The sequence below is a fragment of the Vigna unguiculata genome, chromosome 4 (genome assembly GCF_004118075.2).
Source record: "Vigna unguiculata cultivar IT97K-499-35 chromosome 4, ASM411807v1, whole genome shotgun sequence".
NCBI lineage: Eukaryota > Viridiplantae > Streptophyta > Magnoliopsida > Fabales > Fabaceae > Vigna > Vigna unguiculata.
The window spans coordinates 42061077-42132262 of record NC_040282.1 but is presented as its reverse complement, the minus strand read 5'-3'; the positions used below and the strand labels follow the sequence as shown (position 1 = coordinate 42132262).

Below are 71186 nucleotides of genomic sequence, written 5' to 3'. Positions count from 1 at the left end.
ACACTTCACTCAATTTCCTTGTTGGTTAGAATCCTCCAGTGATTAAAACCCTTCATATTTCAGAGGCACCGGCAACTTACTCTGATACCAGTTAATAGGCACCTAAACACTTGGGGAACTCACCCATAAAGCTAATGGTGGTGCACCAAATATTTAAATACTTGAGCATCCCATGTTACTCGATGTGGAACTTAGGTAGTGTGAAATACACAAGTTCCTATCACTTAATCAAACTGTTTTATCAAAGAAAAAAAATGGTCGTTCCTTACTTATAGAGCAATTGGAAGCACAACATTGAAGTATGGCTTACATTATAATATATTAAATACATTTATCATAAAATGCAACACCAAACACTGAAAACATAAATGGGTCTTAGTTGAAGTAATTTGTGAATTGAGAAACTTATTGTTGAGAATCAGAATAATATATTTTGTTTATTATTATAGCCATGTAACCTCTAATTTAGAAGAAACAATATATCCTCTATTCATGTATAATAAATGTAGTGAGTCAATTTATATAAGCTAATATCTTGTATATACATGATTTATAGTCCAATGTCTATGTGTTTTATATTTTAACACTTACATTAAGGCAGCCAATGAGAAGAAGTTACAACATTTAAAAATTAGCTTTACAGATTTTGAAGTATGTTTTTCCTCAGTTCCTCTCACGTTATGTGTCATTCATCAAGTTTATATTGATAAAGGATAAAATCATGCAGGATTGATAGGGGGAAATTTTTAAAATAATGTCGGTTATGAAAATTTTCCCCCATGCTTTCTGTTTTGTGGCATTGCTTTTTGAAAATGTGATATTATATGAACACTCTCGAACTTGACATATTTGCATTTATTTTTGAATAGAATGTTTACATAAAACTATTGGGTTTTTTGTAACACATTTGCATTTCATAGAATTTTCAAATATCCAATATTAGTATTTATTTCACACATTGTATGAACTGACTGTGGGGTTGGATTAGATGTAGTGATGAATATTTTTCTTTATAAGGTTCGATTCATTGTTAAACTCACAGATTAATTTGTTGTTCATAATTCAGAGTCTTTCACAGTTTAACCTTCCTGTTTCGCTTCCAAGTGCACACTTAATTGGAGCTCCTGCTGGATCTGAATCTTTACATTCAGTAAATGCTTCTACCACTTCGATGAACAACAAATGTTTACCTGGAAAAGTTCCTAAGTCTGTAGTCAATGATGATGGTTTGACATTGGATGGTGCTTTTACTGGTCCTGCTGGTTGCACAAGTGGAGCTGATCTTTATGATCCTGATCAACCACTTTGGAATGATAGTGGTCTGGAGCCTTCAAATGCGCTCCTAAACCTTCAGTCATCTAAGAATGAGGAAACTGAGCCCATATTGAATGATGCTCCAGATGGTGATTGTCCAGTTGGAGCTGCCAGAACATCTATCAGTTCACAGGGTGCCAGTTCATCTGTCTGGGCCAGAATTGGTAGTTCAAAAAACAGATTTGACATGAAAGAAAAAACTAACGCTGCAATGGGTTCCTTTCATTATCCTGAGAATCAATTAAAGGAAGATAACGATGAATTAGTTGGTGCTCACAATGCTTCCTTTCAAGTAAAGCAAAATATAGCAGATGATGCAGAGCCAAAAGCATTGGACGTCTCTTTGAAAGCACAAACTGATAGTATGCGTACTATACGAAAGTCATCACAAAAGGCATTGCGTACTCTATTTGTAAATGGAATACCTCATAAAAGTAACAAGAGAGAGGCACTTCTAGCTCATTTTAAGAAGTTTGGGGAAGTTATTGACATTTATATTCCATTGAACAGTGAACGAGCTTTTGTGCAATTCTCCAAGAGGGAAGAGGCTGAAGCTGCTTTGAAGGCACCGGATGCTGTAATGGGTAATCGTTTTATCAAGCTATGGTGGGCTAATCGTGATAGCATTCGCAGTGACAGTACCAACACTGGGAATGGCATGATTGTAACTCCCCGTGGGCAAGCACCTGCTTTTGTTCCATCTCATCCTGTTGTCACTGATGCTTCAAAGACTACATATGAAGTATCATCACCTACTGATCAACCTAAGCCTGTCAACACTGATGGACTCAAGGTTCCACCGCCTTTGCAGAAGAAGCTTGTAAACCTGGAGAATCTAAAGGAAGAACTGCGCAAGAAGCAGGAAATGCTAGATCAGAAGCGCAATGAATTCAAGCGCCAGTTGAACAAATTTGAGAAACAAGTAAAACTTAAAGACCCTTAATTTAATTTTAGTTGATTATACATTGTTTTGGAGGCTAATAATGTTTTGCCTTTAAGAAGCTAAATATACCTTTAGTGGTGATTGGTTTAGACTTTAATGTCAAATAACAAGCAATATTGCCCTTTCCAAGTCTAAGCGAAGTATATCTGGTAGAATCTTATAAAATGTTTTTCATAGTTTAATACTCTACATAATTATGTTGGCAAAGAGCCGTAGAAGTTAGGCATATTCATCATTCTCCAGTACTTTCTGTTATCATCTTTCTTGTATTGACATCATTCCCTCCCTCATCATATGGGCTCTAATTACAGGCTTCTGGACTCAAGGGTGAATTGTCTAATGAGCAAGCTGCCAAGAGACTCAAATTAGGCACAGCGTCTGATGTTGCCAAACTGGCTTCTCCTCCTCAATCATCGGATGCTGAAGGTGGTATGACATCCCCACACACAGAGGCAGCAGCTGATAAGAATAAACAGCTGGTCAATACTGTATCCCAAAGTCCTAAAACAAGTACAACAGCAAGACTGCAAGAACCGACAGGCTTGAAGCACCCGATTCAATCATTAATCCCTCTAAATAGATACAAATTGGACAATCGTCCTGCTGCATTTCGTATCATCCCACCTTTGCCAGCTGGTCTAACTAATGTAAGTATTCTCAATGTCTTATGCAGTCAAGAGATAGGAGAATTTTTCAATGGATCGCCTTGTTTATGCAATTGTGTTTACTATAAGGTTCCCGTACATGCATTCATTTGAGAATAGTAAATATTGGTGTCACATACATGTTCACATTTATTGGATAAAGTTTACTTTGATAAAAAATCCCAACATGTGCCATCAGTGTTGTAGTCTCTGCTCTTTTGTTATCTTTCTGGACTCTGAAGTCAGACCCATTTTAGGATACTTCTTTTGTAATGAACCAAAACAAAATATAAATCTGAGTCTTCTTTTTATTCATGATATTAAGTTCCGACAAAAAGAGGTTTTTTCTAAAAGAGTTATTTTTTAGTTGAGATTAGTAATAGCTGACTTTCGTATTTAGTGTCAAATTAGTTCATACCCTGAAACATGATCCATTGGGATTCATTTTTTCAAACCACCTGTACTTTTTTTTTTTCTTTTTCTGTGGAGGGTGGAGGGGAGAGAGGGGTAGTTGGGGATTGCAGTAGAGTTTTTAGATCATAATTATTATAAGAGAACAGAATTGAACGAATAAAGTTGGCATTTTTTAAGTGTCCTTTTTCCAAGTTATTTGCCATTTATTCCTTTCTTTTTCGTCTTTCTAAATTGAACAGAATTATAGCATGTGCCTTCTCTCTATGATGTAACTCTTGCGCTTTTTTTCATGCCAATTTACTTTCCACTCCTTAGTGTAGAGAGGTTTCCTACCATCATTGTGTGAAGGGGTAGAAAGAATGCAAAAAGTATACTGTAATGGAATAGAGTGTATAAAATGATCTCCTTTTGTAAAGATACTACTAGATTAGGAGTGCAGTACAAAATACGTCTATGCAATATGCCCATGTATTCTCAGTAACCTGAAGGAAAGTCTTAATTAACTCTTTACTCTCTCCATCAAGCTGAATCGTATATTTTAGTGATGTTGAGCTTGTTTCTAATAAATCACAGCATACCCCACTCGAAGCCTTAGTTAATAAATTGCAAGTTGGTCAATGGTCACTTGATTTTCTGTTTAGAGAAAATGCAACATGCTGTATACTCCCGACATATTGGATTTGATGAGATGAATATGGCAGCCTGGTTATCAAATCACAATCATGGAGGGACAGACTATCAAATCCATTCTCATCTTGATCTAACATCAATTGTATTTGTACTCACATAAGTTCGCAATTGGTCTGAACCATAGCATGATATTCTAATTCACTTGATGTTGCTAACACATTTTTGCTTCTTATTCTTCTATGACATTAAATTATCTCACAAAAAAAGCACAGTATCTTGGGAGTGGATTTTTAATCTGTAAGAGCCCCTACCAATTAGTTTTTGACCTTGCAAGTTGTCTTGATCGCTAATACAATATTAATTAGATAAGTTGAACCATTACGTTGCATGAAATATGCTTTGTTGGCTGGTCTCATCTTATCAAACCTAGAACCCCAAGTGAAGTATATCTTGTAGAATTGTTTTTCAGTAAGAAATCTTACATAAGATCATTTGTTATGTATCAGATGGAAATAAAATGATTTTTATGTTAATTTGTAGAAGTCTATGCATGGTTTATTTGAAGTTTATGCATTTATATGGTCACGTCTCAGATTTGTTAATGTACCATTATTAAGTGATAGGTAGTCTTCTCATCATATTCCATTTTTTCTTAAATAAATTGCTGTCCTTTAGGTTGTAGCTTTGAAGGAGCACTTCTCACCTTATGGCGAACTTTCCTCCGTAGAGCTAGAAGACGGGCAAACAAATGATAGTAGCCAACAAGAGGCTCATATAACTTTCACTACTCGTTGGGCAGCTGAGAGGGCATTTAGTAATGGTAAATGTTGGAATGAACAGAATCTGAAATTCATGTGGTTGACACCTACTATTTCTAGTAATGCGACTGGTGGTAGAGAACGATCTCTATCTGCTTCCAAGGAGCCCTTAGATTCAGATGACCATTCTAAAGAAAAATCAGGAAACTCTGTGGACCAAGAAGGGATTGAATCAAATGGTGAGAATAAAAATTCTGAAACTAGAAATGGTTTGGAGCTTGTGGAAATGGAACCAAATGAAGATCCCCAGTCTACCACAGAAGTTTCTTCTCCCAAACAGTCACCCGAGGGGAGTGTCTGTTGAGGGTCTACTAATGGTCAGATTTGTACAGCAAGGTAAAATTTTAAATCTATCAAACTCTAATTTTCAGGGTCTTTTTTTTTTTTTTTTTCTATTTTCAATTTCTGAAAATTTATTATTCCATGTTCCTTTTTAAGTGCTCAGAGACTTGTAAATTTCCTTCTTTTTGGCTGCCTCCTGTATTTGGTGGTATTAGTTGAATGGTGCATCATGTAGTTCACTTCTAGGATACAAGTTTTGAAGTTCAAAATTCTGTTAAAAGCCATTGAACGCTTACATAACAAATATTCGGAAACCCTTTTCCATTTATGTCTGTAGTTACAGTTGAAATATAATTGAAGCGGTTAGTCACTTAGTTTGATTGCATACCTTTAAATATTGTTTGGTTCACTTCTTCCTATTATTTTAATTTCTATTATTTTAATTTGCTTCAATTGAGTAATACATAAATATTGATTATTAGTTAAAGACATTTAAACTGAGACATTTGACCAACAACTTACTGATCCCTCCAGAAAATCATTGTGCGAAGAATTTGGAAAAACCATTTCAGTTTTTTTTAAGAAAAATTATTGTTATTATTACTAATATTATTGCCCGTATGATCTGAATTTTGATACTTATAAATCAATTATTGGTTATATTATCCCAATTATTTGCGGGAGAAAAATGTTGAGCCATTTAATATTGAATGCTTTTACTTTTTCAGTCATTTTTAATTTGTAATTCTTTAATTCCATTAGGTCATGCCAACAAAAACTTAGAGGTCACTATTTTCATTCAATGGTGACCTAGTGATGATATATAAAAATTGAAGCAATGGTGTGATTTTTTTTTTAATTATCACAACTATTTTAGTTTTAAAAAGAATTAGATTAAAAATCTTGTATGATGTTGAAATAGTTGTGTATTTATTGCTGTGAAAGTAACAACCGTGCTGGAAAAGATGGTAAGAGAATAATGATAATAATAGTAGTGATGTTTGCATTGATGACAACAACGAAGACATTGTAAATGGTAGTACTAGGATGTTGATAAGTGGTAATAATAATCGACGGTGGTGATGCTTGAGGAAGTGGTGGTATTAGAAATAATGGTGGGTGTGGTTAGAAATCATAAATTGTACTTAGTAATGAGTACGGAGTAACTAAATACATGCTTGTTTGCAAGTATGGGTATTACAAATACTTATATTTATATAATATATAAATAATAGAATATAATGGAATATTATGCACACATTATGTAAATAAGTATTTTTTTAATTTAAATTTTAAAATGATTACATTAGATGACTATGTTTGAAATATTTTTAGTTATGACTTGAAATATTATTTTAGGATACTTCTTGATATGATGTTTGAGTGAGTTTTTGTTCAATTTCTACATTAAGAAAAAATTACGTTGACATTTATCTATGTATAGTATATATTTTATTTGAGCTGTAGTAATTAAAGGTTTTTTCTTATCTTTTGTGAATTTTTATGTATGTATCACAAGAGCTATAAAATGGATTATTCGACTCGGTTTGATTTACTAGGTTACTTACATGATGAATCAATCCAATCCTTCACTAATATGATTAAAAATTCTAATAGTTTAGTCCATTACAAATAGATGGATTACACAGACTAAGTAACTTAATTTGAAAAGAAAATATAATTCTTAAGTTTAATTTTTTTTTCTTTCTATCTATTTTCTAATATAAAAATTAGATTTAAATTAATATATATATATATATATATATATATATATATATAATACAAACACTAAATAAAATCTAAATAATCAATATTGCTATTTATATCTAAAAAAAATCATAAAATATTTTATATTTTTAGAATTACTATCTATAATATATTAAATTTGTATATCTATATAAAATTTAAAAACAAGGGGAACAAGTTAAAGTCTCAGATCCCTTTACAATTAGTGGGATAATCTAGTCTATTTATTGAATTGATGGGAACAAAATATAGTCAAACTGATTTATTTTATTTTATGAAAAATAAAAATATATTAAATTATATAAAATATTTATGTATAAATTTTTGTCATAAATTTTAGTATGTGTTATTGCACAATAAAATTTTAGCTACAACCTTGTGAAATTTTATTATAATTTAAATTTTGTTATTGGTTTGTTAAATATATATATATATATATATATATATATATATATATATATATATATATATATATAAAAGGAAAGTGTGTAGTGAAAATATCATACAAACCAATATCAGCAAAAAATATGTATTATTTACATTACTGTTGAGGGTATTGAAATCAAGAACATCAAAGGGGATACTGAAGTAAATAGATTGAAAACAACAAAGGATTCAAGGACAAAAAAGAGAAAGGAATTATCATACAGAATATTTCAGACAATTTAGAGGTGGAAATTACAGGATGATTGAAAATTTCAAGGTCTATCAGAAAGGGAGAAGATACATGAAGGTCAGAGATAACGACAAGCGATGCAACATGAAACACTTTACATGTTTATAACAAATTATCTAATTTTAGTTTATTTTATTTTATTTTGGCTTAGTCCAAAAAGAGTGGAAAAACATAAAGAGTGTTTTTAAGTTCGAAAATGAGTGTTAAATTGTATATAGAACACAAACATTCTGAAAACACCACGAACAGAATAATTATAAATCCAGTGATGATAATTGTAACAATTTGGTCACTATTCTCGAAGATGTCTTTTATCAATTTATGTTTTCAGTTTCTCAAATACTTTGATTTTATTCATTTTCTTGTTCACCATTTCTATTCACATCATCTCATTTCCATCTAAGACACAAAAAATCCAATTATGAAAATAAATATATAAATTTTTAATTAATATTTATAATTAAGTGAATTGAACATATTTGTAAAATTAATCTATAATATAAACTATTTATACATCAATTTTGTATTAGTTGTAAAATCCTAAATTAAAACATTCTAATTTAGATTAAAAATAGTTACTTTTTAAGAATGCACGTTGCGATGATTTAACTAAAAAACTACATATTAAACACGTGTCTTGCCAAAATCTACCAAAAAAACTATCAACGAAGGCCTATATTATGATTATTTTATGACTTACGTAATAGTTAAAAATAGTAATCTATTAGACAATAGTCTAAACAAAACCTTTTAAACTACTATTTTAGTTGAAATATAATCTATTATTTGTCATTAATTTAAAAAAATGTCATCATTTTAATAAGAAATATGTTTGTTTAGATAACTGTAATTTATCGGCAAAATAATTTCATATATCTAAACTAATGAGTATTCCTTTATTTATTTTAGTTTTTTAAGTATAGTCGTGATGATGAAAAGAGTATATGTGAAAAGTAGGAAGACACTTGATTTTGAAAATGATTGAAAAAGAATTTTAAAATTAAAGGAAAATATTTTATTTTAGCTTTGGAGATTGAATTTAAAAACTAGACCAAAAACATAAGTTATCATTGTTATCACATGATGTATTTACTCATGTCTCCACTTTTTGCATATTTCATACTTTTTTAATGCCTTCAATTGCACGTATTTTCAATATACTTTGAAGAATGCACAAGGACCAAATTTAAGCTTCAAGAACAGGATGTCATTTAAGCACCACAATGAATTTTCTATCTTAAAAACCAAACATCATTGTTACATGAAAAAGAATAAGATCTAGGCTATACAACCATATCCAGAACACTAGATTTGTACAAACACTATTCTATAAGTACATAGAAGGGATTAATCACTTGCAAAGAATATTCAAAACCAGTAAGGAAAATAATACAAAGGAAAAGCAGAAAATATACATACAAATTGGCTTTTGGATGTCATCATGTTCCATTTTCCAGCATCATCTATTCGAAAACTGAACTGCTTTAGGTCAAAAATTATGTTTCAAAATAACATTAGTCCTCAAACTAACCATGGTTCAAAATCTCATCATCTACCTCCATAGCTTTCTGCAATCCATGGATCACATATCTGCATGTTAACTTATTAGGAACATACCCCATTTTCAGTAGCTTATCCTGAATCTCCATCAACTCTGTCACATTACCAACATCACAAAACACTTTCACAACTGCATTGTAGCTTTCATTATCATAAACTTGCAACTCCTTGGCAAAGAGTTTCAACAAGAACACAGCTTTATCAACCTTATTTTCCTCACAATACCCTTTTATCAATGCCCTGCATATTTCTACATCAGGTAACATACCAGAACTCATAATTTCCTCCAACAAACCTTCAGCCTCAAGAGTCCTCTTCACTCTACACAAGCAGCTTATAAGAGCTCTATATGCAACAATATTCACTTTCATGCTCTTCTTTTCCATCTCAGATTTCAAAACTAATGCCTCTTCCACATTATTGAATCCACATAGAGACTCAACCAGTTTATTGTATGTATTCATTTTAGGTATATAGCCATCCTGAGATATTATCCTGTGCAGAAAACTTCTAGCAGCAAATGGCTTACCTTCCTTACACAATGCAACTACAAGATAATCATATACTTCTTCAGGAATCTTAATTCTGAATTTCTTAAGCTCTTCAACAGTGTTCAATGCTGACACAAGTTTTCCATCCCTAACATATCCATCAACTATAATCCTACAAGTGATGCTGTCAGGAGAAATTTTATTTCCTATCATTTCATACAATATTGATCTACACATTTGCATCTTACCTTGTCTGCAATAGCCACACACAAGAGTATTATAGGACACAATGTCTGGATCTATGCCTCTGTGAACCATCTGATGAAACAGCTGATGAGCCTCCTTGATCTTTCCTTCTTCACAAAGACCATTCATCAAGGTTGTGTATGTGATCAAATTAGGCATCACACCTCTAACATACATGATCTTGTACAAATAAAAAGCATCCTCCAATCTCTTTTTCCTACAATAACTATTAACAAGTGTGTTATATGTAACCAAGTCAGGTTCAAACCCTTCCTCCTCCATCTTCTCCAAGAATCCATTCACCTTATCAGTATCTCCATCTTTGCATAAAACATGGGCCATAATATTGAAAGTATAAGCATTCCTGTGTACTCCAAGTTTTCCCATCTCTTCATACACTTCCCAACACTGAGTAATGTAATTAAACCTAGATAACCCACTCAGCAGACAATTGCAAGCAATCACATTGGGGATAAAACAAGACTCAATATTCCTCCTGAAAGTTTCCAAACCCTTCTCAACCATTCCAATCTTCACATAAGCCTTGACTAGCATATCAAATATCACAGGGTTCCAATTACAATCCTCTGTACAAGCCACAAGATTCTCATAAATGTCCTCATTTGAAGAAACAGAGACACACTCAACCTCAACCGTTTGTATCAATTCAGACAATAACTCCATGGCCTGAGGAAACACTCTAGACCAAGCAAGTATGTGAAGAAGTACACAGTAGTTGTGCACAGTCGGTGTGATATTCAAATCTTTTTTAACCCAATTGAAGAAAGTGAGGGCTGAAGTGTGATCAGACTGGCATCTGAGCAAGACCCTTGAAATTGCATGGGGCCCCAAGTGGGGGAGAATCCCTTTGATGTCATTATTTTGGAGAAGAGAAAGGTGAGAACTTTTGTGTTTGAGGATCGAAGAGATGAGGTTTACGATGTTGTTGGGGTTTTGGGTCGGAGGGAGAAGATTGTAAAAGGGACTCAAAGTGCGTTTGGAGTGAGAATCATGAAGAGTGATGAGAATAGAAGAAGAAGAAGAAGAGGAAGAAGAAGAAAGAAGGGTTTTTTCAGTGAAAGCTGAGTTGGAGAATGATTGAAACAGTGTGGGAAGATAGATTGAAGGTCGACGAATCATGTTGGTGAAGAGAAAGAAAAAACAACATATCAGGTTTTGGGTGCAGAGTTGTACTGTTATGAAGTGAAAATTTGAGTTCTGGGTTACCATGATGGAAGAATTTAGGTGAGTTCATCTTCTTCGATGTCAGATTTTGTGACTCAAAAATTAGCTGTAGAATTGGACATTTTTATTATTTTTTATTATTTTAATTGTATTTACCATTCAAATACTGTAATTTTTAATTCCATATATTTTACTAATTTATTAAATGTTTACAGATGTACCCAAAAAAAAATCTTTAATACATGTAAGATGACATTGTTTTCACATTGTTTCGTTTTCTAACTTTATTTGACTCATTAATAATCTTAAAGTATTTTATCATCTAAGTTTATTGTCTATTCTGTCGTTGTAATTTTTAATATTTTTTTTATATTTTATGAACTTTTTAAAAAATGTAGCAAAAAGTTAAAAAGAAAAATCTTCGTTTTGTTACTAATTATTATACAATAAATAAATAAAAAAGTTAGTTGTAATGTTAACTTCGAAGTTTGACTTCTTGTTTGGTTGTGTCCTGTTTATAAGACGTATGTCAATCTTGAATCACAAATGAGTGATTTTGTTGATACTTTGTGTATTTGACAAAAGTGTGTTACAACCTCAAAAAAAAAAAAAAAAAAAAAAAACCTTCTGATTGATAAAAGTTACGAGGAAAAGTGTGAACCTTGAATCACAAATGACGTGATTTTGTTGAACCTCTGTATTTGACAAAAGTGTGTTACAACCTCAAAAAAGAAAACTTCTGATAGATAAAAGTTACGAGGAAAAGTGTGAACCGATGAAAAGTTCAAGAAACATTTACAAGAAATGCTAGTTGTGGTTGATTTATTAGAGAGTATAAAGAACACAGTTGTTGTGAAACAACACTCTCAATATTAACAATATACAATCCTTCTATTTCTACTTTATTATGTATGGAATTTAAACAATTAATAGACAGCCAACACTTATCTACTTCATAAAAATATAATATTTTTTCACATAAACAACCTTTGAACACTTTTTCAGATTTTCAACCAATATGTGAATTTGTATACTCACAGAAAAACTATGCATTCCAATGGAAGCTTAGAAATCAAGGGCTCGGAACCCAATAATTTTCCTTGTGTAATTTAATTGAAATGCGATACATATCTCTGTGATCAATCCCTGGGCTAGAACCATAGTAAATAAGGGTTGTGTAAGAAGAACAGAAAATAATGGTAAAACCTGCATTATGCTTCTGCCGAATTTTAGTGCATTGAGATGAGAATGTACAGCTCCATGATTTGTAAGAGACATTCCACACGGTTGGCTTCTGCTCAACACTGTGTCCTCTCAATTGCATTATCGAATAAATAATGACAGAAATAGCTTAGAATTCACCACATTCTTATGAATGCCAAAGCTCGATTCACTAAAACATCATGCTGTGTGCAGCATGGTGAGGGTGTTCTTTTGAGTATACAACAATTTCAGTGTCATAATCTTTTATTTTCGGAACTATAGTTTCCTTCTCGAGCAACAACCATGTTGGAGAGCCGAAGTTGCTTATCTAATGGCAAGTAGCTTTTAAGTAATACACATGTATGATGCATCACTTTTAGCAGAAAAACAGCCATTTGATTCTCACTTTCATCGATGGGTTGCGAGCCAGGAATATAGGAACCATCTGCTATTTGCGTAGCCCAGTTGTATATGCGTTCTGTGGATGAAAAGAGGTGCGACACGACAGTTTCAGCAACAACATTCCAGTTTTGGTCTGCTAGAAGCGACACAAGGGTGACTGGTAGATCATTCACTACCATTTGTTGGTCCACGATCATAAATGGCATATACTTGCAGCATGCAGCAGATAACAGACCAAGAAACTGCAGAGCCTGCACAAAGTACGCTCCAAAACAATTCAACCTGGTTATCAAGGAGTACAACATAGCTCTGTACAGCCTCTTAAGTAGCTTTTTCAAAAGCACTTATAGGAGAAGAAAAAAATAATAAGATAAAATGAACTTGAGCATAAACTAACATTTAAAAAACTCTCTTATATTAGTTTCTCTGAAAACTGATTTTTAACTTATGTGAGTTGATTTTAGCTTATAGAGAAGTTCTTTTCATTTTTCCTAACTTTCCTCTTCTAAATACTTGTAGATAAGTTTGTTCAAAATGACCTCTAAAGATATAGAATTATATCAGGGAATAACATAGTAATTGCTAGTCACTTGAAAATAAATCAGACAGAAACAATATGAACAATAAATATCACATGATAATCTGTGCGGAAAAAATCTAATAATTTTGTCCTTGAAATTCAAGTTGATACAACAGATGGAGTTTTTCATGTATATTTAATCGACATTATCATTATAATGACAATAATTTCGTTAAAAAATTTCAACAATCATTTGTTTATCAGAATGTCTGCAAATTAATGTATTAATTCTTTTCAAAATAAAGAAAACGCAAACCCTTATAGCGAACCAATTCTTGTTGAATTTAGTTTTTGAATTTTTCCATGACATGCCTGAAGGTTACTATAAATAAGTTGTGATAATCAGTAAGGAACTACTACCGTGGACGGAAAACTGGATACGCAGCTAATTTCAACAGCATCAATAAGCCACTGTTTTTTAATACTTCCCTCCGCATGGTACAAAGCTGCCACAACTTCAAAGAGTACATCCCAGAGTCCTGAAAAAATTAAACCTATAGTATTGACATTTGATATGTGAACCATCAATTATTTCAGCCCAAATTGATCTGAGCTTTCCTTTGCCTAAAACCAAAACATTGAGTAGCAAAGAAGAAAACTAACCTTGTGATTGAGAGTTCAGAATGTAGGATTTCATTTTTCCAAGTTCACTCAGTGAAAGGGACCCGATCTTCACAAGCTTGATCTTAGCACAAACCTTTTTCTTGACTTCAATAGATTTTCCAGCACTCTGAACAAACTCCTCATGTGAAACCTGTGAATTCAAATGTCAGCTTAGATTACTGGTTTAAAGTAACAATATGTATCAAATAATAAGCTTGACCTCAATTAATTTGAATCGATGACAAGAAGAATTAGCTTAAAGTAAACAACAAAACATCTCAAAATAATACAGGCAATAAACAATAGAAATGATCACATATTGTAAGAGATTACTACTATTATTGTGACAGATCTCAATATTTTTCAAGGGAAAGTTAGATGAAGAGATATTGTACAATATATCACATATGCACACCATACCTTCAGGAAATCCAATAGCCAACTTTCTGGAGCCTTCCCTAAGCATCTTACAGCCTCAGACCATTCCTCTGCAGTATGTACATCCCCTGAAACTACACTTGCAGAAGATTGAACTGCTGGTAATAAAGTAAATAGAACCTCCATGCACCTCTCAATATGAGATATGTGACCAGATGTATCCGCAGAAACCTCATCTAGACATTCATAGAGACCTTTCCAGCATGAAATACATAACAAGCTTTTGTGGTAGGTGCCCAACTTTGTGTGTGAAGTAAAAGACAGTAAGTGATTGCTCACGTCACCAAATAGTTTCTCAAGCCTGGAGTTTGAAAATACTTTTACAAGGTCTGCTAGATGATTTAGCAGACAGGACTGCAGATTTATTTCAAGTGTCCTGAATCTGGAAAAGTCAGATAGCTCATCAAGAAAAGTTAGAAGCGAATCAAATTGATTTGCATGAGCCATTGCAAACATGGTGCATTCCTCTCTAAGAGTTCCATTCTTGCAAGTAGAATCTTTGGATAGCAATTCAACATCTTTGACATCATATCTCATACAACGCCTAATAATTGATCCCCAATCCAAGCTTGGCAACCTGGGAGCTCTAGAGAGACACCTTAACACAGAAATGACTCTGTCTTTATGTACAGCAGATTCAGGCTTAATTTAGACACAACAAAATGAGAACAGTGAGAAATAATAATGAAAAAACATATCACAAAACTATTGTAATAGAAAATATAGATGTGCATGGGAAGTTTATCATATATAACCATGCTAAAATCAAAGAAAAAAATAATTAATAGGAGAAGCAGAAGTTATTACTATGCTGAATTCAGTTTACGCAGTGGCACAAAACAATGTAAACAATAATGAAATTACGAATATCATAGAATAACCAAGACCAAGAAAAATTCATGATTATCTTATTGTTTAAGCCAGTGATTAAAAAGGGCAGATGAACATACAAAGTGTGATATTAAATTCAGTGATGAGACATATAAAAAAAAAAAAAACACTCTTCGTAAATCCCCGACCAAATGTCGCCAAGTAAAAAAATAATACATGGTAGCATCTTTTATTTGACAAAAAAATTAAAACAAAATCTTATTATGGTTATAGGAATAATAAAATCATCGGCTTTTAATGATTTCAACATGGTTATTACATCTAAAAAAGGAGGGAAAAGAAATTTATCAAACTTAAACATATTATTCATGAATGATTAGTATTTGTGATATGAGTATTGAAGAAACTAAACTTAACAACTAGCTTATTGTGGACACTTAAAAAATTTATATATAATCTTTACTTCATGATTTATGGATTTGAAGCAGCTTTTGTGGTTAGTTTGGTTTTCAACTCCCAAACGTGAAAAGAAAATCTGCTTGGATAATTCTAAAAAGAAAAATTAACCATCAAGTTAGAAATTAAACTGCATAGCAGCACACCTCCTATCGAACAAAGAAAGGAAATTAAACAGAGAAACAAAAAGTTACCGATGAAAAGGAAAGCAGTAGAATACTAGAAAATGAAGAACAAACGCATAAAAATTTACACAAAATCTGGACAAAACATTTACCTCAGTGTATTTGAAATCCATAAGCCACATACTAAGCTTAAAAACAACATTGTCCTCAGAAAAACTATGGGAAACAGATTTTGAACTAGTTTCAGCTACACCACTATCACTATCAACCCCCAAAAGTTCTCTAGACCATAAATGATGCCGAAGGAAGGCAAGCACCCAGGAAGCAAACTGCTGTAGCTGCTGATTATCAGAATTCTGTGCCACAAGAAACAACTCTTGCACCAAAGATGTCAAGTATGGCTCAAAATCAGAACTTGAAAGGAGAGGGCCCATTACTGAGGAAGACTCCTGTTTTTTTACATAGAGAAATATTTAAATATGAAGCAAGAAAAAAAAAACAAATACGATGAAATAGCTGGTACCATATTTATCAAAAAGGTAAATTACCTTCTGATAATCAGACTGCCTAGAGTACTTCGGAAAATTCATGTTAACCAAAATTTCTGCACCTGCTCCAATAGCATTAACAACTCCCAGCATGCCACCAAGATGAACAAGAGAAGGGAAAGGATTCAAGTAACATTTCCTGAACAGTTCCAGTAAACATTTAACGCGTTCAGCCTCAATAGAGTAAACACCTTCATTCAAAATACAAGAAAGTACTGTCCCTGCTCCAACACATGATGCCATCAGCATACTATGGTGCAAAATGCCAGACTTTTTCACGGAGATTAACTCGGAAATGAACTCTTTAAAGCCAATCACAATGTGGTCCAACTCAGCATAATCCATCAATTCCATTCTCTGGCAAAAAGCTACTATAGTGGGAAGTGCAATACAGGATCCTAGTGATAAAACAATTTCAGATTCTTTCCCCTGGAAAGTATTTTTTTCAACCAGTGAATGCACATATGGAAGCCATGATATCACCAAGTTCTTTATCTTGATGACAGTCTCTAACTCTCCAGCTCTGTATATTGCACTAATAGAGTTAGCTAGACCAAGCACAAGTCCAGCAACACCCCAGATATCTTCTTCCAAGTCTTCAGTGTTATCAGATAACTGTTTATATACTTTAGAACTTATGTCATATGAACCCACTGGAAAGCATGAACATAGATTGTCTAAAATATCAGAAGAACATTGAGTTCTCTGTTGTATCATTGTAGCTAAGGCAGTAATAATTCTTCCTAGTAATTCAGATTCTGGAACCTTCTCTGTTTCTTTCATCACAGTAGAGGTAGCAGAAGTTTCAACCCTGGTAAGAAGATCTTGGCATGAAAAACCCAATCCAACACCACATGCTCCTTTTACAAGGGAACTTCTGCAATCAAAAAGAACCTGGAAGTTCACACAATCAATGAAATGCAATGCCAAAAAATCTACCAACAAGTTCAGCTAACGATTGAACCAAATTAGAAAAGAATTAACAAAAATGACAGGATAATCCATTTAAAACTTTGATTTTAGCTTCCATGTGTGTAATAGCATTCTTCCCCCTAAACTATACCACTATAAAGAAAATTGTGAACCTAAGTGTGTTACAACCTCTTAATATAATCCCATAAGTGTGTTAGAACCTCCAAAAGAATTTTGATTGATGAAATCTAAGGGAATAAGGTGAAATTACGAAAAGGTCCAGAAAAACTTGCATTCGATCCAAACTATCAAGAGAAATTCATAAAAATATGCAATAGCTTCTTTAATTTAATTAAAAATAGAGAACAGGAATACCTCAAGAAGTCCAGTGATGTTATGATATCTCTGTTTATGATCTGTTACATGAAGGCAACTAGAGATTAATCCTAGAGAAATTGCAGCAGACCATTGACGGTGTTCATGTTCATGTTGGAGCAACCATTCCAAAAGAAACTTTGAAGCAGCAGATTTAACTGTGTGAACAGAAGGGGGCAAAACCTAACAATAGAAAGGCCAAAGTTCGTAGCAATCAAATGTTATTATGCTAATTACATAAGATACTTTGCTAACTACATTATTAGAGAGCCGACTCAACACATGTTCCTTATGAGAACAGTTTGTGTTAAGATGCTAATCTGCAGCACAGATGATAATTAATCTGAATCTTTAGAGATTTTAAATGAGTGCATAAGATAGAAAACCTTCTCACCTCACAAAGTGCACCAATAGCCAGTGCAATATTTTCAGCAGCTCTGGGTATAGCCTCGTCCGCCATAGCCATCATACTCTGCAAAAAAATCATGTAACAAAACCTATATCAGACATGACAACTTGTGCATAGTGCATTCAATACAGATAACTGATAAATGGGTAAAATGATGGTTTGCAATGACAAAAGACCAATCTTGACCTTTAAAATGTCACTAGCAGCTTTAGAAGTTTTATCTAGAACACTCAATTGTGCCTTAGAATCGTATGAAAGTGTGTAAGCCTTCATCCATCTTCGCACAAAGCCTTTCCATGATTGCACTGCCATCAGTGCAAGCAAGATATTTCTCGACAGCTGAAGAGAAGCAGCTACTTCCACTAGAGCAATTTCATACCCAGTATGTACTTCTCTTAACCTCTGAACACTTAAAATATCAGATCAAAAGTTCATTCAAATCTAAACAGAATATATGTAATCAGTCAATATCTTACTTTGGATGTTTGGTGGTCATTCACATCTTTAGGAGTAAAAGAAAAACATACTAAGGCGGCACCAGGTAATTCTCTAGCTACATTTATCTTTCCTGTAAATAGATGCTTAACATCAAGGCCTATGCAAATAGCACAAGAAAATCAATATATTAAACCAGACAGAGTCCACTAAGCCTTTGGTGACAGAAAACTTGATTTAAGCATTTCATTTTATTTTTCCACTATCAGGTCTGAATTTCTTCTTGCAAGAATTATTGGGAAAAGAACACAAAATGGAAAACTGATACCTCCATACCTGAAGAGAATATAACCTGCGGAAATACATTCATCAATTTTTCAATCTTGCTTCCTGTAACTCTTTTTGCCTTGACTAGTCTTCGGCGATTTCTAAGGCAAATGTATATAAAAACAAATAAAAAAAAACAAAATTCAATCATGCTAACATTATACCGTCCTATATAAGTAAATTGTAGGAAGCAATGGTTACATGTGCTCATATGCTATTATCTTGAGATGAAAATCCTCCATAGCCTTGAGAACGCTGGGATTTGTTTCAGAAAAGAACAACTCTAAAATCATTTTTTTGAAATCTGGAATACTGTTTTCAAGTTGGGATACCTGGAAAGTGATAGCAAAAACAATATTAAAGGAACAAGTGTAAAGTACTCTTTTATTCAATAAAAGAGCATTTGCATCTGTGGATATACTTCATATTGGGAGAGTGACTCCAAGGCTGAAATTCTAGCTTTTGCCCACTGTCTATCTTGACCGGAGGTAACTACATCCCATACAATTGGCAGCACGCTCTTTGATGCTTCTGAATATGCTTCTGCATCCATTGCACCCCACCTTAGCAGAAGGCAAAGGCTGCCATAATACAGGAAATATCTTTAAATGAGACAACAGAATGAAAATTCATGACTAGGACATTATGTATTAATTTATGGAGAAAGAACACCTCAATCCAAATAATATACTGAATCAGAGTTTATTAACTGAAAAAATATATATATGTAAAGCAATATTTTGTTTAAGAAAATTCATGATACCCAAGATGAAAAATTCAGAAGTTGTCACTGACATTTGATGAGTTGGGAAATAACTTACAAATTTCCTTTTCCATAATTTACCGCCATCTTTATTATAATCTATGTCGACAAAATATAAGTGTCCGCAGAGGAATCTTAAACATGCATACCTATAAGCAAGAATAGGATCATCTTGGTAACCTTGCACATGCTTTGCAATGACATCCCATGCAGTGTAAAAATCTAAAGAAGTCAATATATCTGATCAGAAAGCCATTTAACAGATAAATTGAACATGATCTAGCATCAAAGTGTTGTAAATGCATAAATTACTATTCCTTTGTATGGTATTATTCCACGAACATGTTTAAAAAAAATTACCAATCACATCAGCTTCACACAGGAAGGCAAGGCTTTGCAAGCCGAGAGCTTTAACTACATGATCTTGGTTCTCAATGCAAGACTGGTTATTCCAACACCAAACTGTGATTTATCATCAAAGCATGTGCTGCAAAAATATAATCAAGAAAACAGTACAGGCAGTGCATACCGAAACAGACAAGATGAGATCAACACCCCTATCAGCACTTTTATGGCAAACATCTCGGATGGAAGCAGCCATGCTGATGCAAATTTCTCTCTCTGAAGTGTAATTGGTGAACCCTTTAGGGAGCAAGACACCCTACATCAAGAGAAATGCAAAAAGAAAATTCTGGGAGAAATTTTCTGTAGTAGATTTTGAAGGCATGGCAAAGGGACTGTAAAATACTCAAGCATAATTGGAATTTCAATCCTTAACAAAAGTCTAAAAAACATGTTGCATGGACAAATGTTAGAAAGAATGGGACAAACAACATCTTAATAAATAATAGAGTTATAGAACAGAATACTCACACCACTTCAATGTGTTTAACTTCACTTAAGAAAACTTTTCATAAACAGTTACAATTAAATTGAGTTCACAATTACATTTCTTCAATCAATTACAATCAAGTCATCTCATCTTCAGCATTAATTATGCATGCCCACTTAAAAATAATACTTCTGCCAATGGAAGATACAGGAAAGTGTAAAATGAAAAGCTCACTTGCAAACTCCCAAAGGCTCGATCATTAGTCTCCCAAGTTCGACAAAGCAATCTAGTTGCCGTAGAATGTAATGAGCTGCATATAGGAAAAGTATTTAAAGCTAAATTGCACCTATATTCAAAAACAGGACACTACTAAGCAAGAATGATAATATAATAAAATAATAATAATTTTTTTTAAAGAATCAAACAAAATACACATTTACACAATCTAGTGATGTACCCACACTTTTGCATCTTTGTTAAGCATTGGCAAGATAGTTTGAACAACAAGCGGAACCATTGCCGAGTGTGAAGCAATTGATGGCAGCATTTCAAAAATTTTTAACTGCAAAAAAAAAAAGACAAAAAGTAAGAGAGGAAGAAAAATACTTCACATATGATGGGACAAAAGAACAAGGTAAGGCATGCAATAAGTCTCATTACAAAAGGGATAAGTTACCAGCATATCTTGGCAATTGATATCACTTCTTCTGAATATATTACTGTAAAACATAATTGTTAGCAACGAAGGAAGTCCTAGTTTGGGATCCACAATGGCAATGGAAGACAAAGAATCAACTGAAGCAGCACCCATTGATGGATGTATCAATAAAACATTAAGAACAGCAGCGAGTATCAAGGGCATCTCTGCAAGGGCAGACATTGACATAAGTTTAATCTCTTGCATCCTTTAACACAACTATAATTCCATTTCACAAAAGCTAATAGGTTATACCATTCAGAAACACTTCCTGAGAATGTGAGAGTGGTAATGAAGATTTCCGTTGGTCAACAATTGACAGACAGAACCCTCTTAAATCGGAAACCCAAGATGATGGTCTATCATACATTATTTCACTTTGATTCAATCCAGTTAAAGCCTTCAGAAGGGAAGTTCTGGAAGAATATTCTCCATCCTGAAAAAATATATACATATTTCTAAAAGTCTATTATTGCTGGGGTAGAAAACTATAAATAGCTACAATATACATTATTTACTGCCCTTTTCCAGTCACATAAATTGTGAGTTTGCATATATTCACTCAGGACTACAGCATATAAATGCTTCTGTAAAAGAGTATATATAATCTGCATAGATAATATAATAAACGTTTAAACAGAAAACAGAATGATATGACGGATAAAATACCTGATACCACAGATGACGCAGAAGTCTCAAAATTATAATTCCTGGTGTGCTGAGATAGTGAACTCTGTCCTCAACGATTGGTTTATTTTTTGGAGCCACAAACATGTTGGCAATGAGCTTCTCCAAGAGGTGAAGCAAATCAGTTGCCAATCCTTTAACAGATTTGGAAGGGGATGACATGAGACTAAGAATGGGAAGAAGAAACAAAGTCTCTTCAAATAATAAAGAGAATTCAGTCCCGCTGATAGCAGCATCTGCATAGTTAACAATAAATAAATTATAAAAAATGATGATATTAAGGGCAGTATCAAATGAGCACAATTAGATGGATTATTTCATGAATTCAAGCAAAGAGCATTTTGCAGCAGTAGCCAGAAAAAAATGTTTCAATGGAAACAGGTACAGGTGGTATACATATTGTAAACTTAGCCAAAGTTCCAAGTACCACCAGTAATCCCGAACCCAATTCTTTGCAACTAGACAAAGAAAGAGTATGCAAAAGCAGTATCCTGAAAATTTTCATAAACTTCTGTTCCTTGAAAATATGAATATGAACACTATAGAGATCGACTTAGAACTCCGTGGAAAATGCCGAAAACAAATGTAGCATTTAAAATAAAATAAAAAAAACGGTATCCTAAATTTATCATGTGCACTCAACTTGCATGTATGCATAAACTTCAAAATCAAGACAGCTATAGAAAACATACCACTGTCATATTTCCACTTCAGGATCAAGAGAAGGAGTTTCAGTATAGAAATCTGTTCATGTTCAAGTTCTGATTGAACAATGATTATGAATAATGATAAAATAATTGATGACAAGCCAGGTAACCATGGTAACCCAATATCTTTCTGTACAGTTAACAGGCGCATAAAGAGTTCACATATGGGCTCATGACCACCCAGGTGGTGCCACTGAAGACATGTAGATAGAGAAAGAATTGTTTCCAGAAATTCAACAGCACACAGTTGAGCTTCAGTTACCAGCTGCTAACAGGGATCAATAAAATACCAGAGCAAGGCATTAATTAAATTGAAGTAGGAAATGTCATCATAAAAACAATGAACGCAAATGAGAAGTTTAAATTACAAGGGACATACTGATTTCTTTCCAGCCAAAGATTTCAGCACAACTATATACGCCTCCACCATATGTTCTACAATAAATATTAATTTCCTGTAGTCCTGGTAAGGTCCGACAACAAAACAGCAACAAGATAATCATTTCACTCCACCTATCACTACACGAATAAAACATAAAGAACAAAGAACTAATATATCACAACATATCCAATGCTCATTCTCATAATTACACTTACTTCAGATCCCTCATGAGGAAGATACTTAAGGCACTCAATTAGCAGCCTAAAAACAGGCATGGATTCATGTGGAAAAGAGCAACAGAAAGTCAACATAGACGATACCAGTTGCATGGCAAACAAGGAAGAGGATGACTCCGAACCTAACAAATTTACGATTGATACATCCAACAACGGCCTTAAAAACTCACAAACGCGCACCATTCCCACCGGCTTATTCTGAAACATAAACAGCAACACCTGCTGCAGGAGTTCAGACTGAACCTCTGGCCGGCACAACAACACCTGCCAAACATTGAATAAAATCAAATATCACATTTCATTCAAGCCTCTGGAACAAGGTTTCACATAGCAAAACTACTTAAAATTAATTCAACTCAATAATTTGAACTTGCACGTTGAAAGTGGTGAGTGACTAACCCTAACGAACGGGTGAGTGTGAGAGGAAGAAGAAGCTGAATGTGAAGAGGCATTGTTGCGGAAATCGTGGCGAGCGAGGAAGCCCAATCCCTTGACGAACAGTGGCACGAGTTTCGGTTCGGAGCCTTCGAGCGCGGCCTGGAGCTCGAGCGAGGCGCGGGCGACGGTTACGACTGAGTCTGCGGCGAGGCGGCAGAGGTGGCGGACGGAGTGGTCGACGACGTGAGGAGACGGCGAGGTGAGGCAGAGGAAAATGGCACGTCTTCCGGGTTCGGATTCCGGGTCGAGATGTTTTGGCGCGGATCTAAGCTTAGAGAAAATGGACTCAACAGCGAGTTTTTGGAGCCCCGGTTGAGGAACTCGGGTCTTCTCTAGAAGAGGACCGTAAGACTCCATCAGAGTAACGAAGTCAGTTACTCTCACACTGATTACTTCATACTCAAGCGAAGAATGAAGGACCTTGAGACTTCATCGGAGAAAATTTTATGCTTATTATATTTTATAAAACCCAAACTTTTGTTTTTTTTTTTCTTTCTAAATTTTATTTAATAATTATTTTTAGTATTTTTAAAATTTTAAGAATAGTTGTGTAGCACAAATAAAATGGGTAGGAGAAAACTTGTAGTAGATTGATTGAAGAGAAATTAATCGCTCACTTTTATTTAATATATATATATATATATATATATATATATATATAACATCTTTTAATATTAATTTTTATTAACTTTATAAACTAAGATATTGATTAATTGATTTTTTATATCATCAAACCAAACTTACTTAATTAGTTCATTGTGAGCGTAAGTGTTCTTAGAAAATAAATTTTTTTTTCTCTTTTAGAACTCTAAAATATCTTTAATATATTTAAAACCTGAAATACGTTATTGTACTTTTGGCGACGAAATATATTATTACCTGATCAAAACTTTGAATAGAATAAATTCATTTTTTCTTCTTTGTAGACTTGTGAGTAAACTTGTTGTGAGTGGATGTGTAGGGGTTGCATGTGATGTTAAAGGACTCAAGGTGAATCTTTGTTTATCAATTGGGATTGTAATGGTTTATTCTGATCGTTGAGTAGAGTTTTTAGGTAGAACAACATGTTTGAGTTAGAACCTGGATGGAACATCTTTTGAATTTAGGAGTGTCTATTTAGATAAGGAAAGCTAATAATGTTTTATGCAAACATTGTTTAATTAAGTTAATATTCTAAGTAGTATGAATGAATTTATAGGATTCAATGTCCATGTTTGTGCATTACTATAGTAAAGTCACATATGAATGAAAATTGTGTGATTTGGTTGAATTGATTGAAAACTTGTGTAGTGTATTTATTGGTCAAATTGGTCTATCTCTCAAAATTTTAATGTTGTACCTATGTTTTATGAACCAAGGAACAGGGAAGAGGAGTGAGGTAGGCTAAATTGACAATTTGATGCACATTTGATGTTTATGGACGAGCTAAACCTTTGTTGAGCAAGCATTAAAAATAGAATCACAAAGAGCTTCAATACCTTTTACTAGCTGGGAAAGTTAGAGCTCATTGTGCAAGCTCTATTTAAACAACCTTTCAAGGCCCAAATTGCTTAACGAGAATTAATTTTTAAAATGACAGGGAGGCATGGGACATTTGACCACTAAGCGAGCCTAGTTCGCTAGGCGAGTCTATAATGGTTGAAGAGATATGTGATGGTTGGAAATATGGGGCTTTTATGATTAGGATGATACTTATTGAATAGAATATGATTTTAAAATGTTGAAATATAATAAATACATGGAAGGATGATGAATTTGTGATAATTTTTAATGTAGAATTGTATAAAGAGTGGGATTTGTCTACCGAGTACTATATTGTAAATTGTTTAACTCATGTGTGGATATGTGATGTGAATGAGGAGTACCAATGGTATGAAATGGTTATTGTTTTAAGTGGTTGAATGTATACTGAAAACTATAACAAAAATTGGCTATAGATGTTGTAAGAATTGTATGGATATGGCATTTCATATGGAGGAATGTTCATATTATGAAGTTATCCCAACTCTATTAAATGTGTAGGCTCATATAGAGAATGAAATTTAGGTGGTGAGAGTTGAAGAAGGTTCTTATAGTGCGATTTTGATTTTGGGCGAAAAATGCCACTTATGACGATGCTATAAATGAATTGACCATGTCATTAAGGACTGAAACTTGGTAAATTTAGGTCGATCGTGACAATTTTCATGATTTCATGACAAGTGCACGACTTTGAGTTTGAGTACTTGACTCAATGCATTAATATTTTATAAATTGAGTCTATAATAGACTATATTAGAATTATATACGTGATTAATTGATAATACATGTTATAAGAGAAACATGTGGACTAGTATTTCTTTTTATCAGCAAATATTAAATAAATAAAATAAAAGATTAGCACTTTTGAGATGCTTTAATCTCTTTACAAAAGAAAACATGTACATATAAATACAAATAGATGCAAAAGCTTAGCACCATGGCCATAACAACACAAAAACCAACCTAATCAAGTGAACAAAATCATACACATCCTAAAGATAAAACATAACAATACTCCAAGTGCAACTTTGTGATCAACAGTTCATAGTAAAATTTATATGTGCACATCAATTTGCTAAACCACAACTTTGTTTTCATACAACAAATATGAATATTAGCAATATGTTCACCAAAAATATTCCCATTTCCCGTAAGTCTTAGTCCTTTCTACTAAAAAAACTTGCACTTACTTATCTGACACACTTAAAATACACAACAATTATTGTTTCATAGAGAACTACCACATTGTATGTTTATGTGATTGTTTATTGTTTAATACAAAAATTATGATAGTTCACTTAGTAATGTTAATATACTAAATTAATGTTATATGTTGTCCTAAAATGGATGCCATTCTTTTATCTGATTTTAAATTTAACGTTAGCTTAGTTTGATTAATAGGTGAGTGTGTTATAACTTTTTTATGTCATGATTAAATATGTAAACGAATTATCATGCTGAAATCAATTTTAAAATGCATTTATGCTTGAAATAAATTAATTATAATAGTTGTTTTGATGTAAGGACAATAATAAATGCATTCTCATTCTGTATAGTTGTTGCATTAGAGGAAGAAGAAGAAAAAAATATTTTTTGAGAGTTGATTTTGAAATGTATTTCATGTGTTTCTAAATTTTTTCCCTAAAATATTGTTTTAAAAACAATGTTTTAGCTAGCATACCTAATGTGTTGTGGAAATATTATTTTAGAAATTTATTTCAGAAAGTTTATCCTAAAAGATTGCATATAAGTTCGAGAAAGTTTGTTTTAAAAAAATTATTCCATAAAATTTGTTTCAAAATATATTTCATATGTTCTAAATATTTTTGTTTTAGAAATCTCATTTTAAAAAAATCAGGAAAATTTTAATATGAAAATCCTATTCTTAAAATTTTGAAAAAATCAGAAATCATTATATGAAAATCCATATATTTCTTTCTGCATTTTGTAACATCCCAATTTCAACAGCTTAAAACTAATAAAAATAGGGAGTTTCATCATAGTTCCAAAACAGATAATCCAGTGTATCCAATATATTAATACAGTCTTACAAAAGGTATGACTATAAAAATATATCACTTATACACTTAAACTAAACTAATAAACTTTGTACTACCGACCACTGCTAAAGCTCCCACTTGAAACCTCCTCTTCAACACTAACACAATGGCTTTTCATCCTCCAGAAGTGCCTTTGACACTACAACCATATCTGCTCCCACCGAATAGGTGATCATCGCAAAAGGAAACATACAACACAAGACAGGAACACAAAAAGCAAGGGTAAGCTAATCTGATTAAGGAATCATGCAGTTCAATTATAAACTGAAACCATGCAATCTTTCTCATTATCACCAGAATCATATAGACCACCACAACACATTTACATGACTCTAAACTCAATATCCGGATTATGTAAGCGACATCGAATCTCTTGGTGGCTTGCACCTGCGATGGTTCCCAAACTCTGCAGAATTTGGACACAAGGGGTTATCACCCAACCACTCCCAAGGTAAGTCCCATCACCTCTATGGCGGATCGGGTCCATAGACCAAGACCTCCTGCTACTCCCCCCGACGTAATCCATCATACTCTACATGAGTCTTAATGGTTACTAGGAGCGTCAGGATACCAACCAAAACTGAGTCCTTATGTCCTTACATACACTAAAACATTCCTCTTAGAATTTCCCTTGAAATCCTAGTTCAACCACTTCTTCTCATATTCCAACTTCATGCAATTTCACCACACATATTACCAGTCATAACAATTCATGCATATCATAACTAAGTTCATATTTTAACATTCAAACATAGTTTCATCCATTAGAAACAAAGAAATAACACTCAACTGCAGGGGTTCTCGCCCAAGCTAGAAGGTCTCGCCTAGGCAAAAAGGCTCTCTCGCTTAGGCGAGTCATTCTCGCCTGAGCGAGGCTCAAAACAGAGAACAACCCAAACTCTAGGTGAATTCTCGCTCAGGCTAAGCTGTCTCGCTTAGACGAGAGTGACTCTCGCTCAAGCGAGACTGGCTCGCCTAGGCGAGATCTCGCGCAGAAACAGGGGATGAGTTTCTGGTGTTTTCGCTCAGGCCAGAGCTGCTCGCTTAGGCGAAAATACCAGATTTCCAATTTGTTCTCACATGCAACAGCAAAGAAATCTAGCACAATCCAAGCATACACTCAATTACGCAATTCAAGCACTCATACAACAATCAATCATGCAATTCAAAGTCATCAGAATGATTTCTAGATGAAATTCAAGTAAAACAGTTAGTTTTCCTTACCTGTTATCATGTTTAGACAACTTTATAAACGTCAACGCCTTAAAAACGTCAACACCTCTAACTCCACAGGATGCTCTATCTACACATAGAAACATCACAAGAACGATCAGGACATATCATTATGATCATTGATCAGTAGAGACTCATACTGATGATTAAAACGTCGCATGCAAGCGGAAGAGGGCTTGCATGCAACAGAAAACAGAAAAAGACTAAAAAAGAGACGGGAAGCTCAACTTACGCGAACGGAGAAAATGATCAGTCCAATTTGAAGAGGTCGCCGAGAGGATCAATCCTACGGTCTCGGTTCTTCAATCAGACGACCAGAGAGACAGAACCTCTAGAGAGAAGTCAGAGAACTCTAGAAAAGTGGTTTCTAGAGAGATGGTGTGTTTTAAAATAATGAAACTCGTTTATAACAATTCTATTTATACTAAAACCTTTTAATATTAAAATAATCGAGTCTCACTATTTTTAAACCACTATCACTTTTAAAACGCCATTTTCTAGGGTCTTACATTCTCCCCAACAAGAAAAATTTTCGTCCCCGAAAATTCACTCGTCAGATAGAAAGAAAACCATGTTCTCCTCATGTTCTCTACAACAACCACCTAGACATGATTGACTTAACGATTGCAAAACCTAAACTTACTGAAAACTCTGTCTCTGTGCTAAGCGATATATGTTCAACAGTATATATTGGACTAGTCACTACTTTCAAAGCAACTTTCCACCTTCCACCTTAAAACTTGAATGATCCTTTACACCTAACCAACCCACTTATGTCTGATATGCCGACTCACCTTCCACACATTCTCCACTACGTCTTGTAGGTGTTTACCAAAATGTAAAGATTTGCAACCAATCTCAACCTAAAACGCGATTGTTATCACTTCTCATTATCTAGTTTCTTCCTTGAGGTACCACTCATCTGACTTGGTCACACACAACTTCATAACATTCTTGACCACCCTATCCACCACCATCCTCATGACATCATGCTTCTCATACTGACTTTGACCAGGGCAGCAGAGTCCATAATAATGCTATCCCACTTCCAGAGTAGACCCTTCACTTGCGACAACAACGACCCCAAATTTTGACACTTCCTCAGCATTTTATTAAACCACACATCTTCAACCATCTCTCCACCAATTCTTACTTTTCATTGTCGAACCAACCACTGCAATTCTCTTTCCGCTTAAAACATATACTAGCACTTTTCCACTTCTAAGGTGATAGCACAACTCAAAACCATAGCTCGATTCATCTCTCTCATTTCCTATCCATCTCCCTCTATGCAACTCCATACTTCTAGGTGTTGATGATCACTAAACATCTTTAACAAATCTTCATAACACTGACATATTTGTCGTTTTGGAGAACTCACTACTACATCAACCACTAGGTCATGAGTAAAATACCTCCTCTGCTTCTGTTTTCCCACTATTGATAAGTATATCCCACCATTATTTCGCTGCGTCACTTTGATCAACAACCATTTTCACATATGATGTGTTTAACCACAATAAACCGCAAAAGAATAATCAATCGTTGAAGCGCCGATCATGTTCTCCTTCAACGTCTTGACGACTCTCTTCACACTTGAGAAACTTGTCACGAAACCTTGATAACGACTTGCTTGTAAAACCTTACTTAAAGTCACTCTTAGAACTTCCTTTCTCTTAACACATTTTTCACTCATCTTAACCACTTACGGTCATAGATCTTAACATATAATTACTTCTTTTTCCAAACTTTGTTAGACTAGATTACTAACGATGATACACTGCGATTAAACCATTGCTTTTCTAAGGACTCCTCCACCTGTTGTCTTGACTCCACACTTTTAGCAAAACCATCCAATGTAAAACTATTGATATTGGTTACGTTTCATATATCAATGCCATAATGAATCCCACCGCTTGTCGGTGATTGTTCTAACATCTGCTTCATAACATAACTAAAACTGCTTCACCACTAAGATCCCTTGCATATGTTTTTCGCGGCCTTTACTAGATAAACACTCATACCGGTAACACTCTGTCTTCACTTTTCAACTTGTTCCATACATTGATGCACAACCATTTACTCACCTTCTTGAAACAAGGAACATCACTTCCTATGATACCACATTCCACCAGAATGAGCTTGGAAAACAACCAAGTCACCCTTGAGATTTATGCTCCCAAACCTTGTAAAGGAAACAATTTAAGTTAACTTTGAATTTGAATCATTTGATCACCTCGAAATATACCACACGTCCAAGAAATATTTACTTGTTCGCCATAGAAGAAAAACTACTAGCTCAAACTCCAACTCCTTCTTGCAGTTAACCATGACTCATTTACCATATTGACGACACCAAGGTTTTATGATCACGAACGAAACCAAAACTCATATCTCAAACACCACCTTTTGAATTTGATAATTTGCATTAACAACTCCAACACCAACTACCGTAGACACCATTTTAACTACTTAAGATTTTTCTTCTCTTTTTATTATTTACGGTACTCTGCCTTCTCTAGCTTTTATCGTTCCCACAAGATCAAACTTAACGGTTCACTTCTTCTCCCCACACTTGAATTTCTCTACCTCAGCCCCAATGTTAATGCTTATACTCATGAACTACTTTTCCTTGAAACATCCTGCTATCTACTGAAAAGATCCAAGCATCTCCTACCGATTATTGAACCTAATATGAAACCTTTATGCCACTTCATTCTTATCCTCATATTATTTTTTTTTTTACTTAGGAAACATCACCTTACCTAACTAATTCGTAAACTCTGCTCTGTCTTAACCTCCCACTAGAGATTTGTCGTCTTTTTACACTTTAAGATCTTTATCTTTCTAAGCTTGTTTGATGTCAAGCAAACTCACTATTTCCTACAACTTAGGATCTGCCAATTGCTTCTCTTTCACCAATCCAATAAAGCACTAGATATAGTCTTACGACTATATCCAATGACACTTCTCCTAACATTGCATGTATCTGGATAACCCTAAACCTCAGAATTGCCGGGATGTAGAACCAAGTTGATTTTCTCAAAACATTGTTGCACTGGCATACACTGATATCTTCAATATTTCTATCCTCTGAACTCAACTCCTTTTGGAAAACTTGTGATATTTGATCTCGTGAGCCTGCCCTTGAAGCTTCCTTAGTCTAAACATTGATGCTAAAATTTAACCTCTTTATCTAGTCTACTAACCCAAAGCTTAACTTTCTTCGCTTATCGATCTACTTCATACAACAAACCTATATCCTTGAGACGAAAAGTTATCTCAAAAGCTATATCCAACCCTCATAAAGGTAAGCAGGTCAAGTTCACGTTGAATCTGCATTCCTCTATCACTATAAACACTAAACGCAAACCACAGAGGTGCAACAAAACAAACATGGACACAGAAAGCAAAACTCTAACATCTATTGATAGCCAAAATTTTTCTCTATCTCTCTTATTTTCTCAAACCAGTAAAATTAAGAAAGGAAAATAATCTTTGATCTAGTCATGAGTGTGCACCCTCATTACTTTATCAAGACGTTTTATGTTCTTAATACTTTCGGTTTCAAAGACAAACTCTACTAAACTCGAACTCCAACACAGAAACATTCCTCTTAGAATTTCCTTTGAAATCCTAGTTCAACCACTTCTTCTCATATTCCAACTTCATGCAATTTCACCACACATATTACCAGTCATAACAATTCATGCATATCATAACTAAGTTCATATTTTAACATTCAAACATAGCTTCATCCATTAGAAACAAAGAAATAGCACTCAACTTCAGGGGTTCTCGCCCAAGCTAGAAGGTCTCGCCTAGGCAAAAAGGCTCTCTCGCTTAGGCGAATCATTCTCGCCTGAGCGAGGCTCAAAACAGAGAACAACCCAAACTTTGGGCGAATTCTCGCTCAGGCTAAGTTGTCTCGCTTAGACGAGAGTGACTCTCGCTCAAGCGAGACTGGCTCGCCTAGGCGAGATCTCACGCAGAAACAGGGGATGAGTTTCTGGTGTTTTCGCTCAGGCGAGAGCTGCTCGCTTAGGCGAAAATACCAGATTCTCAATCTGTTCTCACATGCAACAGCAAAGAAATCTAGCACAATCCAAGCATACACTCAATTACGCAATTCAAGCACTCATACAACAATCAATCATGCAATTCAAAGTCATCAGAATGATTTCTAAATGAAATTCAAGTAAAACAGTTAGCTTCCCTTACCTGTTATCATGTTTAGACAACTTTATAAACGTCAACGCCTTAAAAACGTCAACACCTCTAACTTCACAGGATGCTCTATCTACACATAGAAACATCACAAGAACGATCAAGACATACCGTTATGATCACTGATCAGTAGAGACTCATACTGATGATTAAAACGTCGCATGCAAGCGGAAGAGGGCTTGCATGCAACAAAAAACAGAAAAAGACTAAAAAAGAGACTGGAAACTCAACTTACGCGAACGGAGAAAATGATTGGTCCAATTTGAAGAGGTCGCCGAAAGGATCAATCCTACGGTCTCGGTTCTTCAATCAGACGACCAGAGAGACAGAACCTCTCGAGAGAAGTTAGAGAACTCTAGAAAAGTGGTTTCTAGAGAGATGGTGTTTTTTAAAATAATGAAACTCGTTTATAACAATTCTATTTATACTAAAACCTTTTAATATTAAAATAATTGAGTCTCACTATTTTTAAACCACTATCACTTTTAAAACTTTTCAAAATATACAATTTAAAAAAAAAATTATTTTATATCCTTAAAATATAGAATCTGAAATACATTTTTTTTATATTTTAAGAATGTATAATCTAGAATATAAAAGATGTATTATGAATTATATAATCCAAAAAAGAATTTTTTATTTTATATTCCAAATTTTACCGTTTTGAAAAATTATACATTACAGAATTAAAATTTTTGTATGAAGCAGGTTGAAATTATGGGTGTACCTAGGAATGAATTACCTTATATGAAACAAACTTTTAATAGGTAAATAGGTCAAATAAAACTTTAAAATAACCATATTTAATATATCAATTTTATTCTTTAAAATATAATTATTTTATTAATTTTTTAAAAATTGATGGTTATTTTTATAATTTTTTTTATAAAATCGTTTATTTATGTTTTTTTCTTTTTTTCTATTTATCAACCGTTATTTTCTCATCTTTTCTAATATATTTTTCTTTATTTTTAATAAATATAATTTTATTTTATATATTAACTTAATAACATTAAATTATCATCATCTACTAATATAATATCACGTATATTTAAAAAATACGTATATATAAACACAACAATATTTGTGTATACGCTAATATATATATATATATATATATGAAGAGATTTTTTTTGTGTTCACTTCTCATTTTTCAATTATACACTTAATTATTGTTTTAAAAAATACGAACACACGTGTACATCGGTGTCGCGCCTGTATTTTTCTAGTATATATAAAGTTTTTGCAATAATAATAAATTAGACGTTAATTTTACGAAATAGGCGATAGATATATGTGAGCTAGTGACCTATATAAATTATGCATGTTGATGGAAGACTTTTGCACTCATGGCATGTGCCTACCATTTTTGGATTTGATTTTTTGCATGTCTAATGTCTCATCCATCAATCTTGAAAATTAATAAAACATGTCATGGACTTATGGAAATAAACTTACACATGATATATAGCTGAATTAATTGAAGACCTTATAAAATAAAAATAATTTGTGACCTTACAAAAATAAAAAATGATTTGTGGTTTGTTTAAGGAGAAATTAGATGGGGAAATAAGACAAATAGTTTTGTTTGTTTGGTTAAAAAAATATGGAAAAGTTAAATAAATAATGAAATTTGTTATTTTTGTCTTGATTTTTTTTCTCAACTTATTATTTTTATATTATTATATCCTTTATTTCAAGTTTAGTGGCATATTAATTGAGTAAGCTGAGAATTTGCTAGAATCCAAAAAATTGTCCATAAATATTTTTGATTTGATTATTTTTTTCCTATTTTTGTTTACAAATTTCAATTTGATCCTCTAATTTTTTAAGTTTTAATTTGGTCATGATTTTTATAAAATTAATACAATTTGATTATTTTTATTAAATTTCTTAAAGTGAATAAAAGATTTTTTATTAAAATTGACACTATGATTACATCAATAAAACAAATTATTTTTATTAACAACTTCAATGTTGATAAAAAATCATTTATTCGTTTTAAGAAATCTAACAAAAATAATCAAATTACATCAATTTTTTAAAAATTGAGATCAAATTGAAATTTTATAAAATTAGACGAGCAATTTAACATTTTTAAATAGAAATATTGACAAAAAAAAGTAATTAAACCTAATTTTTTTATACTAATATATATTCACTCACAACATTCACATCACATAGTTATTTAAATATTAAATCATTTCTTATCCTCAATTTGTAAGTTTTATAATGTCTTATAATTAAAGGATATTGTTCGAAATAGATTAACTAAGAAGGAAATAATTTAAAAAGGACATGAGATAATACTTTTTGTTGTTGTTTATAATTGAATAAAGGAGTGAGTTATCAAATTTTAATAATAATAATAATAATTTTAAAATATGTTAAAAGTAATTGTGTGTTTTTGAGTTCCGGATTTGTTAAAGCAATTGTATACGATTAGATTACATTTTCAGAAAAAGAAAATGGTATTAGGTTTGTCCCACTCAAACATTATGTTAAACAAAAAAAAGAAGAAAAAATGAAAGTATCTCCTAAAATGTAAATTTTGTTTTCTAAACAAGAAGAATATTTTATTTAAAATAAATTTTTATCAGTAACCTTTTACGTTACAGATCTCATATAAATTAAAATATAATTAAATTATTTATAATTACTGATAAATGGGATTGTTTTTTATAATGGTTAAGTAATCATTTTATATACATATTTTTTCCATCAATTTTTTCTTTATTAATATAAATTTATTTATTCATCATTTTACTTTTTATATACATATTAGTAGGTGATGATAATGTAATGTTTTTAAATTAATGTATAAAATAAAATTATATTTATTAAAAATAAAGTGAAATATATCATAAAAGATGAGAGAATAATGACTGATAAATAGAAAAAAAAAGTATAGATAGACGATTTTTTAAAAAAGTTTGTAAAAGTTACGATCAATTTTCAAAAATTTAATAAATGATTATATTTTAAATGGTAAAATTGATATTTTAAAATGTAGACACCAAAGAGGGAATCTCTTTATGTATTGTTATAAATTAAGTAAGATTTTTTTTTTCAAAAGATAGAGTAATATATAATTAGAATACAAATTTTATAGTATCAGTTGATTTTATAAAATTAACTTAAATTTTAATTCATCAAAATAATACTATAACTATTATCTTAACAAAGTGTTGAACATATTATATCTCTTTATTCGTCAGAATTACTTTTATCAAATCTCTACTTCCTAACCCTAACCTCTCCCAAATCTTTCTTTTTGAACCTCAAAATCTTGCTATTTAGCTTTAACACTTATGGACAAAAAAATAAATTGTCAAAAATTAAACAAGAACCAAATTACTTATAACAAAACCACCAACTTTTTTCAAATTTTGTTTTATATCTCATTATGTCAAAATAATAGTCAAAGTGAGAATCAATTCGACAAACTTCAACACATGAGTGACAGCCCAACAACAAAAGGATAAATTAGTTCAAAGACAGCTAAAATAAGTAATTTTGGTAAAAAAAAAATGTATATTGAGATTCCATTTTTTAATTTTTTTTGGTAGAAAATTAAGTTTTCCTTACAAAAATATAAGAAAAAGTTAAAAGTAACTTTTTTTCATAAATTAAAATTAACCTATATTCTATCTCAACTATTTATTAGACAACCGAAGCATAAAGAGCTTCTATGTTTTGATTGATTAGACAACCGAAATATAAAATTTATGAAAAATTATAAAATTTTGAATATATTTTTATTTCTTTATAACTGAACATAGAAAATTATTTAAAAGTTCAAATTTACAGTAGTTAATTTAGACAATAAATAAATTAATTTCATCTTTTCTCCTTAGTTTCAAAAACGATTGTTTGACAAATAAATACCAGACCTTAAAATTATGAAATAAAAATTCAACAAAGATAGAAACATAATGTAATATATTCCTTTCTATTATATCTTAGTTCATTACATTTCGTATTATACTTGACTAAATACATTATAATTCTAACTGATCAAACTTTAATGAAGTATGGTTAGAGACAATCTTAATCGATTATGATAATTACAATTTTAAAAAATACAAAATAAGCAGATACTTTATCTCCTTATACATTTTTTTTTTTACGAAAAAAAAAGTTACTCTTTTATATTATTTCTTCAATATGAAAGTAATGCTTTTCTCCTACAAGGTGTGTTGAATCTAAACTAATAATTAATTATAGTAAAAAAATGACACACCTCATTCAATTTATGCGATAAAAGTAATTTTTTACCGAAAAATTGTAATAAAAAAGTTTGTAATTTTTTAAAATTGGTAATATGTATATATAATTTCAACAGTTTTATGAACATTAATTAATATTTGATGAATTTGAAATATTTATATTATTATTTAATTACAAATAATACTATATAATAATTTTTACTAACCATTGTTTCAAAAATATATTTAGGTTAATATTTAAATAAGTGATAACTCATTTTGTTATATTAATAATTGGTAAAATTCAAAACCTCGAGCATTAATTGTTTAAATTTTCACATTAAGTTTTTTTTTTTTCATTTTAAAAGATAACATTGCATCTATCTCACATTAATAATGATCCACAAATAAAATTATATGATACATTAAATAAATATTGTTATATAATCTCTTGTATATATGAAAATGACTTTTAAAGTCATCTTCAGTTATACTACGAAATCTTATCTTATTTTTGTTTTATATATCTCATTATGTCACATTACTTTTAACATTTTTTGTTATATATATTTCAATGCAAAAGTATCACACTCGTACTTTTACAATTTTTTATTTATTTTACATTTTAATGTAACTTCAACTTAAAATATTATTTAACGTTATCTAAAAGAAAAAGATAATTCAATTTAAGTCATCAATAGTAAAATTTCTTGTGGTTAAAGTTCTCTTTGATCAAATTTACAAAATTGAATGGTTATCGATTACACATTAAACCGTGGTCTTCTTAACATGTATGTCCTTGATCATAATTACACTAATTTGTTTTTGTCGAAAAGATAATGAATCTCACTATAAGATAGTCTCTAACTCGACTCTGATATCATATTAGAAATAAGTTTTAAGTTTAATTCAATCCCACAAAATCGATTTGTAAAATGATGTTTTCACTTCACTTATATATTATAAAATTGTCTTATCTCTAATCGATATTGAACTTCCAACAAATTTAAACTCATTAATATATACACATAAATATGTGTGTGTGAACAAAGTTAGGAGAAAGAAAATGTTGAAGAAAGTTCCCTGTGTGCACGTTCCTTGTCCCAGTGGGTTGAAACTGGAATGACCCAAATGTGATCACATGCGTGAACAACAACACAACAATCTTCCTACAGATCCTATATTCCTAGGCCTCTGTGCCACACTTGATTCTCACAATCATAATGTTGAAATACAGGGAAGACATGCAAATATTTCCTTTGCCTAAAACATCATATCTTCCATCAATATATTTAATCTAATTCTTTCTTTAAAAAAAAACAAAAAATCCAACTTATAACATGCATAATTAAGGAAAGTCAACACCATAACACTTTTGATTCTTATATATACATCTTAAACATGAGACTAAATATTAACAAGTGACGTGATAACAGTCTAGGTAAAACTTTCGTTAGGATAATTCATGATTATGATATTATGTTAAGAAGAAAATTTTAAACTTAATTCAAATATTACAAAATCTCATTTCGTAAAATAAGATTTGCATCCATTAATATGTTATAAATTGATTTTATCTGGTCGATGTAAGACTTCTAACAAAAAAGAATAATATAGACATATGGTTAAATATGTTTTTGGTTTTTTAAGTTTCAGTGAAATTTGAAATTAGTTTCTCTTCAAAAAATTTGACCAATTTAGTCATCTATCTTTAAAAATGCGTGAATTTAGTCCTCTTAACCATTTTTTTTTTAAGTTTCTCTAACATTTCAAGCACATTTCATGATAGTATTTGAATTATTTACATCGTTCGACACATTTTTGTTTCAATGTTAACTCAAATATTATCATAAAATACGTTTAAAATGTCAAATAAACTTAAATAAAATTTGGTAAGAAGAACTAAATTCACGTATTTCTAAAGATGAAGGACAAAATTTGTATAAAATTTCGAAGAGGGACTAATTCCAAAATTCACTAAAACTTGAGGAAAAAAAACATATTTAACCGCGATAGCCATATACATAATCATATAAAAATAGTTAAGATTTAAAGTCACATATCATCACTCAAAAGAATATCACAATTAAAAAAGAACTTACATATATAATTTATGCAATTTTTTATTTGAATATATAATATTTATTATTCTTATTTGAATATAAAAAAATTATAGGTGTAGGTTCATGGAAAGTGCAGTGCATGCTTGAAAAGGTTGATAGATAAGGCCATTTTGAGAACTTCACCTAATATATATGTATATATATAAGTAGGTACATGGAAATTGCAGTGCATGCTTGAAAAGGTAGGTGAGTGACATTATATATTATTGAATTATATAACATCAAAATATTAAATAAAAAGTAAACTAATAAGATTCCATTTGGCTAACACCCCAACCTTAAATAACTCTTGTCCCATATATGGCTTCTAGTGAGTAGGGGCCCTTTTGTATATAATTTAAGTTTCTCAGAAAAAAAATAGTGGAATATCAATTAGTGGTCAAAATTAAAAGACACAAATCTAACATGCCAATCAATCACAAAAATCATCACAAGTTTTCTTTTTTCTGTTTGCCAAGAAATAATAACTCTTCTATTTATTGGTTTAAGAGTATGACTCTTTTTTTTTTCTTTCTTTTTTTTCCATTTGAAAGTGTTCATCTTATTTAGGTATTACCAAAGACAACAATTTGATCTTATCTAGATTTGTTTTGCTTCACTTGTTTATACATCTTTTTTTTTTTTAATTTTGAGACAACAATATTTAACAACAATTTAAACACTAAATTTAGTTTTGTAATTTGTTTGATTAGTCTTAAAAAATACATTTACACATAACATTTTTTACATAAAAACCCAGTTCCATATATAAAACTTGAGTAATTTCGTTTTAAAATCTTCAAATACAATCAAAAGATACACTTATAATAACTTCAATATATTTATATCTCACAATAACATATATATCATATTATATTAATGTGTATTCATACTTGAATATATATATATATATATATATATATATATATATATATATATATATAGAATATGAGAATGATATTTTGACTACTAAAATTTGACAATTTTCTCTTACAACATGATGCGTTATTTTTTAAGTAGTTAAAATATTGAGAATGAGAAAATAGAAAAATGAAAAATCACTTAGAAGATACCACCTAAGGTTGTAAGAGAAAGTTGTCAAAATTTAGTAGTAAAAAAATCATTTTCCATATATATATATATATATATATATATATATATAGAATAAGACCAATCATCCAATACTTTACAATAAGAAAACCCTAACTTAAAATTTATTACGTGAGAGTATAATAATTGATGCATAGAGGGTTGAGAATTAACCACACACTATATATCTTCTTATAAATCTCCTCTGGGGAAGCCATTTTCAGAAGGATCATTGTTCCAATTAGCAGAAGAAGAATAATAGAAGCTTAAACCATGTGAAGAACCACCACCATCACCACCACCATCATCATCACTACTCATCTTGTTTCTTCCTCCATGGTGAAGATGAGCACTGCTACTACTGCTACTACTATTTGGCACCATCATCATCAAATCAGCATTTGTAGCATCAAGTTCCTTTTGGAGCTTAAGAACCTGTCTTTGGAGCACTGAAATGGCACCAACACAACCATACACAGGATCTTTGATCCTTGCTTCTGCTTCATATGCCAGAGAATTCACAGCATCCTCTCTCTGATAGGGTTGCACCTCGTTCAGAATCTTGCTCACGTTGCTTGCACCAAAAATCTTGTGCACATTTGCAAACTTCTGAGGCTCCTCTGGAGGAAAATATGGGGCGAATATGCAATCTGGCATGCACTTTCTCCTCAGAAACTTGCACGCTGCACATGGAGAATTGGAGTAGCTTGAAGAAGCCATGATCTTTTCACTTACCTCAAATTCACAACCAGATCAAAATCAATAACAATCACAAACCATTCGCATAAAAACCGTTGAAAATCCCACATCGACTAAAAATAAAACAGATTCGGAGTATATAAGCGGAAAATTCTAACTGATCATAGTAACATGCTATAGGGCTATTCCAGAACTTAATTAAGCTCTTCCATGTATGTATAATCATGTAATTAAAATTAGGGTTATGAAGATTTTTGCCTGTTTGTTAAAGCACTTTGCTGCAGTTATACTTTTTGAACTTTTTTTCATTAACTTTTTGTGACAAAGTCTTCTTTGAAACTGAGTGCTATACTATTCACAGATTCTCAGTACCCAGAATTCTTTTTCCTTTTTTGTTGCACAGAAGGAGGAAAGAAACTATAAAAACATAAACATAAAAAATCAACAAAGACTGATATAAAATATGATATACATGCATGAAATTCTTTTATAAAAATCATGCTTGATTAGTTTCCTTAATTAAAATCTCTCTAAATCTATAGGTCTAGGCTTTTATATATACACATGTTTAGCTCAATTGAAAGTGAAAAAGTACACACCAACCAAGTAACTTTTGCATATGGAATTTTCTCAATTTTCATATCTCTTTCTATTGGATGCTATGCTACACCAATCAATCACCCAGAATATATATAAATATGTGTGTACTTTTCACAAAGATTCAAAAAAATAAAAAACCCTGATTCAATCTATATAATTTATAAGGCAAAAGTTGGGATGAAAAAGAATATGGTGAAGCTATAACTAGCTGATAACTAGCTAGGTTTCATTGAAAAAATTAAGAGAAACATAAATATAATATGTAATTTGGATGATTACCTTAAATGTGGGTGCAGACTTTGGTGTTTGAAGATCTGTTAATTCTTTAATATTTGGGTGTGAAAAAGTGTGGCACCTAACTCAGAGAGAGAGAGAGAGAGAGTTTTCTGGAAAAGTCACTATTTGATGTGAGAGTTGAAGGAAGAACCCTAGTTAGTTGCAAGACAAGATGAGAGAAACACGCAAATTAATAGTGAGACAAACAGAAAAAAACGACATGAGAGAGCATAGAGAGGCAAAGAGCATTTTCTTGTGAAAAAGAAACCAAAATGAGGAAACAAAGTGAAAAAGAATGACTATGACAAAACCTTTATAATAATGTCAAACACTGGGCAAGAATTAATATCCAATCTTAATTAGCTTGCATTATATATTACTAGCGTAAACAACTACGTTATCACGTCTGCATGTACGCATTTTTTACATGTGCATGATATTATATTAGTAAGTGATGATATTATAATGTTATTAAGTTAATATATAAAATAAAATTATATTTATTAAAAATAAAATGAAATATATAAGAAAATATGAGATGATAACAATTGATAGATAAAAAAGAAGAAAAGTAGCAGATATAGACAATTTTATAAAAAACTTGTAAAAATAACGGTTAATTTTTAAAAATTTAATAAATAATTATATTTTAAAAGATAAAATTGAAATTTTGAAATGTAAAACAAGAATCTCTTTATGTATTGTTATAGATATATAATATATAATCCACCCCCACAAGACCATAGTAAATCATTTATGCATTAAAATGTAAAACACTTTTTTTTTTTGTATAATTTTCTAATCTCAAATTTTGTGAAGTCGTTATCACTGACAATTTGTGGTTGATTGAGAGTGCACAAATTTTATATTACCAACATGTAAATATGTAGAAAGTACAACCTTGTGTGTATGACTATTTTAATATTTGTTTATAAAATAAAAAATCATGTAAAAGTGATATATATAAGATGTACCTATACTATTTGCCTTTACTATAACCGTACGTTATTACTAAATGTTTATATAATTTAATATGTGAATCTAACAATTGTTTATTTGTTTAACTTCTATAAATTCAGTTTTCATTTTTAAATAATTAATCAATTGGTTCTATATATCAAACATCACTTTACGAAATGAAGGGTTTAAAGTTAAACTTGTCCTAAGACTCTTATCCTCTTCTTTTATATATATAATCGAATATAAATAGTTTATTTTTTCTTTTATAATGAACGATCTATAAATAGAATAGAACCAATGATTCTAACATGAAAATTATGGCACTGACACGTTTCCAAAGTAGTTTCTATTTTTGAAAAAACATTTTCTGTTAATTCTGCTGTTACTTGTACACAGGTATCTAGGTTTTCTAGATTTAATTATAAAGTTATAAAAAGAATAATTAAAGTATGATTAAGAATTAATAATTTGTTATTATAAAAAGGTGATTATGAACAGGTGAAAGTCGGCAGGTTGTGGAAATCAAAGTCTAATTCCTTGTCTTTGTCTTGTCTTTTGGGACTTGGATAAATAAATTCTTTATATAATAATTTAGAGACTTTTAATGATTTTAAACAATATATATATATATATATATATGAAGAAAAATAAAAATTTAAAGAAAAATTAATTATTTTAGGATGAAAGAATAATTAATTATTTTTAAATTACTTTAACTTACCTAATCGAGATCAAAATCTTGATTACCTATTCAAGCAATAAGATTAATGTTTATACATTACAAAATTTTCACTTTTGTAACACTTACTCTCTTGTATAAATACATGTTAATAAGAAAATATGGTTTTAAGCATAACTCAATCTTACAAAATTAATTAATAAAGTATGCACTAAATATATATATATATATATATATATATATATATATAATATAATATGCTTGACTTTTTACAATAAAGTTATCAAACAAGGTAAAAATAATATTATAATATTTTTTGAAATAATTGAAATAAAATAATCACTATAATAAAATATCTCATTAATAACTAGTTTTAATGACTAAAAGTTATTAGTTACTGTAGTGGCAAAATTAAATACAAATTTACAAAATAAAAAATTATTAGTTACTAAAATAGTCACTATTATAAATAATAAATTATAATTGATTTCTAAAATTTAGTTACCAAAGTTTTAGCTTCAAAAGGAAATCGATCATTAAATATTAGCTACCAATTTTTTTGCGAGCAATTGGTTTCTAAATTAGTCTTTAATTAATTAGTAACCATTTATAAATTTTTATTTATTAGAGACGCTATTTTAGTAATAATTATTTTTTATTTTGTAAATCAATATCTAAATTGACTATTATAGTGATTGTCAACTTTTTGTCAGTAAAATTGGATGTTAATTGAATGTATCGGTAAAAGAAAAAACAAAATATTCAAGTAATTTCACAAAAATCTCTGTAAAGATTAGTGTATTTAAAAAAGAAATAAAAAGTTTTATTATGTGACGCGAAGAATTTAAAAGCTTACCTAATCACTCATGTATTGAAATTAAAATCTAGCATGAGAACATTTTAAGATTAAATTATGAAGTTGTTAAATATGTCACGATATACGGGCCCCGGGTTTTCTTTTTCTTCATGATATTTTTATTCTTGTAAATATAAAGGCGATAATGTTGGTATTTTTTAGAAAATGTTTTAGAGTATATTCTTTTATAAAACAAATCATTAGTTTCTCACTTGTTACTTTTCTCATATCATAATATTTGTTGAGGTCTTTAAGTGCATATATGAAAAAGTTATTATGTAATAGAGAAAGTTTTCTTTAAGTGGGTATAAAGAAAAAAAAGAGTCATTAGGTATAAAAGAGAATTTGAAATATTCAATAACTCGTGAATCAACTCTTAAGAAATTTGATTTTGTATCTATAAAACAAAGCTTATAATAGAATTAAGAAGTAAAAAATAGAGAAGTAGAGAATGAAGTAACGTGACTTTTTTGTGTGTCTCATTAGTGATACGAACAAGAGTCTTATTTATATATACATATATACAACATAATACAAATACAAATACACATATTTAATATTATATTTACATAAAGAAATAAATGAGTAATTCAATCATATCAACCATACATACAAGTATCCGTATTAATTCAATGAACAAACATTAATTCATAATAGATACAGATACCACCACTTTTAACTCAATTTAAAATGTGAATTGCAATGATTAAAATTATATATATATATATATATATATATATATATATATATATATAATCGAACAATAATATTTATCATATATTGTATCTTTATAACACAACATTCTTTAAGCCGTAATTATAGGAAGCATATCAAATTGAAGTGGTTTTACATAACATATATCCTAAGGATCACATTATCACAATTATAAAGAATAATATCAAAAGAAGATCGTCAAAACAAATAGTCATATTTGAACAATGATAAATACAAGGACAATCTTATTATAGAAGATATTATTATGATATTTTTGAGATCATAATAAATTTCACATTATTTAAGAGTTAAGGTCAAACACAATTTAAATACTTCTATTCACCTTCTAAAACAGATAATATATGGTGAACGCAAATTATTGTTAATTTGAAGCCATAGATGTTGATAAGAATGAGTGATAAAAGGAAAATGATATTTTAACCCACTTTTTTGACATACTTTTAATCTATTGTTTCAATCACCATTAAATCATCTTTTTTTATTTTTTTTAGTGATGTGATGTGATGATCTAATGGTGATTGAAATGATGGATTAAAAGTGGATCAAAAAAAGTGGATTAAAGTGTCATTGTCCTAAAAGAAAATACATTGATGTTGTTTTAAGTATATATTTTATGAGATGGTACATGCTAAATTAGGTTCTTCCCCTTTATTGTCTCATCTTTTGTAGGGCACATTTAAGGATCCATTTTTATGAACCTTTATTCCAAGATATCTCAGCCAAATCTTTGTCCTCTCAAATTCTGTATATACACTGTGTTGTCCTCAATTATTGGTCATTTTCGGAAGAAAATAAAAAATCACTGTTTAGCTTCCATTATTGGTTCTATATATCATCACTTCACCTGTCAGCAAAAACAGATTCTTCAAAAGTTGTCAGAGACAAAAAATAATGTTCATAGTTCAAGCCTAAAGAGTGGCTCAAGAAAATAAATCACTTAATTTTCATAACTATTTTTTAGTGGGAAGAAAATAATGAAAAAATATGGGGAAAGGAAATAAAATAAAGTGAACGAAATAATTGAAAAATAAAGTGTAAACAATAGTTTAAGGATTAAATACGTTACTGTTAAAAGATATGTATTCTTAAATAGTAATTTCGTTTCTTATATTTATCTTTTACTTGAGTTTCTATTTTTTGTGAAAATATTCAAGGTCTATTACGATAAATTTACATTAATACCATTTAAAAAATTTATTTATCGTTTTTTTTCTTTTACAACATTAAAATTATAATCAATATAGTTGATAATCGAAAAAGATGTCCTTATTTCATATTTTATTTATATGCAATATAAGAGTAGTGCAACAGTGTGTAAGTAAAAGATGAACTGTGGCACTATTTATATATTTATAACATGTGGAGAATGAACTTTACTAAATTTGTATAAAAGTTGAATATTAAAACTAAGCTTTATTTAATTATATCATTTTGAATTTAAAAAATATATTGGTTAAAATCGATAAGATACATTCAAAATAATATACTTAGAATTTATATATTTAATTGTTATTATCACTAAGGCAAAAATAACAAATACATAAGTTAGTATAACTATAATTATAAAAGAAATCATACATATCTAAATGATTGTCATTTGCGTTCATTCGTATTTTTGGATTCATCAATAATAGAATCATAACTAAAAATTTTATCTATTTTTTTTAATGAAAATAATCATATTGTCGACATTAAATTTATTTTTCCATTTTTATTCCAAAATCTTAATTTGGTGATTTTCATTGCATAAAATGATCAATGATCTTTTTGTTGTAGTTGTAGAAAAAACATAAATGACCCACCTATAATTCTTTGAACCTTAAGAAAAAGCTTCTATAGTTAAACAATTTGACCATTAGAGTTATGGTTTAAAATATATGTGAAGAGTGTTGAATTTCTCCTATTTTTCATCTTCACGCATAGTTATCCTACTTTTTTTTTTTAAGTTTAAGACCTAAAAAATAATTTACTACAATCTAAAAGAATTTGAGATGTAAATACTAAAATAATAATTTATGATAATCAAGTCACACTTAAAAATCGTTATGAAAACACATAATACTGTATTTTTTCTTGTATATCCATTTTATGAATATAAAAAAGGCTCGTGAGATAAAAAATAATGTTAATTATTAAACTAATATTTTACTATGAAGTAAAACATAGAAGATATACCGATTTTTTTTCAATAATAGAATAGACGACAAATGAGAGTAGAAATAATGATTTTTTTTTATTTAAAAATAAAATAAAACAAGTAAGAGTGAAAGAGAACAATACATGAGAAAGAAAAACTAAAAAAGACAATAAAAAAATATAAAAAATATGTAATATTTTTTATTATATTATTTTAAATTTTATTATTTATTACCATTAAATATTACCCTTAATAATTATATATATATATATATATATATATATTAATTCTCATTGATTTTTCGTATATTACACATAATTTAAAAAAAATTCAAAATACTATAGATAATTTAAAAAAATTAAAAAAATTAGCTACATATAATTAAAAGAAATTCAAAATTTGTTGGGTTCATGGTCTACCTCTCTTATGCTAGGTGTTGACATTTTAATTTTAAATGAGACTTGTACTTTGTCTTAGATAATCTATCTAAATATAGCAATTTTAATTTTTAATCAGCTTCATATTTTTACTTTGTGTTTTTAATATTGAAGTTTAACGTTTAAAAAATAATGTAAGGTAACTAATTCTTTATAATTCTTTATAATTTACTATTATAAAAATGTAATTTAGCCATGGAATCATAATAGTCACAAACTAGCTATTGATTTAAACAACTAAATCAATGTACAAGAATATTTATTGTTATAACAACTAAATAGTGATTGAAAAATTTTAGTATTTAAATATTATGTTTTAGTCATCGGTCTAACAACAAAAAATAATTATTGATTTGTAAAATATATTTAATATGATAGCTAATCACCAAATATTTTCGGTTACTAAAACATATTTAATATGTAATGTTTTAATCACTGATTTAGTGACCAAAATAAATTTTATTTTGTAAAATATATTTAATATGATAATTAATTTCACAATATTTCAGTCACTAAAATATTATTTAATATGTTATATTTTAATTTCCAATTTTGCAACAAATATAAATATTATTTTATAATATATATTTAATATGATATTTAGTTATCGAATATTTGTAATCGCTAAATCAAATTTAGTGAACATTAAAAAAATTTACAATTACAATGTTCTTTCATAAACATGTATATTTTTATATTTTGAATGATTTCTTTTTCAATTTTTCACTAGAGATATTTAATTTTAAATTTTATTATTAGATTAATGATATTAAATACACTGATATTTTTAATTTAAAAAGTAAAAATTAACATCTAATTGTATTAAATTCATAATAAGTAAATTTTATATCAATATATTATAGTTAATTAAATTCTTTAGTTTTATAATTTCAAATTCCCATTAAAAATTTTAAATTTTGTTGTCTTACATTCTTTCGCGGTTCATTGTTTGTTCCAATTTTGGGTTTTATTGTTTGCTCGAAACCCATTCTTCACTTCGTCTATTTTCTATTCATCTTCCACTTATCTTACTATACACGAAACGCGAAATCCACGACGAAGAACGCGAGAGTGGGAACAACACGAGCATCCGCGGCGCCGGCGGCGATCTCACTGACGACGACGACGGTCACCCGTGGGCCACGGCGGTCGGCGAGCCAGGTTCGTTCCCGTTGTAGGATTTTTTTTCTTTTCTCGTTGTCGTTTGCCCTAATCGTTGATGTTCTGTCTCCTCACAGCGGTGAAGCCAACTAGGTAGCGACGGTCACACGGCGGCGTCGGTCTCCCACGGCAGCGACGTAACAGGCGCACTCCCTTCCCTTCCCAATTTATGCTTTGTGTGTGATGTTGTGGTTCTCTGCGTGTGTGTGTGGTGCGTTCCCTTTCCAATTGATTTTATTTCATTTTCTTTCTTTTGTTTTGTTTGATTATAGATGTGTATGTTTCAGCTTCCCTTCCAAATATATAATTTTAGTTTGAACTGCAATGTATGTTCATTCAATTCCAGGTTGAACAGTAATGAACCAAATTTTAACAAGTTTATGGCAGATTTGTGTGTAACGGATATGAATGGAATACTTGAAATATATATATATATATATATATACACACTGGATTTGAGGGAATATCGAAATTGGTTGATGTAGGAGGTGGAAATGGACAAAACCTCAAAATGATAATCTCCAAATAACCTTCAATTAAAGGACTTAATTTTATCTCCCAAAGTGATTGAGAATGCACCACTGCCATCAAGTAGCCTGATATATTTAATGTTTTATCATATATATATATATATATATATATATATATATATATATATATATATATATCAAAGGGTTAGTATAATGATATAAGTTCAATTCTAAACTTTGTCAAATTTTGTTAAGGGGTTGAGCATGTTGGAGGACATGTTCCAGAGGGTCACTCCATGACACTTGATGTTGGACTTACTTATTGTGAAGGTGTTTGACTTATTATTGTCTAAGGTATTCTTTATATGCAATTAAAGAATCATAATTCTCATTTCATAATTCAGTTGGAATTAGAGGTGAGTTTTTAACTTATTGAGTTGATATTTTATCTTATTCATGTTTAATTTAAATTTTATTACTTTACATTAATATGATTGTAGGATCAAAACCCTTTAGACAGTTAAATAGAAAAATAAAAATTTTTTAGGGAATGTAATTAATTAAACTGCATGGTCCTTCGTGCATACAAAATGCAACATATAGTATATATAGTATATAAGATACTTTGATGCACTTTACTACATTTATTTACGACCCATTCAGCGCCCAAAATCATTTTATTAAATAAAATTTGTTTTTATTAGCTATCGAATTAATGACCAACATTTTAATCGTTAAATTAGTCTCTAATACTTCAAAGTAACTAAATTTTTAATGACTAATCAGTAAACACAATTTAGATGGTTGTTTAGTCATTAATATGACTAACTATTTTGCAAATAGAGTTTTCACTACTATTTAATTTCGGTGATTAAAGATATTTACAATTAATTTTCCATTTAACGATCGATATCGTATGTGACTAAGATATTTTTTTCTACTAGTGTTATTACTACAAAAAAATGTATCTTTTATATATATATATATATATATATATATATATATATATATATATATATATATATATATATATATAATAACACTATTAGAAAAACCGCAAATACAGATTGTTATAATTTATTTTTATTAATAGTTATGGATAATTCACAATTATTATGCATGATATTAACTTATTTAATAATTCTCTTAAATCCACAATATAATGTAATGTATAAATTAAACTCTAAATGATAACAATTTGTATATATAGTTAAAGTTTAACTGTGTTTTTTATTTCAGAAAGTTGAGGTTAATCTGGTTTTGATGCATTAGTTTTTTTAAAACAATCTCATTTTCACAAATTTAAATTTTTTATTTTTAAACATGAAATTGAAAAAAAAACGTTTTTTTTTTTAATTTTCAGTTTTTTTAAAGTAAATTTAAGAAGAAAAAAATAATTAAAACTACTATTTTTTAAAAATTCGACAAATATATCAGGACTTATCACAATTTTGATTAACTAAAAAGATTAATTAAGGTTATAAATATTAAATCTTGACAATATGTAAAATATAAAATAAAAATAAATAAATTATATTAGTAAAGATATAATTGATAACAAATATATATATATATATATATATATATATATATATATATATATATATATATCAATCAGCACTTATCTCCATTTTGATTAACTAAAAGAATTAATTAATGTTAATGTTATGAATATTAAATCTCTTACAAGATAAAGAAACAGAATAGTATATAAATACTCTAATAAAACACATGAGAGGGAAAGAAATCTGATTTGTATTTGCAACATTTGATTTGATCTTTTGTATGTTAGATACAAATCCACGGGTTCGACTACCCTGACGTAGCTAACACACCGCTTTGTTATCTTGAATCTCACGAACACATTGTGTTCCTTCCCACCCCAACAACCCACGCAAAAACCTTAAATCGCACGCTGTAACTGAAACTCCTTTTATTTGTTTTTTTCGCCTTAGATTAGAACCTCAAAAGGGTCGCGTTCAATTTTATTTTTCATGTGAATCCTCAAAACAATGTCTGGGTTGGAGGAATTGAGGAAAAAGCTTGCACCTTTATTTGACGCTGAGAAGGGTTTCTCATCGAGTTCAACCTTGGATCCCAGCGATTCTTACACAGTAACCCTCTCTCTCACTACTGTTCAGTGTTTGTTGTTAATTTGATTGAAATGGGTATCAATGGTTTTATCTAATTTCGTTAGTTTTTTCCTTATTGTGTTTTTGGGTTTTGGTTGATTGGTTCAATTGACAAGTTTTCGGATGGTGGAACTGTGAACTTGTTGAGTAGATCATATGGGGTTTACAATATCAACGAACTTGGGTTGCAGAAGTGCACATCATCAAGGTCTTTGGATGAAACTGATCACAGTGAGAAAACATATAAGTGTGCTTCCCAAGAAATGAGGATATTTGGAGCAATTGGTAGTGGTGCCAGTAGTGTTGTGCAGAGAGCTATGCATATACCAACACATAGGATTCTGGCATTGAAGAAGATCAATATATTTGAGAAGGTACGTATTGATTCTTGTGTGTTTCACTGTAAAACTCATGAGGGTTACTTGTGGTTACTAATTTAATCTGAATCTCATGTGGGGTAATAGGACTATGTCTTTTCATGTTACTTTTGGTTGTTTTTAGTTTCTAAAAGTTTGATTAGAATGCGCAAACTATGTAAAGGTTTTATACTATTATCCAATCACAGATTGTTATACTTGGTAAAATTGTTGACTTTTGTGATAGTTACTTTAAGAGTCATATTTTGGGTTATGTTTAATTAGTTGATAAATGTACAATTTTCACACTGATTGTGCATGAAAATTGAACTCTCTTTATACAAATTTCACACTAACAAACATGCATTGTTGAAAGCACTATATACGTTATCTGGCTGTCTAAATGTAGTATTATATTGATATTGATTCAGGATTGGGTAGTACACTCTTGATCTTTGTTTTCAAAACAGTAGAAACTTTGTTATGGCAATAGTTGTTATCATCACCTTTTTGCTTAATGTCTGTAATTGTTTGTGCCAATTAGGAGAAAAGGCAGCAGCTCCTTACTGAGATAAGGACATTGTGTGAAGCACCTTGTTATGAGGGTCTTGTTGAATTTCATGGAGCATTTTACACCCCAGATTCCGGACAGATAAGCATAGCTTTGGAGTATATGGATGGAGGATCACTTGCTGATATCTTGAGAATGCATGGAAAGATACCAGAACCTATTCTATCGTTCATGTTTCAGAAGCTACTAAATGTAAGGAAAATAATCTTGTATCTGTGTTTTTCAGTTTTTGCTTTCAGAAAACACTAGGGTATGTGACTCTTGACCTTTTATCTTTTGGAAGGGTCTAAGCTATCTGCATGGAGAAAGACATCTTGTTCACAGAGACATAAAGCCTGCCAATCTATTAGTAAATTTGAAGGGAGAGCCAAAAATTACTGACTTTGGAATTAGTGCCGGCTTGGAGAATTCAGTGGCAATGGTTGGTATATTCTATTTGTCTCAGTATGTTGTCATGTATTGCTTCCATAAAATTGTTTTCAATGTCAATAATTATATTGTTTGGTCGTTATTACAACCGTGCTGCAAAGTTCATGTTCATAAAAAATGAAAATTGCTCCTTTGCAGTGTGCTACGTTTGTTGGAACTGTTACATACATGTCACCGGAGAGGATTCGGAATGAAAGCTATTCTTATCCGGCGGATATTTGGAGCCTTGCTCTTGCTCTTCTAGAGTGTGGAACTGGAGAATTCCCATATACAGCTAATGAAGGCCCTGTCAATCTTATGTTGCAGGTGTGTGTGCAATACATATTGAAGTTATTTGTTTTCTTTTGTTTGATTGAAAGTAAATGTTTATCATGTTTTATTTACCTGTCTTTTTCTTATCACTTGTATAAAAACCTGTCACCTGAGATAATAACATTAATCACTCAAAAGGAAGCAAAGTATGTATAATTTAGCTTTGTAATAATGCCATAAATTTTGGATAAATGTGATGATTCATACCATGTGTTGTAAGGCATAAAATGTAAATCAATGATAAAGAAATATGTCCTATCCCTTTATAAATGGCTATTCTGTTTCTGTAATCTGATTTCATGCATGTACTTCTTCTCTCTGCGATTAATTATACCTTGTTTTGTGACAGATTCTGGATGATCCATCACCATCACCATCAAAAAACAAGTTTTCACCAGAATTCTGCTCCTTTGTTGATTCTTGCCTGCAAAAGGATCCAGACACTAGGCCAACAGCAGAGCAGGTGAGAAATATGAGATAAACCTTAATGTCATACAACCATATATACAACCTTAATGTTTTCTGTAACACTTCACCCAAAACACAAATATATTGGTGATCATGCATTTTTTTTTTACTATCTGATGATTCTGTGTTGTCCTAATGCAGCTGCTTTTGCACCCTTTTATCAAAAAGTATGAGAATGTAAAGGTAGATTTAGCCGGATTTGTTCGAAGCGTTTTTGATCCTACACAAAGAATGAAGGACTTGGCAGACGTAAGTGGCTGCCAATTTCTATCCATATATTATTTAAACTGCCATGCTTATTTGATTCCATTGTTGTGAGTAAAAAACATAAAACAATGAGTGGCCATTATTTAGTGGGAAGAAGTTTTGCCTTTCACAGGTTTCTTAATGATAATATGAGATAAAGTTTGCAATGCGCAGTTTAAGCCTTCTTGCAATCTGTCTAGATGAAATGACAAGCTGTTTTTTCTATCAATGAAGAAAAATTAGAAACTCATTTGCTTGTTTTTCATGGATACTGTTCTTGCTGTGTTCGCTGTTTATGTCAACATTTTAGAGATTTAGAGAGGCTGCAATTTTTTACTTTGGATTTTTCCTCTCCAGATGTTGACAATACATTATTACTTGCTATTTGATGGGCCTGATGATATGTGGCAACATACAAGGAACTTATATAGTGAAAGCTCGATTTTCAGGTGTGTACTGTCTTCTATGTTTTATTTCTGCATCAAGAAAATGTCATTTGTAAAACTTTACTCTCCTTTTACCATTATTGAAAAAAACAACAATATTTGCATGAAAGCAACTTGCTGCTGTAAGTGCAGCAATTTGTATTAACATACCCATGTTATGCACATATGAAATGCAACATAACTGAGTAAAATTTATTTCTGGACTTTCCATTATATCAAGGCATGCTCAAATTAAGTAGATTGTGGTTAGTTAACCATTTTAGAATATATAAAAAAAAATGGATGATGGCATTTTGCAAACTTGGTTCCAAGGTTTTCTCAAAACATCAATCACTAACAACACCATTATTCTTCTACTTTTTGTAGTTTCTCTGGAAAACAACATTGTGGTCCAAATAACATCTTTACATCTCTATCAAGTATTAGAGCTACACTGGTTGGTGAGTGGCCTCCTGAGAAGTTGGTGCATGTTGTTGAGAAGCTTCAGTGCCGTGCTCATGGTGAAGATGGAGTTGCAATCAGAGTGTCAGGATCCTTCATAATTGGAAACCAGTTCCTCATATGTGGAGATGGCATTCAAGTAGAGGGGTTGCCAAACTTCAAGGATCTTGGAATTGATATTGCTACCAAAAGAATGGGCACATTTCATGAACAATTCGTAGTGGAACCCACAGGTCTTATAGGATGCTATTCCATTGTGAAACAAGAGCTATACATTAATCAGTAATGTTGTTATATTAAGTTGTGGTATCTCACTGCGTCACTCAGAATTTAACAACACACTTCACACGTGTAAAATATACAAATTTTCTTGTATCTATGCTCTGAAAAATTGTTGATAGTGATATGAGTTCGTTTAAATTTAATGTCTTATTGTTTCAGCTAATGTAGAACTTTGCACCTTTTTAAAAGAAGCTTTAGAAGAATGTTTTACTTGGTTATGTGATGTTTCGTGTATAAAATTTCAATTATTATTTGACTAAAAAAAACATTTTTATTTGATAAAATTTTAGACCATTACTTTAGTCTTTTTAAAAGAATGTAATTTTTTATTCTAGCATCTTAATTTTTTATAAGGATGTCACTTCAATGAACAGATTTTTGAACACCACAATATTTTTACACTGACGGTTAACTATTTAATTTATCTCCAAATTATATTAACAGATTAATATGTGGAATATAAAACGCTTAAAATAAAATAGAGGAGGAACTTAATTTTATGGTTTTCTTGAAATAAAGGTCAAATTCAAATTACAGTCATATTTTTATTAAAACTAAGTCAAAATTATCGAAGTTCTTGGACACTTACTATTGTTTTTCTAACCGTATCATTAACAATATATATTAAATAAAATTATATTAAGAATGACTATACAGGATGATAATAAATGTCGTCGCTTTTGATAATAACTTGACCAAGACTCGTTTGCCTTGAATAGTACGTGCAAGCAGTAAAGCCAACATTTTTTAAGATGGAAATGATACATCAACACATTCATTCCAAACACAACTACACTTATTACTTTTTTACCTCACTTGTGGAGTTTGATGTCTAAATCACATTAAAGTGGGCATTTGAGTCAGCATCACTTTTTTTGGGTACTTGAATTGGGTAAAACCTGATAGTCTAATTGTCTCTCGCAAATAAGCAGCAGGCATTTGTCCAGCTTTTCATGTTTTCAGCCTTTTGCCCCTCCCTCCCCAGCTTGATCTGAATTTGGTGTATAAAACAAATATTGTTGCTATAACGAATCTTTTGTCGTAATTTACATTTAAAACAACCTATGGAGACAATAACATATTCCTTAGATCATGTCTACATCTGCAAATAACGGGATGTATGCAACCTCAGAAAATGAAGCTTACCCAGAATCATGGCTTAAGAGATTCCAAGCCACCCATGAAAACAATATGTGCAAAAGCCTTTTACTTGATCACAGAATTCCGTTGCTTAACAAGCCTACAAGGTTCTTGAAGATGCTGAAAAGTAGTCTCGGATAGTTCTTTTTAAGGAGGATGGAGGGTTCAATACAGATGAGGGGCTCTTCAAAGCAGATTCAGGAGTTTTTTGAGAAGCTGCATTAGGATCAAATCCTGAGGAGGAAAGTTGGTTCGTGTGGCTTTCAGATATGTTCATTTTAGGTGGTGTGATTGGAGTGGGTGAGAAAATTGGGTGTAGTTTATGATCGGGTAAAAGAGCATCTTCGTCTGTTTTAGAGTACGTTTTGCCATTATTTAAAAGGATTTTGCACTCTGTACTAGGAATTGCCATTACTCTTCTTCGAACCGAAGATGCACATTGTGTTCTAGAAACGTAACTGTTTTTATTCCATATCCGAACCTGAAAATAGCATATTGAGGGAAATTAGAATGCTGAAAGAAACAATTTGTGGCCTTTTTAAACACATGGGTTAATAGACACAACTAAACTGGAAGACATTGCAGATAAAATTCAGTATCTGGTTTAAAGTCAAATAAATTCGAAGTTAAAATAATAAGAAAACAGTTGGATTCGCTTACTGTAAAGTCATCAGAACAAGTTGCGAATTTGCCATTTTCGGAGCTACACCTGTCAAATAAGTAGTGTTAAAAACAAATGTTAAAGAGAGCTAGAACCACACCAGGTTTCCAGAATTACCAGTTAACTGCTGTAACTTCACCATCGTGAGTTTTCAAAATAGTAGGATCTTCCAGAGGCTTGTCAACCTGAAATTCGAAAGTTCAGTGAAATTATATCCAAACAGCAACATGTGCATCAAACCTAATAATATCTCATTGTAATTTATAAGTAAGAATGAAACCTTCCAAACATAGGCATTTCCATCACTAGAACCACTGACAATGTTTGACGCATCAGGGCTAATTGCGGACTGAAATTGCACACATCAACAGTTAGGAGTTAGGACAGAAACGGAATGCAGAAGATTTAGACAGGTGCAATTCTCACCTTTACAAAAAATGATTCTATTCGGCACCCAGAAAAAGATTTTAAAGGCCCTTTCTCAAGTTGAAGGGTGTTGTACAAATAAATTCTGCAAAAAGAAACGGTAGATTTTATATTTTGCTATATATTCTTAACTTAGAAGAAAGAAACATAGACACTATCAAAGGATGATACCGGTTATCCATGCAGGAGGCCGAAAGAAAAAGTCCAGTTTCATCTTGGGACAAGCTAGATATTCCGTGCAAACTTTGCTGAAAAGACAACGAAGAAGACTGTCAAGAGACTCTAGACAATATCATTTAAGTTTTCCAATACATAAAATTGTTTTCATGACATGAAAGGCACAATACACCTGACATTTGCTACCACATTTACATTTTAACTTTAAGGGTGCTGTAGTGTTTATTCTAAGTTGAGGCTATAACCTTTTAATACACTCAAGAATCATGATCCAATTTATCCAACACCATTAATTGGTAACTCACAGAAAGTATAAAAAATATATTTTCCCTTTAGAGAGCAAAGTTCCAACCAACCTTTTCAGTTGACTGAGGATATGGACACGTCTGAGTAACACTATTTTTTAAATTTCTGGTATCCCAAAACTTCAACACGCTGAAATAAACCAATTTGTTAGTCAAACCAATCAATTAAGGTAAAAACACTGAAAAAATCAAATGTTCACTAATATGAATTTTCCAACTAACCTATCCACTGCGCCAGCAGTTGCTACGGAAACCTGGTCCTTGAGGCAAAGAACAGACGTAATGCTCATGGAAGCGGCCTGACAATTTGGAATTGTTAGAAAAGTTTAGTTTGCAGGATACAAAGGAACCTAGATCCATCAGAAACTAACCTTTACCTTTCTAGTTCTTCGTGCTTGAGATGAAACATGTGCTCCGTTAACACCACCCATTGAACTAGCAATCAAATGATAATAAATTAAATTTAAATAAAATATAAAGTTCATTAAGGACCAATAACTAAACGATCAAGAAATCAGTAATTTCATGAGTTTTTCAAATTAAAAAGAAAAAAGTCAATTACCATATGCTAACTTCTCCCCGCCTACTCTTAGCAGTGGACTTGCATCTCAAGTCCCAAATGCGAAAGGATCCATCTCTAGAACCAGATACAATAATATCTGAAAGTTGGAAAAAAATGAATATTAACAGCTAATAAATCACCGTGCAGTTATAAAAAAACCGTAGTTCATGCATAAACGCAGTGACGCAGGTAAAACGAAACACAACCTGCATTAGTTGGATGGGGACACATAGATTTCACACTTCCCGTGTGACCGATCAACACTCCAAGACACTTCTGTTCTTGAACATCCCATAATTTTATCTGTAAACATACAATAAGAACATTCAACACAACCATCTTGAAGAAAAACTGCTTATTAAATACTATATCCGTTTACAAAATGATCACAAAAATTTAGTCAATTCTAACTCAGTATGATTAAATCAGCATCTATATATACTTAATTTAATATAAATTTAATCAACAAGATCTGTTATGAAGAACTGTGCATTAATCAACCATTGCTCTGAGGATGCAACAGAGTGACTTACTGTTTGATCACCGGATGCAGTGAGAATCTGCATATCCTCCTGCAAATAATTACAAACCATATCAAGTCATACACAAAACACTAAAAACAAAATAGCTCAAATAATAATGCATTAAATGAATTAAAAGATATATGAATTGCACTTACCTTAATCCAACAAGTATCAAAAACAGCATTCTGATGTGAAACCCAATCGCAGATCTTCTCTTCTTCTCAGAGTTAAAAAGGAAAAAATTTCACACAACTGACCACAAAACTCTGCTGCTTCTATGTTTATTTCAACATGTAAATCAAAACAAATAAATAAGAAAAAAGAAAAAAGACCTGTGTTTTCTTCAAAGTTTGAGTTAACAGGGCCCTTGCGACGAGTATCAAACAAGCTAACGTAGCCGTCTTCATCAGACACAGCAAGAATGTGTGCAAATTTGGCAGTCTGCGAGAAAAAATAAATAAGGAGCCCAGGTTATAATTGCAGTTTCGTCACAATGTTTTCTATTGTAGAAAATTGCAAACAAACGCAGCCAATGCAGCTGCAATTACAATCACAGTGACTTCTGAAACCTCAACACTGCACTCAAAATTCTAGTAAATTGCAGACAAATAACACAGCGGTCAGTCCTAACAAAATGCGGACGAATGCGTCAACAATTGCAATCACGGCGACTTTAAAAACCTAAACACACAATCAAATTCCTAATAAATTGCGTATATATGCACACGATTTCGCTACTATTCCTTAAGTACATATTTGATTTCGTGTCGGTTTAAATCAACACGAATCCATGTTTCACACTCAAGAAGTTTCGTCGAATATCTTCCATTTTTTTCACATCCAAAAAATGAATCCAAATCTTCAAATGTCAATCCGAACAGACACAGACAACACAGTCAAAACAGTAATAAAATTCAGACAAATGCAACTGGAACATCCGCAATCACAACCGCAACGACTTCAGAAACCTTGAATTACAGACCAAAGCAGCTCGTGACGAATTGCTTCAAAAAACTGTGACGACGTGGCAAAAACCGCGGTTGCAAACAGTTATACAAAACATTGAAAGAAGCCAAATATATAGTGAAAGTGGAAGGTTTATTAGCGTGAGTACCTTGCCGAAGGAGAGAGAGAGAGGAATGGTGTCTTCGGCATTGTGCTGTACGTCGATGGATCCGGTTTCGTTGAAGGCGGAGACGAATCCGTCCATACGCGGTCGTTTTCGAACTGCGGACAAATAGAAAGAGAGTGAGAAAACGACGTGAGAGTTTTCCAGTGAAAATCGTGTTCGAGAGAGAAAAACCTCGGAAGAGTTCTCTGGAGGCGACGTGAGTGAAGAGAGAGTTAGAGCTTCGAGCGTCCATGGCCATTGAGAGAAGAAGAAGATGAATAACTGAAGAAGAAGAAAGGGATCAAGGATTAGGGTTTGATTTGGGTTTAGGAGTGAAGGAAAAAGGAGGGAAGAAGAAGAAGGATTATAATTTATATTTGATGGTAGAGTTTGGGCGCCATGAATGAGAGGGAACATTCGCGGGAACGCACTTCAATTCATTTTCGGAACTAAAAATTTATTAATTTCTGTCAAATATTTTAAATAAAAAATTACAAATAAACGTTGTGTTGGGCTCCCTAATTCGGTTATTGCTTCCTGCACTCCCCCTATTTTCTATCTACATCCTCATTCAATACACGAAATACCTTAATTGCCCTTGCTTTTTTTTAATTGTGCCCTACTTCTTCTTCCCCTCCTCTTTTCCCTTCCCCTGCGCAGTCCCTTCTTTTTCCCGCAACCTTTGTAGCTGACGTTCTCTTCACCGGCAAGGAGGAAGTCGCATCCCCGGCGAGCGGCGGCGGCGTTATCCCTTACTTTGCAGCAGCGGCGACGGGCTTCTGTCCTCCGGCGACGAGGACCGTCTATCCCTAGCCAGCGGCGTCTTCTGCTTCTGTTCTCCGACGGCGAGGAGCTGAAACCGCAGCCACCAGCGGTCCCTCCAAGCGGCGGTGTGCTGTCTTTCTCTTCCTTGTGTTTTTCTGTTTTGGTTGTTTATCATGACATGTTGAAGTAATTGGTCATTGTTTGTTTGTTGATGATTGTCTGCATAGGGTTAGATCCTGAATTTGTATTACAATTCCATACTTTAATTGCCAAAAAAGATATTGCATAATAAAATTATAAACATAACATTGTTTTGTAACAATGCTTTCTATGATTTCTGTGATTCTTTGCAGCTTGCTTCTACAGGTGGCTGATTATTATTATTTGTTCTTCATTTCAGTCATATTATTAGTGTATGTGACAAAAACAGGTGGCTTAAAAAGTAGAGATGCTTTAAAACTAATTTTGGAGAAGGAAATGTTTTAAAATTTTGTTTATAGATTGCAGTATTTGGAAATTTGCATGACTCACAAGCAAAAAAGAAACTGCCTAATCGATAAAAGCTGTCTTGCAATTTTACAGAAAGAAAAGAGATGGATTCTTCTCCTCCACGGTACATATACATTCCAGATCAGTGGTCACAGGCTGCAGAATCCATTTCTTGCAGTTCAACACCTCCTATTGTTTTTATATGTGGTGCCAAAAATTGTGGGAAGACAACCTTTTCCCGCTATCTATTAAATATTGTGTTGCAGAAATACACCAAAGTAGCTTATCTGGATACTGATGTTGGCCAACCTGAGTTTACTCCTCCTGCTTTTCTATCACTAACCATTGTTCATAAAGTAACTCCAGGTTGGTTTGTGAATCCTTGTCTTAATTTTTTCAAAATAGTTTTTTATAATTCATATCAAAATTATTCATTTCTTTTTTTAATTATTTTAGATTTCACCGTTCCATGCCTGAAAACACCAGAGAGGTATGGTACTATCTCATCTCAATAATTTGGGAGCTCAAATTTGTTTTTTTGTTATGTTACCTTGAAACATTTGACTAGACTGCTGATTTGTGACAGCATTTAACATCTACTCAGTATTCATGTGAATTGTGTAAAGTTTTTGCATGTTGTATTCTCCAATTGTCAGTTATGTCAAGATGATTGATACAAATGTGTATTTCATGCTTCTGGACTAAGTAGAACCCATCTTGACAACAGATATCTGTTATACAAAATAGAAAAAATATTATACATTGACATTTTTCATATGATTTTGTTTTGTACATATCTTCCTTTTTTTTAAGAAGCTGTAAAAGTCTAGGGTCCCAGGCATTATTCTCTGTGTCTTATTTTAGGGAATGGAATGGTTGGGATAGGGGTTATTTCCGATTGCTGTGAATTTTTTGTAGACAGAGTTGGACGACATATTTTGTGCCTTGGATCTGTGTTCAGCCCTGTATTTGTCAGCCAATTTGGGTATTCTATGATTAAACATGTGATGGACTTGTTGGCTATCTGTCGTTTTTTTTGTAACAGGTGTCTTTTCTTTGGTGACGTTTCTTGTAAAAGAGATCCATCAACATACTTAAGTTATGTCTTTGCCATTTATGATTATTACCAAAAGGAGTATGGCATCTCTGTGAACGGAGAAAATCCTTGTAATATCAAGTTGCCTCTTATTGTGAATACTCCTGGCTGGGTGAAAGGTAAGCTCAGTTTTTTCTGCTGTTAGTCTGATTCATGTTAATCCTGCATTTGTACTTGAAACTATTTCTTTTCTAGAATTATAGTGATATATAATCTATTATGGTACTTTGTTCCATGATTTCTTTTCTGTGGCATTTCAGGTGTTGGTTATGATGTATTAGTGGACATGTTGAAATATATTTCTCCAACACATGTTGTTAAGATAAACACATCCAGTGAAAATAAGAATCTGCCTGCTGGAGAATTCTGGCTAGATGAAGAACATGATGGAACAATTAACCTAATTGAGATAAATTCAGCTCGTCAGGATTCATTAAATAGATCGTAAGTTCAAATTGTTATCAGTTGCAGCTGCTAGTTTGGCCCTTTAATTACCATTTTTATGCTTTAAGTAACATATAATATCCTTATTTGTCCCCCAGGGTACCTTTTCCGAAGGATGCCCGTCCCCTACATGATATACGAATAATGGCTTATTTCAGACAGTGCTTTTCTAGAAATTCAAATATTTCTACTATCAAGGAACTTGCACATGCCTTGGCCTCTCACTGTCCTTATGAAGTTCCCATTGCAAGCATAAAGATTAGGCATCTTCATTGTGAGGTTGGCTTAAGTTTTGCTTGCTACCTGTTCTAATTATGAGTTATACAACACTTCAGTATGGTTGCTACCTTGTTACTTTATGATTTAGAAGTTAAAGTTGCATACATCTAACCCTTCACAGGCACCACAACAATGGAGTCTTGTGAATGAGTTGCCCTTAATGAGTTTGGTTTTTGATGCATTTGGTCCACTTTTTTAATTTTAATCTAACTTGATTTTCAAATATTTTATATATAAATGTGTTGTTTCCTTCTTAGGAATCTCAGCAATATTTCTTATGTCTATTTATTTATATAATTCATTTTAATGATCTACCGGTATCTTTGTAGGTCCCAAGCTCTGAAATATTCTTCAGTTTGAATGCTACTATCGTTGGCTTAGCTGTTGATTCTGAAGGACCTGAAAATATACCTTGGTGTTTTGGCCTTGGTAGGTCATTTGACTAACTTCCTGAATTTGAAGTGTTTCATTATGTTCTGTTCTGAAACAAGGGATAATTTTTTACTGAAATACTTCTGCATCATTGAAATTTTAGATTAAAAACTAAAAAGGTTGCCATACTGAAAATGCCATGCTTGTAAAGATGTTGAAGAGGAAGAATAAAACAAGAATATGATGGTCACAAATCAAAAAGGCTATTTATTCTAGTTGAGTAGTTATGCATCTTGATAATTCTAAGCAATTTATTTTTTAACACATTGATTTCTTATGTTTCAGGGATTGTGAGGGGCATTGACACAGTTAAAGGTGTGCTCTATGTCATTACTCCTGTGCCACATAGTTCCTTGGAAAAAGTCAACCTCTTGCTACAGGGTTATATCCAAATTCCCTCTTGTTTGTTGCAGGCAAGATATTGTTTTACATTCTTTTTCTTTCTTCTTAACATAATATTATAGAAATAAAAGATAATATTTAACACTATAATTATTATTATTTTTTACTCTCTCTGATCTCATTATTAAGTAATGTATGTTTCTTATAAAAAAAATGACTTCTTTTCAGGTCCAGGGATGCATCTCACCATACATGTCAGCAAATACTTTGGCTATAAACTAGTTATTCATATGTTAGCACAGAGAATTATTTCAGTAGCATATTAGTAGGGTAATAGCCATTATAATTTACTTATATTAGCATTTTTCCTTATTTACTAAAATCCAATTTTGTTTTCAGCTATTTATTTTTATGGCAAGTACATGTACATCTGTGGATATTTAGCATTGAAATTATACTCATGATTGCTTGCAGTATGATTATTTCCCTTGGAGATTGGGATTTTAATATCCTTTTTTTTCATGTTCTATTAATCTCTAACAATGTAGTTGTAAAGAAATATTGTAATGGTTAAAGTCTGGCAATGTTCTCTGTGTGCAACTCTAAATTTGAGAAAGAGATCAAGAATGGAAAGTTTGAAGTGATATATTTGGAAATGAACAGTGTTCTGTCTAGAAAGGCAACTGAATGTTAAGAAATATATAAATATGACTCATTTACTTATAAAAAAATCTATTGTTTATAATATATATATTACTGTTTGAGGTTTTGTAAAATAAATTAATGTCAAAAGATTAATTTGTTTTTAGAAATGTAAATTATAATTAAAATAAAGAAAAATAAGTAATTTTTTACTAGTAGATATTAAATTTATTTCACAAAATATCAAAATTTAAATTATTTTATTTTATTTATTATTTAAATTATTTATTTTATTCAAACTAGTGAAAATATGTGTATTAACTTTCTTTTATAACTAATGAAAATTAAAAAACATGTAATTGAAAATTAAATGTTTTAACAGTTATTAAAATAAAAAATACTAAAATTTATATGAAAATTATAAAAAATTAATATAAAAGTGTATAGTGTTGTAGTTACATAGCATTCAACCGATAATTATTATTCATTGTAGATAGTCTTCTTACAAAAATAAAAAATAAAAAAATAAATTATATTTATAGATATCAAATAATAAAATGTGTACACTGAATAATAATTAAAAAAATCACTTTTATTACTAATTATAAATATAATAAACTATTAGTAATTGTTACAAAATATAAACTATACTGAATTATGTTGTATAATCAATTAATATAATCGGTTCTTTATGTTGAAGTTGAAGTAGTATAAATTGAAAGATTCTTCAATCCTATTTGATGTTATCATTTATCATTTTTTTTAATATAAAGTTTATTTTTCTATGACTATTTTATTTTATGATGAATTGTTAAATTGTTATTTTCGGTGTTAAATTTTTTTTTTATTTGACTGAAAATGGAAAAAACTCATTCTAACAACTATCGTGTAAAATAATCATAAAGAAGAATTATTTGATAAAAAGAATAAGAATAATAGAAAGTAATTTCAAAATATTTAAAGACTTTTTAAATATCAAAATATTATTATTCTTATAAAATATAAAATGGTTTTACAAATAATTATTTTTCGATATATATATATATGAAGAGTTCATACCAGTTAGGTTTGTGTTGGCAAACATATATTATAGAGAGAGTTATGCAAAACTTTTACCTAAAATATTAAATGAGAGTAAATAACATGTTACAAATTATTTATACCAAATATTTATTTATTGGAGTGTGGTATTGGTCTCCAATTAAGACTACCAAATCAATTATGTGGATGCTATGTGCCTAGCTACTTTATCAAACTATCAAATTCTATAGTCATTTAATTCAATTCATGCCAAAGGTGTATGTTTCATCTTTACAAGACAACATTTGACTAAATAATTGTAAGTTTTATTTTATAAATTAATTTTATTTAATTTAATTATATTTAAAATATTCTTTTTAATATAAATGGATCTAAAGTATGATGGTCTTAGTTTTTTCGTATTTTTCTCCTCAATTTGAATAATTTATCGAAATGTTTTCTTTTTCTCATTTGGGATATTGGTATTAGTTTAGTCACAATTACCAAGGAGTATTATTTGTCACTAAATCTTCTTATATGGTTTGATACAATAAATAGGTGAAAATTTCTTCCAACTTCAACTTTAATTGTTGAGTTTTACACATTTGTTCTAAATAGGTCATTTTCTAGCATAACAAGGTAGTTTATGCATCTTTTTGTTTCCGAGTGAAAATTAGTTGGTGATGTTCTATCCAAACACATTAAAATCAAAATTATGCAATGTTTCAAAGTTGGATTATTGATTGATTCAACACGAACTCACATATATATACCTATACCTTTGAAATGTGGTTTCTCATGTTTACAATTTTTTGGGAAACACTATACAGTTTCATAGGGTTTAATAAAGTAAATTAATAATGATTTATACACTTTCATCTATTGTTTTGTAAATTTATTTGGTAAACTATTTTTTTTTTATTTGCATTTGTGGGGGTTTGATTTTTTTTTTTTAAACATTTCACACTGCTTTCTTATATTTAGTGATGATATAGTTAACTATGAAGCAATCTAGGGTTATATTTTGTCAGCACTCATCTAATTTTTGTAGTATTTTTTATTTATTTATTCAAAGGTTTTAGCCTCTCAAAAGGTTACCATTTTGGTATGACCTTAGTGTAAAATATATGCTAATTTTATCTTAACCTTCTTCAAGAAAGATAATATTTTTTTAATTATTAATTTTTTTTTCAATCACAAAAAATAACAAATTTTGTTTACAGGACACAAATTCTTTTCTAAAATCATGATTTTTGTAACATCTAATCTAATAGTATAAAACTATTAAACAAAACATTTCATAGATGATAATCACAAAACATAGAATACCAACATGTAAATACAATATTATAGTCATCCCAAAATAAGACATACTGAAATATAAATTTACACAAGAATTCCATATGCTAACTTGATAGAATGCATCCTCTTCTCCTTGAGCTGGTTGAGCTACAACTTCCTTGTTTGCTCACACTAATCAAACAATCATTGCAAAAGAAAAAACAAACAAGACAAACAAGATACAGAGAAAAGGGTAAGCAAATGTATAAAAATATTGAACCATTTCAAAATACAAATATTTAAGTCGTACAAAATCAATCATCATATTTCGTACAAAGACCTAAAGCTAATGACTCAATTATAGATATTGATATTGAACCCTAGTAAGTCGTGCACTTGTAGTGACATCCAGTGCTCTGCAGAGCGATAAACAAAGAGTTAAACTCTACCAGACACAATGTTAGTCCGTTAACGTCTTTGGCCAAGGCAAAATTCCCAAATAAAGACCTTTTCCTCTCACCACATACCCTCTACTTGAAAATTGAATGGTTATTAGAGTGTCATAATAACTTCTAATTGAATCCCTACATCAATGCATACACTACAACAATTCACCATTAATTCTCCTTGAATAGCATCAACAAATCTCAATTACATCTCATGTACCAATCACTTCTTAAGCAATCATTCATAAAAATCACAACGGCTCTAGAATTGATCATCTAACAACTACTAAGGTTCTGATTCTAGCTCAACGAAACCATCTCCTCGCTAGGCAAAAAGTGCACAAATATCCACTCGTTCAGTGACTATATGGCTCGTCCAACGAGTGTATCACTAGGAATCCGGAGGGAAAATCCTCCTAAAATTCGCTTAACGAGGGTGGTCTCGACCAGCGACTGCAAAGTCAATAAACTCTCTGACTTTGGATTCATTGAGTGAGCATGTATTCGACCAGTGACTCCCAAATTAGTGAGCCCCTGACTTTAGGTTTGCTCGGCGACTCCTAAATTATTGAGCCTCTGATTTTAGATCTGTTGAGCAAGCTCACTCTCGACCAACAAGCCTGCATAATCCTGCAAAACACGATTCTGTAATTTTGCATCCCCAATTAAGCAACTTAAGAACCGATGACAAACAAATACCAAACTTGAATTAACCACAAACATAAGTGTCAAAAACTTTCAATCACAAAATTAATCCAATTGCTATTCACGAGTAACATATCTCAAATTTAACACATTAATTTCACTCAATCATGTATTATTCCACAAATAAAAAACACTAACAATTCACAATATCATCATATCATCTATCAATATAATATTTGGAAAACTGGAATTATTTTAAAATTTAGACTAAAATAAGAGTTATCTCAAAGTCCAAAAGCTAAAAGTATATAGAATTTCAAAAAGAAATTAGGACTTTTAATTTGACATTTGGAAAATAAAACTAAAACTAAAACCGTGTAGTAACAAAAATGAAATGGGGTTTGCAAATATAAAGTTTCTTCATAATAAATTTGTATTTGCAAGTACAATTTATCCAACTTGTAAATTTTTAAATTGTTCATCTGAATAATTTGGAAAATAAGTCACCCATCCAATAAATGTGGCCATGATTTCTTATCGACAAAGTTACACGTTCACTAAATGCAAAATATGATAAATGCAACACTCCAACATACCTATTCTAATCATATACATCATGCTAAAGTTTGAATTTTTTTAAAAATTTCACTCAATTTTACTGTGAAAATGACATGGTGTATGAGTTTACCCTATTTGAATGACATAGGTTCTGAACCTATTGCTTCATCTAAGAGTAAATGTTTTTCTTGTTTTGTCAGCACTGTTGTAGAATCAGAACTGTTTCTGATCTTGCGTGTGATGCATGGAATATATATATATATATATATATATATATATATATATATATATATATATAATAAAGTTATTTTTAAGTGATTTTATTGTTATAATAAAAAAATATTAATAAAATGTTAAATTAAAAAAACAACATTTTTTCAAAAAATTGTTAAACTTCTTTAATTTAGTATTAATCAAATGTTAGAAAAAAATTATTAAGATTTTACAATCCTGACGTGAATAGTTTAGTTCCAAATAGAATTTTATTTTTAATTTTATAAATAAAAATTAAACATAAATAATATTTTTAATCAATTTTGAATGATTTTTAATCTATTCAATCTTCAAGATAAAACTAAATATTATTAAAGTTTATTCATTTTAAAGAGAGAAGAATATTAAAATGCTGTGGTAGACTTTAGATGATTTTCTTTGTGAAATTAAAATTGATTTTAAAAACAACAAAGAGCATAAGCCAAACATGATAAACTTGTTGATAGCTTGTGGAACAATTTTTTTTTATACATCACTTATTCTATATTTTTAATCTAACTTTTTTTCATACCATCTATCTTAATTAGATATTTTATTTTACTTTATTTCTGATTTTACAGTTATTCAATTTTGTACTTGTGTAAAATACCAAATCTCACATATTGACAATTTTTTTTATTTATAGAAATGAAAAAAAATAAAACAACTTAGTGGAAGTACTTCTTATCTTATCTATTTCTTTCTTTGTCATTAATATATTATGGTAAATTATAGTTTCTTCAATTTTGATATAATACACTTATTATTATAATAGTAATAATTATTATATTATTATTTTAAACCTGGTCTTTTGCTTTGAATGGAGTGATTGGATTTCATAGTTATTTGACAGGTCCACGTGCAATTCAGTGATACAGTCTATTTTTTGGACTTGGGTTGATCCTCTGCAAAACTAGTTTTATATTAATTTAATTTATAAAATTGATTTCAATTATAATTTAATTTAGATTAAACTCAAACATTTAAGTACATTTTTTAAGCAGTACAAAATATTTTAAATGAATTATATAGTCCTAGCATCAGGAAAAACATGGTAGTTAGGCTAAATCTTAGTTTTATGTACTTTTTTATTTTAATTAAATTATCAATATAGCACATACTAATTTAAGGTAGCAAGAAAATAAATTAAAAACAATCTATATTAAATAAAATCACTGATAAAAAAATAAAGAAAATTAAAGTTTCAACTAAATAATAAATAAATAAATAAAAATCAACAATCAATTTAATCATAACTATTTATTTTTAAATAATATTTTACAGGTCAGTTACACCTGTACAAAATTTCATAAGAATACGTCTGCCCCATCAAACGACGTCGTGCAACACTCATTACTGTTACACCGATCTTAGTGTCACACTGTTTAAAAAAAAACATCATTTCCTAGAAACTTATTAAAAAATAATAAAACTAAAACAAAAAATGGGTAAAATAGGAAATTCCCCCCAAAAAAACCAAAGGCGGGAGAAAGAGCCGTTGCTGCCCAAACCAATGAAATTTTGGCGCCAAAACCTCATCTTCGCTCTGCCCGTAAAAACACGGTCACCCCCTTTCTCTCTCCCATTCTCCTCTTTCTTTTTCTCGGAAAATTCATATTTTCCCACGAAAAACTCATACTCCCTTTTCTTACTATCCCTCTTCTTTTTTTCTTCATTCCTTTTGATCCTTCAAGACATAAACTGAAAAACCCTTTTCTCTTATTCCCTCTTCTTCTTCTTGTTCACCCAAAAGCTTGAACCTTTCACCCAAAGTTCTTCTCTTCCCTTTTTTTTCAACATGGGGTTCTCTCATTCCGACCTGGAATCGGAATCCAAGAAGTGGGTAATCGCCGGAATCACGGTTCGGTCTCTCAAACCCATCAACACGAAGCGCGTTAATGGCGGTGACAACAAAGACGATAATGGTGAAGAACTTTCCACAACACCCACAGCAAAAGAATCAAGAATACCCGACAATTTGCCGTGCCCGCCGGCGCCGCGGAAGTGCAGGCCTCCGACCAGGTGTGGCGGCGGCGGCAGCGGCGGTGTCAGAGAGTTCTTCACGCCACCTGATTTGGAGAGTGTGTTCAAGTTGCATAAAGCCAAATGATTCTACTTCATTCAACTAACAGCAATCAAGGTCTTAGAAGAGAGAGAGATTTGGGTAGTGTACTTTTATTTGGAGCTCAAAATTCAATTTCTATATATATATGTATATGATAAAGTAAGTGATTTCAGCTGTTCATGATGAGAAAAAATCAATGGCTAGTTCTGCAGACACATACTTCAAAGTTTTATGTGTGTGTTTGTTTCATTACTTCACATACATGTGTGTTTGTGAGTTCATGAATGGTTGGAGTTGCTTGCTTTATCCTAATGGAGGTGAATTTTTTTTGTTCTGAATGCTTGTAATTGCTCTTTCTTCTTTTCCTAGGTTGGGAAACAAGAACTTGTGTATAAAGTTTGAAGGAAAAAGGGAATGATATTTAGAAGTTAGAAAGGAGGATTGAGTAGGTTTTGCTTTGATTTTTTTGTTTTGTTTAGAGGCTATATTATGTAGTTTATTTACTCTCTTTTTTCATTAATGAGAAGAAGCTTTAAATATATCTTGAGATTTTGCTGCTATTTGGGTGAAATGAAATCATTGTGATTCTGATAACTTGTAGAGATGAATGAACTGAGTTGTTTTGTTTTGTGTTTTTTGTGCTTTCAACTGTGTGTGACCCTTTTGTGCTGTGAGTGAAGATTCTGATTTGGTGTAAGTTTTAGCCTTTTGAAGAGGGTGTGGTTGTAGTTTGGTGCAGCTATTGTTTCCCTTTTTGGGTTAGTTTGGTTGGTTTTTTCTCTGCTTTTATTGCTTCATCTCATGTGCAATTGGATATACCTAATTGTTTGGTGTGTTAGACCAAAAGGACTTAATTCTTAGTACCTAATATTTCCATGCTAATTTTTTGTTTACATTAATGTGAAAAAAACTGTCACACACATGGGTGCAGAAGTTGGAGTTATTGAGAGAGGTAAAAGTTTTAACAAAATTTTGGTGCAAATTTTTCATCCCCTGAATATGTACTAATATGATGACATGTTGGGTCTTGTTACTCCAAAATCTGAAATCTTCTGC

The 71186-nt window shown here is 31.0% G+C and overlaps 8 protein-coding genes and 1 long non-coding RNA gene across 17 annotated transcripts in view; 5 read left to right on the top strand and 4 right to left on the bottom strand.

Moving 5' to 3' along the window:
• LOC114181887 (zinc finger CCCH domain-containing protein 41) overlaps nt 1-5425 on the top strand; it is an 8633-nt gene extending 3208 nt beyond the window's left edge. The window contains exons 3-5 of the mRNA XM_028068528.1: nt 1067-2236; nt 2569-2904; nt 4621-5425. Coding sequence (XP_027924329.1) covers nt 1067-2236; nt 2569-2904; nt 4621-5067 — 1953 coding nt within the window. The 3' untranslated portion in view covers nt 5068-5425. The remainder of the gene's footprint in view (nt 1-1066; nt 2237-2568; nt 2905-4620) is intronic.
• A 3227-nt stretch (nt 5426-8652) lies between these two features.
• LOC114181091 (pentatricopeptide repeat-containing protein At5g40400) lies at nt 8653-11053 on the bottom strand. The gene has a single exon (XM_028067432.1). It carries the CDS (start codon nt 10992-10994, stop codon nt 8994-8996), a length of 2001 nt encoding a protein of 666 aa, XP_027923233.1. The 5' UTR covers nt 10995-11053; the 3' UTR covers nt 8653-8993.
• An 828-nt stretch (nt 11054-11881) lies between these two features.
• On the bottom strand, nt 11882-23751 carry LOC114181838 (protein RST1). 3 transcript variants are annotated; one of them, XM_028068438.1, is made up of 25 exons: nt 23297-23751; nt 22877-23161; nt 22659-22742; nt 22265-22547; nt 21555-21808; nt 21141-21321; nt 20865-21052; nt 20650-20750; nt 20423-20498; nt 19886-20017; nt 19717-19798; nt 19506-19578; nt 19015-19174; nt 18795-18925; nt 18603-18694; nt 18308-18426; nt 18018-18233; nt 17817-17894; nt 17423-17605; nt 16136-17029; nt 15740-16036; nt 14158-14817; nt 13738-13888; nt 13495-13613; nt 11882-12805 (listed from the first exon to the last, which is right to left on the bottom strand). In XM_028068438.1, the coding sequence occupies exons 1-25, from the start codon at nt 23690-23692 to the stop codon at nt 12407-12409; spliced, it is 5634 nt and encodes a 1877-aa protein (XP_027924239.1). In that variant the 5' UTR covers nt 23693-23751; the 3' UTR covers nt 11882-12406. The 3 variants fall into 3 exon arrangements, with proteins under 3 accessions (XP_027924239.1, XP_027924241.1, XP_027924240.1); XM_028068440.1 differs by having other exon boundaries at nt 18308-18399; XM_028068439.1 differs by having other exon boundaries at nt 22265-22544.
• A 16162-nt stretch (nt 23752-39913) lies between these two features.
• LOC114182741 (LOB domain-containing protein 25) lies at nt 39914-41513 on the bottom strand. Its single transcript, XM_028069675.1, has 2 exons — nt 41354-41513; nt 39914-40510 (listed from the first exon to the last, which is right to left on the bottom strand). The coding sequence occupies exon 2, from the start codon at nt 40493-40495 to the stop codon at nt 39968-39970; it is 528 nt and encodes a 175-aa protein (XP_027925476.1). The 5' UTR covers nt 40496-40510; nt 41354-41513; the 3' UTR covers nt 39914-39967.
• A 6623-nt stretch (nt 41514-48136) lies between these two features.
• On the top strand, nt 48137-49499 carry LOC114182687. Of its 2 annotated transcripts, XR_003604164.1 has the most exons (3): nt 48137-48315; nt 48393-48526; nt 49041-49499. It is a non-coding gene; the product is annotated as an uncharacterized LOC114182687 (long non-coding RNA). The 2 variants fall into 2 exon arrangements; XR_003604165.1 differs by lacking the exon at nt 49041-49499 and having other exon boundaries at nt 48141-48315; nt 48393-48701.
• A 1023-nt stretch (nt 49500-50522) lies between these two features.
• Nucleotides 50523-54631, top strand: LOC114182726 (mitogen-activated protein kinase kinase 3). 3 transcript variants are annotated; one of them, XM_028069658.1, is made up of 9 exons: nt 50523-50899; nt 50983-51291; nt 51818-52036; nt 52128-52265; nt 52412-52579; nt 52935-53048; nt 53195-53302; nt 53657-53748; nt 54112-54631. In XM_028069658.1, exons 1-9 carry the CDS (start codon nt 50798-50800, stop codon nt 54470-54472), a joined length of 1611 nt encoding a protein of 536 aa, XP_027925459.1. In that variant the 5' UTR covers nt 50523-50797; the 3' UTR covers nt 54473-54631. The 3 variants fall into 3 exon arrangements, with proteins under 3 accessions (XP_027925459.1, XP_027925461.1, XP_027925460.1); XM_028069660.1 differs by having other exon boundaries at nt 50525-50899; nt 51069-51291; XM_028069659.1 differs by having other exon boundaries at nt 50525-50899; nt 51034-51291.
• A 486-nt stretch (nt 54632-55117) lies between these two features.
• Nucleotides 55118-59770, bottom strand: LOC114181487 (denticleless protein homolog). Of its 4 annotated transcripts, none has more exons than XR_003603823.1 (17): nt 59567-59770; nt 59378-59490; nt 58596-58704; nt 58419-58480; nt 58273-58311; nt 57946-58042; nt 57740-57836; nt 57549-57612; nt 57400-57476; nt 57229-57307; nt 56867-56943; nt 56696-56780; nt 56550-56618; nt 56387-56454; nt 56269-56317; nt 55615-56089; nt 55118-55530 (listed from the first exon to the last, which is right to left on the bottom strand). XR_003603823.1 is itself a non-coding variant. In XM_028067956.1 (16 exons), exons 1-16 carry the CDS (start codon nt 59631-59633, stop codon nt 55709-55711), a joined length of 1533 nt encoding a protein of 510 aa, XP_027923757.1. In that variant the 5' UTR covers nt 59634-59770; the 3' UTR covers nt 55128-55708. The 4 variants fall into 4 exon arrangements, 2 of the variants coding, with proteins under 2 accessions (XP_027923757.1, XP_027923758.1); XR_003603824.1 differs by having other exon boundaries at nt 55118-55459; XM_028067956.1 differs by having other exon boundaries at nt 55128-56089.
• Nucleotides 59771-60006: 236 nt separating this feature from the next.
• On the top strand, nt 60007-63728 carry LOC114181108 (polynucleotide 5'-hydroxyl-kinase NOL9). Its single transcript, XM_028067459.1, has 9 exons — nt 60007-60264; nt 60722-60994; nt 61085-61118; nt 61674-61843; nt 61985-62168; nt 62267-62447; nt 62777-62876; nt 63165-63292; nt 63450-63728. Exons 2-9 carry the CDS (start codon nt 60733-60735, stop codon nt 63501-63503), a joined length of 1113 nt encoding a protein of 370 aa, XP_027923260.1. The 5' UTR covers nt 60007-60264; nt 60722-60732; the 3' UTR covers nt 63504-63728.
• A 5935-nt stretch (nt 63729-69663) lies between these two features.
• Nucleotides 69664-70669, top strand: LOC114182403 (cyclin-dependent protein kinase inhibitor SMR6). The gene has a single exon (XM_028069272.1). The coding sequence runs from the start codon at nt 69864-69866 to the stop codon at nt 70173-70175; it is 312 nt and encodes a 103-aa protein (XP_027925073.1). The 5' UTR covers nt 69664-69863; the 3' UTR covers nt 70176-70669.
• The last annotated feature ends 517 nt before the right edge of the window (nt 70670-71186 follow it).

What these genes read in the sequence shown, in the direction of transcription:
- LOC114182741 (XM_028069675.1), bottom strand. Translation starts at nt 40,495, where the DNA reads ATGGCTTCTTCAAGCTACTCCAATTCTCCATGTGCAGCGTGCAAGTTT.
- LOC114181108 (XM_028067459.1), top strand. Translation starts at nt 60,733, where the DNA reads ATGGATTCTTCTCCTCCACGGTACATATACATTCCAGATCAGTGGTCA. An exon ending in TGTTCATAAAGTAACTCCAG is followed by an intron (nt 60,995 to 61,084) that starts GTTGGTTTGTGA and finishes TAATTATTTTAG; the next exon opens with ATTTCACCGTTCCATGCCTG. An exon ending in TTAGGCATCTTCATTGTGAG is followed by an intron (nt 62,448 to 62,776) that starts GTTGGCTTAAGT and finishes GTATCTTTGTAG; the next exon opens with GTCCCAAGCTCTGAAATATT.
- LOC114181838 (XM_028068438.1), bottom strand. Translation starts at nt 23,692, where the DNA reads ATGGAGTCTTACGGTCCTCTTCTAGAGAAGACCCGAGTTCCTCAACCG. An exon ending in ATAATAGCATATGAGCACAT is followed by an intron (nt 18,695 to 18,794) that starts GTAACCATTGCT and finishes CATTTGCCTTAG; the next exon opens with AAATCGCCGAAGACTAGTCA. An exon ending in CTGCTAGTGACATTTTAAAG is followed by an intron (nt 17,895 to 18,017) that starts GTCAAGATTGGT and finishes ATTTTTTTGCAG; the next exon opens with AGTATGATGGCTATGGCGGA.
- LOC114182726 (XM_028069658.1), top strand. Translation starts at nt 50,798, where the DNA reads ATGTCTGGGTTGGAGGAATTGAGGAAAAAGCTTGCACCTTTATTTGAC. An exon ending in ATCCCAGCGATTCTTACACA is followed by an intron (nt 50,900 to 50,982) that starts GTAACCCTCTCT and finishes TAATTTCGTTAG; the next exon opens with TTTTTTCCTTATTGTGTTTT. An exon ending in CTGTCAATCTTATGTTGCAG is followed by an intron (nt 52,580 to 52,934) that starts GTGTGTGTGCAA and finishes GTTTTGTGACAG; the next exon opens with ATTCTGGATGATCCATCACC.
- LOC114181487 (XM_028067956.1), bottom strand. Translation starts at nt 59,633, where the DNA reads ATGGCCATGGACGCTCGAAGCTCTAACTCTCTCTTCACTCACGTCGCC. An exon ending in TTGATACTTGTTGGATTAAG is followed by an intron (nt 58,312 to 58,418) that starts GTAAGTGCAATT and finishes AATTATTTGCAG; the next exon opens with GAGGATATGCAGATTCTCAC. An exon ending in GAAATGCCTATGTTTGGAAG is followed by an intron (nt 56,455 to 56,549) that starts GTTTCATTCTTA and finishes TTCGAATTTCAG; the next exon opens with GTTGACAAGCCTCTGGAAGA.
- LOC114181091 (XM_028067432.1), bottom strand. Translation starts at nt 10,994, where the DNA reads ATGGTAACCCAGAACTCAAATTTTCACTTCATAACAGTACAACTCTGC.
- LOC114182403 (XM_028069272.1), top strand. Translation starts at nt 69,864, where the DNA reads ATGGGGTTCTCTCATTCCGACCTGGAATCGGAATCCAAGAAGTGGGTA.